This window comes from Bos indicus, chromosome 16 (genome assembly GCF_029378745.1).
Source record: "Bos indicus isolate NIAB-ARS_2022 breed Sahiwal x Tharparkar chromosome 16, NIAB-ARS_B.indTharparkar_mat_pri_1.0, whole genome shotgun sequence".
Lineage (NCBI taxonomy): Eukaryota > Metazoa > Chordata > Mammalia > Artiodactyla > Bovidae > Bos > Bos indicus.
Window position 1 is genome coordinate 64492567 of NC_091775.1, and position 71917 is coordinate 64564483.

A 71917-nucleotide genomic window follows, 5' to 3' on the forward strand; every position below is an offset into this window, starting at 1 on the left:
TGGATGTGAGAGTTGGACTGTGAAGAAAGCTGAGTGCTGAAGAATTGATGCTTTTGAACTGTGGTGTTGGAGAAGACTCTTGAGAGTCCCTTGGACTACAAGGAGATCCAACCAGTCCATTCTGAAGGAGATCAGCCCTGGGATTTCTTTGGAAGGAATGATGCTAAAGCTGAAACTCCAGAACTTTGGCCACCTCATGCAAAGAGTTGACTCATTGGAAAAGACTCTGATGCTGGGAGGGATTGGGGGCAGGAGGAGAAGGGGACAGCAGAGGATTAGATGGTTGGATGGCATCACTGACTTGATGGACGTGAGTCTGAGTGATTTCCGGGAGTTGGTGATGGACAGGGAGGCCTGGCATGCTGCGATTCATGGGGTTGCAAAGAGTCAGACACGACTGAGCGACTGAATTGAACTGAACTGAACACATAATGGATGTTGGCTATATCTCTGTTTTGAAAGTAAATTTCAGAGTTCCCCTCAGGTTTCCGGTGTATTTCACAGACCTAGAACTAATCATGGACTGGGATGAGCTGTCACTCTTTTTGAGGGAAAAGTAGGCAACTTTCTCAGCTAAGCCTAATAATTTTTAAAAGGCCTACCGTTTGTTCATTACTGGTACCCTTAAACCTTTCTCCCGACTTCCACCACCATTAGGGTTCTCCAGAATCGATAGCCAGTGACTTATTTTTCCTCCCAGGACTGCTCTGGTTGACTCCTTCCCATTGGTTCTGTCTGACACAAAACTTGAGAAAAGAGCCACCAGTAATGTGATTTGTGATCTTTTTTTCCCAGGCTTCCCACACCAGTGGGCGGGGCTCAGAAAGTAAGGAAGAGAGTCAGGACCTGCTTCCAACCCCATGTTAGACGTCACCCATCTGTCCCACCAGTTCATCAGCCTTGAATCTGAGAATAATGCTTTCTTGTCAAATCTGGATTAAGTCATTTTCACTCTAGCTGAAGTGAATGTCCCAATCGCCTGGAAGGAAACTCAGGCTCTAGAAAGGATATGGGATTCAGATTAGGCGAGTAGTTTTGAATGGCTGCTATGTGTCAGGCAAGCATTGTACTGCCTCTGTGTGTGCTGTTTGTGCATGAGTGTGTTTAATTTACATTCAACTTGCATCATACAGATAAGGGAAGTAGAGCTCAGTGATGCTGAGTAACTCACTCACCTACAGCCAATGACTAGGAAGGTCAGGATTCTAATCTAGGTTTTATAGCTCCACGACCAAGTCCGGGGTTTTTTCCATTTGATCACAGATGCCATCCCAGGGGCAATGCCTTGCCATTTTCTCCAGCACCCTGCTCTATCCCCCTAGAATATTAGAAATTACAGCAGCCTCTCTCCTCCCCATGCATGGTCACAGATCCATTTCCCTTATAGACGCTGCCCAGCTCAGCAGTTGTCTCTTGTTTTCACCCACTGACAGAAGGCAGACCACATGGGAAAGTGACAGCTTACTGAGGGCTCTCAGCAATCAAAAAACCTGCTCATATATACTACCCCCATAACTCAGTGACATAGGCTATAAATAAGCTTTATTTGTTCTGGGGAGGGAGAGAAGAGTAGGGGGAGGGAGGAAGGAAGTAGAAGAAAATTAGTGAGTGATTTAGGTCTCAGTCCTAAAGGATCAACGCACTGAGGATCCTTATATATGGGGAGCAAGATCAGATCCATGGTAGGCTGGGAGAATAGCAGGATTCACTTTGCTTCTTGAATACCTAGTAGATGCTAGACAGTGCATTAGTAAGTTGTTAAGAACATTATCTCATTTATTGGAATTCTGCAATCATATTTTTTAATGAACCTCAGTGTGCAAAACTGAATTAATCTTTACGATTTTTTAATTCATTTCATATTATGCTTATTGGTTCATGTTTGTGCCCTAATTGTTTATCTTCCCTTTCAATCACTTAGTTTAGTGATATGATGAGCACCCTTGAACCATGTCCAACCTGAGAATTTAGACACTTAATGCTAAATTACATCTATTCATATGCCCCTTCCCTATCCTCTCCAATCTCCCTTCACCCAAGTCAAACCCCATTCTATCATTCCCTTGCCCTTTTTTAGTTTTATTGCGTATATCTGAAATCTCAAAATATATTGTTTATTTTGTGCTTGTGCTCAGTTGCTCAGTCATATTTGACTCTTTGTGACCCCATGGACTTTAGCTTACCAGGCTCCTCTGTCCATGGGATTCTCTAGGCAAGAATATTGGAGCAGGTTGCCATTTCCTCCTCCAGGGGATCTTCCCAACCCAGGGACTGAACGTGCATTTCCTGCATTGGCAGGTGGGTTCTTTACCACTGAACCACCTGGGGAGCCTCGTTGTTTATTTTGGTCATTGTTGCTGTTGTTCAGTGGCTCAGTAGCATGCCAGGCTTCCTTGTCCTTCACTGTCTTCCAGAGTTTGCTCAAACTCATGTCCATTGAGTCAGGGATGCTATCTAACCATCATTCTCCTCCTGCCCTCAATCTTTCCCAGCATAAGGGTCTTTTCCAATGACTCATGTGGCCAAAGGATTGGAGCTTCAGCTTCAGCATCAGCATCAGTCCTTCCAATGTACATTCAGGGTTGATTTCCTTTAGGATTGACTGGTTTGATCTCCTTCCAGTCCAAGGGACTCTCAAGAGTCTTCTTTATCACACCACAGTTCAAAAGCTTCAAATTCTTCAGTGATCAGCCTTCTTTATGGTCCAGCTCTCACATCTGTACATGATTACTGGAAAAATCATAGCTTAGACTATATGGACCTTTTTGGGTCATATTTAAATTTTAATAAAAAGGACTTGTGTTTTTAGCTCAATGTTGCTTTACTAAGATTCATCCATATGGTTACTATAGTATCACTGCGGTCCACTCATTTTCACAGATAGATGGTATTCCACTGAATGTGCCACAGTCTATTCATTTTTCTAAAGCCTGGTGTGTAGTATCCAGCCTTTGATGACTGCAAATAGTGCTGCTAAGAACACACTCATGCCTGTCTACTGGTGTCCTCAGACAAGACAGTCTTTGAGAGTCATATACCTAGAATAGAGATCTCTTAAAGAAAATTAGAGATACCAAGGGAACATTTCATGCAAAGATGGGCTCGATAAAGGACAGAAATGGTATGAACCTAACAGAAGCAGAAGATATTAAGAAGAGATGGCAAGAATACACAGAAGAACTGTACAACAAAGATCTTCATGACCCAGATAATCACGATGGTGTGATCACTGACCTAGAGCCAGACATCCTGGAATGTGAAGTCAAGTGGGCCTTAGAAAGCATCACTACGAACAAAGCTAGTGGAGGTGATGGAATTCCAGTTGAGCTATTTCAAGTCCTGAAAGATGATTCTGTTAAAGTGCTGCACTCAATATGCCAGCAAATTTGGAAAACTCAGCAGTGGCCACAGGACTGGAAAAGGTCACTTTTCATTCCAATCCCAAAGAAAGGCAATGCCAAAGAATGCTCAAACTACTGCACAATTGCACTCATCTCACATGCTAGTAATGCTCAAAATTCTCCAAGCCAGGCTTCAGCAATATGTGAACCGTGAACTTCCTGATGTTCAAGCTGGTTTTAGAAAAGGCAGAGGAACCAGAGATCAAATTGCCAACATCTGCTGGATCATGGAAAAAGCAAGAGAGTTCCAGAAAAACATCTATTTCTGCTTTATTGACTATGCCAAAGCCTTTGACTGTGTGGATCACAATAAACTGTGGAAAATTCTGAAAGAGATGGGAATACCAGACTACCTGATCTGCCTCATGAGAAATTTGTATGCAGGTCAGGAAGCAACAGTTAGAACTGGACATGGAACAACAGACTGGTTCCAAATAGGAAAAGGGGTATGTAAAGGCTGTATATTGTCACCCTGCTTATTTAACTTCTATGCAGAGTACATCATGAGAAACGCTGGACTTGAAGAAGCACAGGCTGGACTCAAGATTGCCGGGAGAAATATCAATAACCTCAGATATGCAGATGACACCACCCTTATGGCAGAAAGTGAAGAGGAACTCAAAAGCCTCTTGATGAAAGTGAAAGTGGAGAGTGAAAAAGTTGGCTTAAAGCTCAACATTCAGAAAACGAAGATCATGGCATCTGGTCCCGTCACTTCATGGGAAATAGATGGGGAAACGGTGTCAGACTTTATTTTGGGGGGCTCCAAAATCACTGCAGATGGTGCCTGCAGCCATGAAATTAAAAGACGCTTGCTCCTTGGAAGGAAAGTTATGACCAACCTAGATAGCATATTCAAAAGCAGAGACATTACTTTGCCAACAAAGGTTCATCTAGTCAAGGCTATGGTTTTCCTGTGGTCATGTATGTATGTGAGAGTTGGACTGTGAAGAAGGCTGAGCGCCAAAGAATTGATAGTTTTGAACTGTGGTGTTTGAGAAGACTCTTGAGAGTCCCTTGGACTGCAACCAGTCCATTTCTGAAGGAGATCAGCCCTGGGATTTCTTTGGAAGGAATGATGCTAAAACTGAAGCTCCAGTACTTTGGCCACCTCATGCGAAGAGTTGACTCATTGGAAAAGACTCTGATGCTCGGAGGGATTGGGGGCAAGAGGAGAAGGGGACAACAGAGGATGAGATGGCTGGATGGCATCACTGACTCGATGGACGTGAGTCTGGGTGAACTCCAGGAGTTGGTGATGGACAGGGAGGCCTGGCGTGCTGTGATTCATGGGGTCGCAAAGAGTCGGACATGACTGAGCGACTGAACTGAACTGAACTGACTGATACCTAAAGGGGAGGAAATGCTGGGTGCCTTTTACAGATAAGGAAACTGAGGCTTAGCAAGATTAAGGAAACTATTCAAAATTACACAACTAATAAATAAGCAGATCCAGGATTTGAATCCAGGACAGCTGTGAAGAGCAGAAGGTGAGGGAAAGCAGTAGGTGAGGGAGAAAGCATTAATGAGGCGTATTCAGAGAAATGAGGCGACTCCATATCTTAACGATTTTATGAGATGAGAACTTCTATTTGCTCCATGTGCTCAGCACTTTATATCCCTGTCCTCATGGGCCCTGGTTTGTCCTGGACTTGGAAAGCACAGAGGTTGGGGGAAAGTCTGGCCCTGGTTCTGGACAAGGAGCCACTAGGCCCTTTATCACCGGTGCTGAGAGCTTTATTACAGGCCAGATATTTCTGGTGGAGAAGGAAATGGCAACCCACTCCAGTGTTCTTGCCTGGAGAATCCCAGGGTCGGGGAAGCCTGGTGGGCTTCCGTCTATGGGGTCGCACAGAGTCAGACACGACTGAAGCGACTTAGCAGCAGTAGCAGCAGCAGACCTTTCTGGGCGTTAGGGGCAGCCTCTTCGCAGGGCCCCCCTTGCCTCCCTATGGCCAAGGTTCTCCCAGACTCTGCCCCTGCCCAGCCCCACCTCCCCCCATGGTGCAAACGAGATGCCAGAACCTCCCCTGTCTTTCCTGCTCTAGGGTGTCCCTGCCCAACCCCCTCTGGCCTGCCTGCCCCCACCCCCACCCTATGCTCACATATTACAGGGTGAGGCCACCCACAGAGCCATTTAATCATCCCCAGAGCAAGGCCACACCACAGGCGCAGGCAACCGGAAGGCAAAACAAGACCCGCAGCTGCGCTGTGATGTCAGCAGACGGGGCAGATGGGCGTTCAAATAAAATTTAGAATTACCAGGCAAATATGCCCTCAGCCTGCCAGCTGCTCACTGGCCCCAGGCTTACAGGATTCACAGATCTGTGCTTGTTTAAGTAATGGCAGGGCCATAAAACCCCTCCCCAGAGGGCCCCCAGGCACACAGATCCTGTTCTCTGGAGAAAGGCCACAGACCTGCCCTCACTCAGACCTCTCTCTTCTAACGGAATTTGCTGAAGGCCATGAGGGGAAAGAGTATGGGTCCCAGCTGGGATACCTATCTAGTATTGAAGCCCTGCAGATAGAGGGTCAGGAATACCATCTCCTGCAAGAGAACAGCCCGGGGTGAACTTGGGTCATCAGAGAACATTCGGGTGTTAGTGTCTATCGTCCAAGTGCCTGGGCATCAGGAGCTGCCTGCCAAGAAGTATCAGATGTGGCTCTTGCCCTTGGAAAGCTTACGTTCTGGATAAAAAGAAAATGAACAACAGATGAAACGTTAAATAAATGGCTTAGCTCTTAGGAGTGGTTTGTCTCTTGGAAGGTGGCGCACAGACACAGGAGGTGGTGACAGGCCAGGGCAAAGGGCACGGGACCGGAGTCTACAGTCTCGTCCTGCCAAGCCTTCAGAGCCCCACGCCTCTCTCTGTAAAACAGGATGATGGTGCCTGCTTCCCAGGGCTGCCTGGAGGGTCACGTCCGGTTTGTAAGGTTTGTAAGGTTCACAAAACCAGGGCTTTGTGAAGAGCAGCAATTCCTACATCAAGAATGGAGCACCCCCATCGAGTTCTTTGCTCAAACTCAAAGATGACAAGATGCCTTACTTCCTCGCCTCTGTTTCTTTCCTCTCTCCTTCTTGATTTGTGGTGATCTGTACACATGGCATTTCCTTCTACAGCTTCAGAGAATACGTCTCCGCTCTTTGACCCCGCTCCACCCTCCTCACACAGAAGTACAGACACCCCAAAGGTGGTTGGTTGGCTCTGCTCTGGGATCTGCATGTGTTCCAGCGGGAGAGCAGGGGTGGGAGTCTGATGCTCCCCCACCCCCTCACCACCCCCCCCACCCCGATCTCTCTGACCATGGGCTCCCAGCCTGTCTGGCTCTGGGACAGACACCTCCTCTGGGACACGGGTGTGGGAGCAAGGGCAGGTGCTACTGAGACAAAAAGGCTGGCAGACGGGACAGCTGCCAGCATCCAGGGGGGCCCTGTGTGGGACCTTAGGTGGAGCTGCGAGGGCACGTGACTAGCGTACCTCCTCCCAAAGCTAATGGCCCGGGCAGGCGGCGCTGAACGCACCCTTTATTCTAGAGGCCAGCCCGCTTCGTTCCTGCTCAAAAGAGGATTTAACCCAGCCTTAGTGAGCAGGTGGCCAACAGCTGCTCCCTGGACAGAGCAAGAGTGTCTCGGCCGCTGTAGAGGGGCCCAGATGCTGCCCCTCTGCGTGAGAATGTTCCCTCCTGGCAGAGACAAGTACTCTGCAGAGCTGCCTGCCCAGGGCCGTCTGCCAGGGAAAGGGGTGAGGGTCCCCGACTCCCCTGGCCGCCCGCAAGCCCTAGGTCCCTGCTTCTCCAGTGAGTTCCCTGCATCTTAGCAACCGCCCCACCCGAGTCAGGAAAGGAAAGCTGCTTGCCCTCTGGTCTGGGTTCAGACTTCACCCAGGCCAGGCCCCAGTGGGGGCTGGTGTTTCTTATGGGTAATTGCCCCTTATTCTTCTCCCACGGAGTCAGCTCCCTTCCTCCCCAGGATGCAGGGAGAAGAAGCTGGCCCCAACCCAGCATGCTCCTGTCCCAGGATTTCTGTGATGGGAACGTGATTGTGAAGCCTGCGGTCCTAGAAGACTGCTTACCAGCTCCTCATCCCTTCTTTGCTATTTCCTGGGAGTTGCTGCCAATCTAGACCCCGTGGACTTGTAGATTTACATCATCTGTGCTATTGGTTACATCTGCCTGGAAAACTCTGCCGAATTCATTTTAAAAATACACGGTTGAAATGATTTCCCTTAATACCCCAGCAAACCTCCACATGGCTATTTTGTAGTCGAGGCAGGCTCCACTTTAATCTACTCCAGAGCCACTTACATTCTCTGCACCTGGAATGAGAATATCCACATCAGTTATGTTTCCTGTGTTTCAGCAAAGGCTACAAGTCAAAACTATAATTTTGGTCCCGGGATGAACTAGAAGGTACTGGAGGTGCTTGATCTGTGAAATTGGTTTTGAAAGACACAGGGATTTTTTAATTCTGCCAATTCAAAGTCCGGTTAGTTTGTTGCTTTTTCAGTGCCCTTTGAAGAGCCTGTGTGACAAGTGAGTGATGCCAGTTACAGTTCATCATGGCATTCATGGTCCTAGTACCTTGGCCAGGGCAGAGCGCCCTCCTCAATGAAAGGCATCATGTCTTATTTCTAGCTAACCGAGGTCCTGCATTCCTGCAAGAGTAACTTACACTCAACCCACCCCATAGATTTTCCACTGCCACCAGCTTCATGACAGGTTCTGACCCTCAGAAAACCTAAAAAAAATAGACTGAGAGCCAGGATGTCTGCCACCCCAGGGCTGGATCACTAATACTTATACCTGCCATTTTTTGAGTCCCAACCCATATCAGCTCCTGCCTCAGGTGCTTTGCACATATCACCTCTAATTCTTTAATTTTTTTTGCCACACCTGAAGGCATGCAGAACTTCCCTGACCAGGGATTGAACCCACGCCCTCTGCAGTGGAAGCGTAGAGTCCTAACCACTGGATCACCAGGAAGTTCCACCTGTAATCCTTGCAGCCACTGTACCTGGAAATATAGGCATTACTACACACACCTTTTTGCTAATAAGAAAACAGAGAGGCTAAGTTTCCCAGAGTCAAATACACGGAGTAAGCAACAGTGTCAGGATTCAGTCTCAGGCCAGCACATCCAAATCCCTTATTTTCTCCCATGCTGTGGCTTGATAACTCTCTGTCCCTTTTGGTGCCAGCCTGCCTGGTCTCAGTGCTTGAGAAGATGAGCTGTTTCTTCCTCCTTGGAAGGGCATGTCTGGAGCCTGCACCATCAGGATCTGCTTACCTTATGGCAGATGTAGGAAATGGAGCCAAAGCTTGTCTGGAAGTTGTGGGCAGGGCTGTGACTCAGCCTTCCCTGGAAGAGTGGTGGGCTGGGGTGAGACTGGCCACAGTGAAGTTGTACTAGTGGAGAGAGAGTATAAAGGGCAGGCCATCAGCAAAACAAACCTGCATAACTGCACCTGAATGCACCACCAGGGAAACTGGCTATTTCAAATCCTAAAAGATGATGCTGTTAAAGTGCTGCATTCAATATGCCAGCAAATTTGGAAAATGCAGCGGTGGCCACAGGACTTGAAAACGTCAGTTTTTATTCCAATCCCAAAGAAAGGCAATGCCAAAGAAAGCTCAAACTACTGCACAATTGCACTCACACACTAGCAAAGTAATGCTCAAAATTCTCCAAGCCAGGCTTCAGCAATACGTGAACTGTGAACTTCCAGATGTTCAAGCTCGTTTTAGAAAAGGCAGAGGAATCAGAGATCAAATTGCCAACATCTGTTGGATCATCGAAAAAGCAAGAGAGTTCCAGAAAAGCATCTATTTCTGCTTTATTGACTATGCCAAAGCCTTTGACTGTGTGGATCACAATAAACTGTGGAAAATTCTGAAAGAGATGGGAATACCAGACCACCTGACCTGCCTCTTGAGAAACCTGTATGCAGGTCAGGAAGCAACAGTTAGAACTGGACATGGAACAACAGACTGGTTCCAAACAGGAAAAGGAGTATGTCAAGGCTGTATGTTGTCACCCTCCTTATTTAACTTATATGCAGAGTACATTATGAGAAACACTGGGCTGGATGAAGCACAAGCTGGAATCAAGATTGCCAAGAGAAATATCAATAACCTCAGATATGCAGATGACACCACCCTTATGGCAGAAAGCAAAGAAGAACTGAAGAGTCTCTTGATGAAAGTGAAAGAGGAGAGTGAAAAAATTGGCTTAAAACTCAACATTCAGAAAATTCAGATCATGGCATCTGGTCCCATCACTTCATGGGAAATAGATGGGGAAACAGTGGAAACAGTGACAGACTTTATTTTGGGGGGCTCCAAAATGACTGCAGATGGTGACTGCGGCCATGAAATTAAAAGACGCTTACTCCTTAGAAGAAAAGTTATGACCAACCTAGACAGCATATTAAAAAGCAGAGACATTACTTTGCCAACAAAGGTCCATCTAGTCAAGGCTATGGTTTTCCAGCAGTCATGTATGGATGTGGGAGTTGGACTATAAAGAAGGCTGAGCACCGAAAAATAGATGCTTTTAAACTGTGGTATTGGAGAAGACTCTTGAGAGTCCCTTGGACTACAAGGAGATCCAACCAGTCCATCCTAAAGGAAATCAGTCCTGAATACTCATTGGAAGGACTGACGCTGAAGCTGAAGCTCCAATACTTTGGCCACCTGATGGGAAGAACTGATTGATTAGAAAAGATCCTGATACTGGCAAAGATTGAAGGTAGGAGGAGAAGGGGAGGTCAGAGGATGAGAGGGTTGGCATCATTGACTCGATGGATAAGAGTTTGAGCTAGGTCCAGGAGCTGGTGATGGACAGGGAGGCCTGGTGTGCTACAGTCCATGGGGTCACAAAGAGGCAGACACGACTGAGTGACTGAACTGAATGAACTCCCTCCCCCACTACTGCATCTGCTCAATTCCCCACCCCCACGCCCCCCATCCCCACGTTCCCCTCTGGTCCACTAGCATAGCAGGGGTTCTGGATTTTAGGGTTCTAAATCCCCATTCTGCCATCTGCAAGTTGTGTGACCTTGGATGTGTGGCTTAAACTCTCTGTTTCCTTATCTCTAAATGAGGATAACAACAGAATACACTCTCTATCTGTATGGGATTAATTATACCCCCCCAACCAAAATTCACATGTGACTACATTTTGAGATAGGTACTTAGAGGAGTGAGTTAAGTTAAAATCAGGCTGTTAGAGTGGGCCCTCCTCCAATCTGACTTGTGTCCTTATAAGAAGTAGGGACACCAAGGGCCTAGACACAGAGGAATGGCCACGTGAGGACGCAGAGCAAAGGTGCCCCTTGCAAGCCAGGGAAAAAGGCCTTGGAAGATGTTAACCATGACTGCACCTTGATCTTGGACTTCCAGATGCCAGGACCATGAGGAAATTGATTTCTGTTGTTTAGAGATTCCCCAGCCTGTAGTATTTTGTTATTGCAGCCCTAGTAAACCAATTACTCCTGCCTGGAAAATCCCATGGATGGAGGAGCCTGGTAGGCTGCAGTCCATGGGGTCCCTAAGAGTCGGACAGGACTGAGCGACTTCACTTTCACTTTTCACTTTCATGCATTGGAGAAGGAAATGGCAATCCACTCCAGTGTTCTTGCCTGGAGAATCCCAAGGACAGGGGAGCCTGGTGGGCTGCCATCTCTGGGGTCGCACAGAGTCAGACACGACTGAAGCGACTTAGCAGCAGCAGCAGCAGCAGCAGTAAACCAATACACTACCTCATAGAGCTATTGTGGTGATTCAACTAGATGAAGCATCTAAATTGCTCTTCAAAGTTCTTGGCTCCTAGGTGTTTTCTATTAGTACTTTCACAGTGACTATGCAGCCACTTACTTCCTTTACTATCCATTTGTTAAGTCCTTTGGTATCTAAGATCTATCTTCTAGGCCTTGGGAAGGGTTAAGTTCAAGCTCTTTGATGGCCCAAGTTGTGGGTTTCTTGCTCCGTCTCCAAACAGTCTGGATGCCTAACCTGTAAGCGCCCACCTTAAAGGAAATCAACCCTGATTGTTCACTGGAAGAATTGATGCTGAAGCTGAAGCTCTACTTTGGCCATCTGATGTGAAGAACTGACTCATTGGAAAAGACCCCGATGCAGGGAAAGATTGAGTGCAGGAGGAGAAGGGGACGACAGAGGATGAGATGGATAGATAGCATCACCGACTCAGTGAACATGAGTCTGAGCAAACTCTGAAAGATAGTGAAGGACAGGGAAGCCTGGTGTGCTGCAGTCCATGGGGTTGCAAAGTGTTGGGCTCGACTTAGAGACTGAACAACAACCGGTAAGAGGTGCTCAGAAAACACTTACAGGCACAATATTCTTTCAATAAATATTTAAGGACTAGAGCAGGGGACAAGGCTGATATAGTCCCTACCCTCAGGGAGTCTATGATTTAGCAGGGAGGGAAGAGACATTGACAGCTTCCCAGAGGGCGCAGTGGTAAGGAATCCACCTGTCAATGCAGGAGACACGAGAGACATGGGTTTGATCCCTGGGTTGGGAAGACTCCCAAGAGTAGGAAATGGCAACCCACTCCAGTATTTTACCTGGGAAATCCCATGGACAGAGGAGCCGGTGAGCTACAGTTCATGGAGTTGCAAAGAAGTCAGACACTGCTGAGTGACTGAGCATACTCACAAGAGCCACTGAATTCGTATCATTTGGTTTGAATGGCTTCATTTTTCAATCAAGAAATGGGTGCTGGCTAGGACCTTGGTGACCCCAGTGTGAGAGAAGATGACAGCACATACTGTGTGCCTACTATGTGCCCGGCATCATAATAAATACTCTTCTGTGTTAACTTACATGATATTCACAGCAGCCCCGAGTAGTTGGCTCTGTTATGTACATTTTACAGATGAGAAAACAGAGCTATAACTTTCCTAGGCTCAACTTCTAAGAGTTAGAGCTGGGATTCAAACTCAGAATCTGCATCAGAGCCCCAAATATGAGAAAGAGTGTATGATGACACCCTGATCAAAGAAAGCTCTGCCAGGCTTGTGACTTTGTTTCACCCCCGGCAGCCGCGGGGTCATGGTGGTCCCCATGACTCATTCCCTCTCTGTTGTAGAATGAGTCATAGATGGGGAGGCAGCGTCCGTGTTGGATCTCCACCCTTCCCCGCCAGCCTTCAGGGGGGCTGTGTCCCACAGCCTCTGGGCAGGGGACCAGGACAGACCCCAACCAAGAAATATATCTGTGGCAGGGTGTTATCTCAAGGACCTCTGCTCCGTCTCCCTCTGACTGTGGCTGTCACCTTGTTGATGTAGACAATTGGACCAGAAGGGCTTTGTTTTTTCCGCCCCACACTTACTGTGTGTTAATGAGATGCCCGGCATAGAGTTAAGTATTTCCCATCTGTAAGAGACTTCTTTCAAGATCTAGGAGATAGATCTGAGATCCAAAGGGTTGCAGATCAAGCAAACACTGCAGGGAGGCAGTCTCGAACCAGTGGCAGGCACTCAAAACCTGTCTCCAAGGGAAAACAGTCAGGGCTAGAGAGAATCTGTGAAGGTTTTTGGAGAGAGCTGTGGGTGTACTCTAAGTACTACCCCACGCACATGGGGCTGAATGCCCGTCTCTCTCGCCTGGCCCCCAAGAACAGTGGTTCCCTTGGAGAGCCTGAGACGTGGCTCCTAATGTTTGGGGTCCTGACTCCCGCATGGAAAATAGAAAACGTGAGCAGGGGCGGGCTGGAGGCTTTGGCTGCAGAGCATAGGCAGAGCAACTGCTGCTTTGTAATTCTAGGGCCACATAAGGGCCCGGTGCTTCCAATGAGCCAGGTGTGGGTCTCTGCAAGAAAGAGACTGCCGTGGGGTCATCCTAGGGGCTGTCCAAGAGGAGGTCCTGGAGGGACAAATGGACTGCAGCAGAGAGACGCCGGGGTACCTCCCAGGAAGGCGCAAGCCACTACCCTAGCTGGGAGAGCTGCAGTGGGGAGGAATCCCCCAGAGACAGGGTCCCCCATGAGCCCGGGAAGGACCCACCCGAGTCTTCCAGGTTCCAAGAGACAGGGGCTTGTCCCAGGACACATGTGTGCCAGGTATAAGCCCCATGCTCCTTCACCTCGCCTCCTACCCTGCTCTTCTCCCACCTGGGGGTAGGAGGGTTGGAAAACCCAGCCGGCAACTGGGGTAGGAAAGCTGGCAAGGCAGGAGGAAGAAAGCTGCCAGCAGGGCAAAGTGGCAAGAGAGGAGTCAATCCCACCCGCTCCCTAGGGGCAGCGTTCCCATCTACAGCAGCCGGGCTGTCAGCTCTTGTGGCCAGTCCACAAAACTGGGATGGGGGGTGCGGGCGGACTTTTTCCAGGCAGAAGCCTTCTTTATTTAACCCAAAGCAATCACCTGTGAAGAAACATCAGCTTTCCTTTAAAGACAGACCACCTCTGGTGCATTTTAATTATTTTGGACGATTAACATTTCGTGTATCTCTGTCTCATCACCACCCCTGAAAAATGAGCTTTTTCGAGCAGGTTCTCCAGCTCATTCTCCTGTGGGTCCCCTACATGGGACCCATCACCAGAAACTCTGGAAGATTCGATGACTCACCCAGGCCTTTCAGGGGCACAGCGATTGTATAAAGTGAGATACAGGCATAAGAAAGATCAACCCACTCCATTCTCAGATAGCTCCAGCTGAACAAATATACAAGCCATGCCTCACTCTTTTCTCTCCCTGCGTTCTCAAGCAGTAGGTGGTACTAATAAAAATACCACCTCGTGTTTGCACAGCACTTTACAGTTTCAAAGCCACTCTTGCAGCCTGAAGTCGCTCTCCACCCACCCCCACTCATCCCAAGTCCTTCCCATCCCGTTTTCACCCACACCACTGCTTTTCCTCATGGCTGGCACCGTGCCAGCCTCTGCCAGGGAGAGGCCGCATGCCCCCTCCCGGGGTGTCCATGTGTTACGGGAAGCATTGCCTCACAAAAGAGTCAGCCGGCCAGAAATGTGGGCAGAGAGTGAAGGGCAGCGTGTTCAGGTTTGGTTTATTATGTTCTCACAGCCTTGTTTATAGTAGAGGTGAATGACATTATTCCACTTTGCACAGTAATGAAACAATTCAATGAGGATGAGCTGCTACAGATGCGCTTGCGCCCCGTGACTCGGCAGCTAACGCTGCCTCGCCCGGAGGGCACACAAGCCCAGCCACCGGTTCTGTCTTTGGAAGAGGGGAGGGAGCCAAGGGGCAGAAGGGAGGAAGAAGCAGGAAGGGGACCAGTGTATCGACAGGACCCGGCCCCCACAGCTGGGACGGCCAGTGGCCTCATCCTGCCGACTTGGACCACGGCATCGCATGATTCGGCGAGGTCGCAGGGACAGGAAGACATCTCCGCGCTTGGCTTCTTCCTTCTCAGTCTCATGCCAAGTGGCACAGGCTCCCCGTGCCAGGGGGTGACTTCGCCACCTCTTTTGCTTTCAAAACGGAGGATGCAGATTTAAAGAGGGCTAATGCTTGGCAGATTGCAAGAGAGCCTCAGATGGAAAATCACTAATTCCTCTGCCTGGCTGGGAAGTGGGCACAGACAGGGGTCAGGAGAGGTCTGGGTGCTCTCGATGATGGGAGACATCCTGCCTCTGAACTCATCACTCACCACCTCTCCTTTCCGGTTTATGGAGAAGCAGATGCCACAGGAGCAGCTTGTCTTCATCCCACCCGCAGCCCCGCTGCTCAACCACAGTGAGTTCACGCCTTGCCCTCACACCTGGATACCCGGCCGTGCTGGGGACACGTGCCCAGGGCCTGCACCCAGCGGCTGGGCCTGCAGGTTGGGCGGAGAGCCATTCACAGCTTTGGTTAATCCAGAGCAGCAAGTTCTGCAGAGAGCACCAGAGAGTAAAATCAACTAGGAGCTTCCCAGCTGCCCACCCGGCTTGAGACCAACAAGGGAATGGTGAGGGCGCAGAGCAACAACCCAAACCCCACGGCGGCCTTGGCAGAGAAAGCCTCAAAGAGCTTGCACTTCTGAGGGTGTGACACCCTCCACTGAGAAATCTGAAGCTGTCATGCTACCACTATTATTACTGCTATGCACTCCTCACCCGCTACCTAAGACCAGCTCCCATGTTTCATGGTCTTGGGCACAGAGGCACAGCCTAACATGAAATGAGCAAGCACATGAGTGCATGAACACAAACAAAAAACAGAGAAGCAGCCCACGAGGCAAGCTTGGAGGAAGCCCTGTGAACAAGAGCCGGGAGCCATAGAAAACCCCAAGGACCCCTTCAGCCCCCACCATTGGCATACCCCATGCATGCAGCTGGGACAGAAATATTTTTATCTCAAAAGAGCAAGTCAGAGAGGGCACAGAGACAGCCACCCTAGGAGTCAGATTCAGGGCTGGCAGGTTCCTGGTTATTGTGCTTGTTTGTGGCTGGGTGTGCTCTAGCCCTCTGAGACCAGCTGGAGACCACCACCCCTCCCTCCCCATTCCTCGGGTCCAGCTTCCCAACCTCATCTGCACATTGAATTCACCTTTGGAGCTTTAAAAACTACTGATGTTTGAGTTCCAACCCCAAGCTGTCTGGGGTGGGATCTGGACATTTGGGTTTTTTCAACTTCCCGGGTGGTTCCACTGAACAGCCAAGGGGGAGAGCTTCTGTCTTAGACCACTGTCTTAGACCATCTTTTTTCAAAGTATGGTTCACAAGCCACTACGTACCTGGGAACTTATTAAAAATGCAGATTTTTGAGTTCCACCCCAGATCTATCAGATCAGCATCTCTGGGTGTGGAAGCTGGGAATTAGCAATTGTAACAGGCTTTCTGGGTAACCCCTGCACATCCTCAGGTTTCATAATAGATGCTGCTCGGGGATCCTTCCTCACCCCAGAGGTGCCCAGAGCTCTGAAGGGTTGTCATTGATGATGTTGTATTTGGTTTAGCGAGGGCGACAGGAAATCTCACACCAGCCCCCAAATCGGTTACGACTCATGTGGGGCTGAAAGGCCACTCAGGGAGGAGAGCAGCCCTAAACGTCACAGCTCTGCCCGGCCCACTGCACGGCTTGCGCCCGGAAGGCAGGCCACAGCACAAGCCCGGCACAAGGCGCCAAGGAAGACGGCAAATGGGAGAAGTGGCCCCTGGGGATGCCCCCCTAAGGAGGCAGAGGAGGGCTTGTGAAGAGGGCAGGGGAGCGGGCGGGACAGGGTGATGGGGAAGGTCAAGGATGAGGTATGCTCGGATATTGCTCTAGATGTTGTAAACATTTCTCTTTGTTTCGTCACAGACCAGAATCTGGGTTGGCATGACCAAAGTGCCTGAAAGAAGCATCAGAGCAGAGAGCCCTGTGCCACTTGTGGGAAGCAGAACATAAAGGGTGTGAGGAAAGCTCCACCCATGGGAAGATCATCTCTGTGGTGTACTAGTCTAGTGCTCTTAATTGTCTCTCTCTCTCTCTCTCACACACACACACTCTCTCTCTCTCCATGGGAGTACCATAAACATAGCTATCACGTTCCTCTACATACAAACACAAACCCACCCACCCTTCACTTAGTGGCAAATTTCGGGATACCCAAGCTGGGTCCGTCACACCTCCCCATCGTGGGAGGAAGTCACCAGGCTCCATGACACCACCATCTGCTGCCTTCCTTCCACCAATAGTTTGGGAAGAACCCTAGGCTCCCCGGTACAACAGTCTTGTTCAGACTTTTCTCCTGGGGACAGTGGAAGTGGTAAAAAGGCCCCTCTTAGAACGTTTCATGTTTCTGTAACTCAGTGCTGTTCCAATTTACATGCCCTTCATGTTCGACAGTAGAGTTGGCAGCAGATGCACGTTTTGTATGTAAACAACGTTGGAAATACCCTGTTTGAGAATTTGATCATTAAATTAATTCTGGCAGCGTAAGCTAAGGATGGTTTTTCACCAATGAGGACGGGGGAATACTACCCGATCTAACTAGGAACACCCACATAAGGCTGCAGAGTTCTTGAACATGAAATTCCACAGGTCTCTTCAGGAGTCCTGTGTTCTCTCTCTCCTTGATGGTTTATACAGACACATCAACTCTCATTCACAAATGCTCATAGATACACAGCAGGGCAGCGGACCCTAACAGCCAGTGGGACTCAAGAGCCTTCTTGGCCTGTTGTAGCTGTAGCCGAGGAAGGAAGAGATTCATGAAGCTGCTGGACGAGAATGCAAACGTGGAATACCCTCACATTTAAAGAGGCCCATCCTTCCCCCAGGACGAGACAGCTTCCACCAAGGCCTCAGTCACCTGTGCTGCAGAACCCACACCTGTGTGGCTTCATTTAGTCCAGCTGAAAGCTTTGGAACTCTGCACTGAATCCAAATCCATCGGCTGTCAATCACCCCGAGTGACCTCCAGCCCGTTCTCTCTGATTCAGTCTACCAAGAGACCAGCACCTCCCAGGCTCCTCTTCCACTTTCTGGTCTCTCTGCTGAGGCTCCATCTCCCTGGCACCACAGTCTTGGGCCAAAGTCAGCTTCTTCCTGGGCAGCCAGAAAAAGGTTTCCTGCATCTCACTCACCATCCAAGGAAGAGTTTCCTGATGTACTTCCAAGAGCAGCACCAGGGTACCATGAAGTCACCTTGAAGGAAGGTTCTCCATAAACCAGATGTTCACAGTCATCTTCTCAGCTTCACTTTCGCTTCCATTTTCAATCCCAAAACATCAAGAAGGAAGCGGCTGATCAGCCAAGATGGCCCTCATGAGAGGGACCTTTCTAAGAAAGCATACTCCCAGGAAGCAAGCTGGAAAGAGAGTGACAGCCTAAGTTCCCATTCTCCCCCATCAGAATTACATGACCTGCATGGAGTGGGGAAGAGGGAGAGACAGGGAAAGTATTAGGCACATGAGAGCTGTCCATGCTAGGGGAATTCACCTCCCTTTACCAAGCCGTCCATCATTCTACGGGGTCAGTGATGTGTGATGCCACAGGGAGGTGAGGACAGAGTGTACATTAAGCAACAGAGAGGTTATATGGTGCCCCGCTGCCCAAAAGTCTACTGGTGCTACATTCCCTGCTCATTCAACTTCTGGAAAACTTCTTGGTAGAACTGAGGAAGACTTGCAAGCTGTCTATTTCTCAATAGCAGCTCTATATCAGAAGTGATGAAGGACGTCTCCCAAGATCCTTCCTGGATTTGCAAGTGTATAGGAGTCTTGTGAATTTCCTAGGTTGGGATGGGCAGTGATCACGGCCTTTCATACTGGTCCTATGGAAATGGAAGAAATAGCCAACTTCATGGAGTTTGTCCCTTTCCTCAGAGGCCACCTGTCAGTGACAGTGCGGAAAACCCCAGATAACACTGAGGTCTCAGCACCCAGGACTGGCCATTACATTATGACAGCAAATCACAAATGTGATCCTGAGTCTTCCAGCCCTTCTTCACAGGGGTCTAGGAGAAGTTCAAAGAGTCAGGAATCCTAAATGAGGAGCGTGTGGAAGTGGTGGAAATTGCCTTTGCATTATTTACAGATTAGCCCAGCACAGCAAATCTCCCTTCTTGGTGGAGATGACCCAAGGCCTTATGAAGAGCAAGTTGCCAACCCAAAGAAGGGTGACAAAGTACTACCACTAACCAAGACACAAACACGGGTAAAGGGGGCAGGACAGAGTCCGAGCTCCGGCGGCTGATCAGACTTTGGGATGGCTCTTCATCCGTTCCTCACTCCTGGCCTTCCAACCTAATCGCCACTGCTTTTGAACACCTATGACACGTCACATTAGAATATGGTCTTGGCAGCAAGGGGAAGGGGAAGCCAGTGATCTCCAAGAGTCCCAATCTGAGTTCTAACTGAGCCGCCTCTGGCTTTGGGACAGCAAATCTAAGTACATTTTGGACCTCAGGAACCGGGGGTAAGAGTCTTTCTCCATGAGACTGTGTACTTTGCCCTGGGCTTGGTCAAAACAAGTCAGGGATGGCTCTTGCATGTTCTTCCTCGTGGCTTCTCGGGTCTGGAAGTCTATGTTTACCTGGAGACACAAGCAGAGAACATCATCACAGGCCCTCAAGGGCCAAGGCACCTGGCAGTTGGTCCTACTTAATAATTATTCATGACAGCATCTTAAATACATTAAGCGTATTCATACTTTTCAAACTGCTTTCATGAAAGTCATCCCTTTTGATCCCAGGAAGAGTCCTGTAAGGTCTAAAGACCAGATATGCTTCATTCCAATTTATAAAGATACTGAAGAAATGAGTTATCAAAAAGCTGGTCTATGGAGTAGGACATGGCAGCCCACTCCAGTATTCTTGCCTGGAAAATTCCACTAGCAGAGGAGCCTGGTGGGATAACTACAGTCCATGGGGTCATAAAGAGTCACACACAACTGAGTGACTGAACACTCTTCTTTCCCACTCACTCCCCCATTTTTATTCCCTGTTGCTATTAAAATTTAGTGCGTAATCTTAAAAAAAGAAAAAAAGCTGGTCTAACGTACTATGGAAAGTTAGTAACAGTCAAGGTAAAAAAGCCCAAATTACTCAACCCTCAATCCAGAGGTCTTCCCAATGTCAGGCCACGAGTTAAACCAGAGACTAGCATTAATGTGGGTTCCCTAAAGTAAACTTGACCGTTTGTCCTTTCTCAGCTACTAAGGAAACAAACGCCCTGGGGAGAAAGACTATGTTAAGAATGTACATCTCTCATCCAACCAACATTTATAAGAAGCCTGCTGTATCCTGGCCATTGGCCAAAGACCTCCTGAGTCCCAAGTCAAAGCATAATTGAAGAGTTCTACATACATAACGCGTCTAAATTCATAGAGAGCAAATATTTTTCTTCTATAACACCCTCCCAGGTAAAACCCTGTTTTATAACTCAGAATAGCAGTACATAGAAATTCATATTACCATTATAAGTAATTATAATAAATGAAATACCATAAAATAATATAAGTGAATGTAATCACTCATTAATAAGCAATGGCAAATATTGGCTAGGTGTTGGACCCCTAATACTCACAGTAGTCTTGAAAGGGAGGTGATATTATACCCTTTTACACTGGGGAAAATGTGATTCAGAGAAACATGGTAAGTTGACCAAGATCACATAGCAAGTAAGTGGTGGAGCTAATGTTGCAACAAGATTCCAAAGTACATGCTCGTTCCATTAAGCCATGCTGCCTTCCTTTAGGAAAACTAACATGGATTTATTGGCATCTATCTTGCAGAATCCCTATAGAAACACAGTTCCTGCTGGCACATATTGAACTGACAGACAGCTAAAATACTCCTAATAGAGCTCCTTTTTATAGAATCCCTGGGCTCCGCACCTTAAAAGTGATCCCTTTTTTCATCAAGAGCCATCAGAGCAGTGAGGCTCAGTACAGAAGAAAGTCCCCGTCAAACCTGGCTCAAACCCCTTCAAAGAGAGAGGGTTATGGATGGAGGTCTGACAAGACCCCACCGCCAACGCACCTCCCGCGGAGCCTGCACATCCACAAACTCCTCAAAGATTCTATGGGCCTTGGAGACCAGTTTGGCGGTTGACCTGGTCTTCTTGAACTCCTCACAGGCCAACCAGAACTCCAGGTTCTCTTCACTGAACTCCGTCTTCAGGAAGGCGCGGAAGGCAGCCACTCCATCTGTGGATGTGGAGGGGTGTGGAAAGGAAGAGAAATAGGGAGAGGCTTCAGTTCAAGAACTGCAGAAGAAAGAAAGAAAGGTGGTCAGAATGCAAGAGTGGCCCTAGCTAGGCCACTGTCCAGCCCCCATTGATCCTCCTCCACATCCTCTTGAAGATTCTCTTCTCTTAAACACACAGGCACCTCAGAGGTGGGCCGTGCTCCTCATTAGAGGATCAGCCCTCAGTGGTCACTGCCTGTCCCGTAAGGCAGAGTTAGCTATCCCCTGGGTCTACTGGTGAGCCTGTGTTTCTAATGAGGCCAAAGTAATATATGGAATTCGTTCTCACCCAATCCAAGTCAACCAACCTGAAAAAAACAATCTGTCACAAGACAAATTGGGTGGGTCAGGGTGTGTGAATGTCTCAGGGCAAATCCTCTACTAATATCAGAAAAATGTCTGAAAGTAAACACCCCACTGCCATGAAGTCAGAAAAACCATCCTATTATATGGAAGGGGTGCTCAGCCTCTTTTTACAAACTTTTGAGGTCCCACACCTTAATGATTAATTACATGGATCCTTTATTTTTAAAAAGCTTGCCTATCAAATGATATGTTTTAATTAAGATCAATTATAACTTTTCTACCAAATGATTTAATGATTAACATATCCTTTCATTTTTCTTAATTAATGTCACGCATATTGCCAAATGGAGCTTCTGATCAGAATAAGATGGGTAGGGTTATCACACAGATTTGGAAAAAGAAACATTAGCCTATGCATTGGGCTGATGTTTTCATCTTAAAAGAGTTTTTATAAAGTATCCTAACCCTTAACACACACTCCTTAAATCAAATAAGACCTATCACTTTCTACCAACTGTCCCCAGAGAAAGGGCAGATTCAACTGAAAACAAAGGAGAGACTGCATTTCGTAAAAAATGATTCTGGCTAGAATGTGTCATTTCTTTTCTAAAATTTACTAGAAGGACAATATGTTAACAAGTTTTTATTCACTCTTTTTTTTCAGTTTTTAGTTGTTTTTTCAATTGGATTTTTTTTATTATATAGTATTATATATAGTATATAGTATTATAATTTCTTTATTATAGTTGGCTTTACAATGCTGTGTTCGTTTCTGCTGTTCAGCAAAATGAATCAGCCGCACATATACATATATCCCCTCTTCCTTGGATTTTCTTCCCATTTAGGTCACCACAGAGCACTGAGTACAAGTTTCAGTGGTCTACAGTCTGTTCTCATTAGTCATCTATCTTATACATGTTGTTGTTTAGTCACTAAATTGTGTCAAACTCTATGACCCCACAGACTGTAGCCACTAGGATCCTCTGTCCATGTGATTTCCCAAATTCAAGATTACTGGAGTGGGTTGCCCCTGCCTTCTCCAGGGGATCTTTCTAACTCAGGGATCAAACCCACATCTCCTACTCTCCTGCACTGGCAGGCAGATTCTTTATCCCTGAGCCACCAGAGAAGTCCAATTTTATACATAGTAGTGTATATATATACACATACCACTTGAAATCTCCCAGTTCATTTCACACCCGCTTCCCCCACTGGTACCCGTGGACTCCCCTGAGCAGCCTAGGTCCACGCACATGTACCAGGACTGGCCACTGCCCAGCTTCATTCCATGGACCGGCGGCACCACCCACGTGGGTGACATTTTAAATGTTTGTTTTAATTTCCTGAAACATTTTTATTTCTAATTAAAACGTCTATTTCAAAATAGACATCTTATTGCCCGCATTAGAACCGTAGTTATAAAAACCCAAACTTTTAATTTTAAGAGCCAGGAACTTGGGAGAGAAAAGGGTTTCGATGAAACTCTCAAACCTAAACCTTAAATCACAAAGAAATCTAAGTTTGGGGGCCTGAGCTTAAAGTGTTAAACAAAGGTAGGGTTGGCCATGACGTTTATCACCCTAGCCAGGACATTTCTGAGAGTGAAGGGGACCACTTCTGTTAATTACACAGGAAGAACGGGCATACACCATGACCACCATAGCCAAAAACCAGGACACACGGTCACCTTAACAGTAAGACAAGGAGACTGGAGAAAGTAGGACATGATATAAGGTTGTTTTGCATCAGGCAGGATGGAAATAAAACTGTTGCTGTGCCAGGCAGGAGGAAAGTAACTCACAGTTTAGATCCATATAAGAGGCCGCTCAGGGCTCCACGCACCCTTATACCTGCCTTGGGTTCAAAGCCCTGAGAGGAGGGAACAGAAATGCGAGATAAACTGAGGATCAGTGTACGTGTGAAACAGTGGCCTGGCAATGATTAGGCAGAAAGAGAGTCTAAAAATCATTCATTCGACTCAACAACTTTTTAAAAAACCTACTTATGTACAAAGTACTATTCAAAGTCTTGGGATACGTTAGAGAACGAATCATAAAATTCCTGTCCATGATATCCCTTGTGGGTGCTCTCTTTGCCATGTCTTGTCTCCTCCAAGGTCTCAAAGAGGCGTTCAACAGGTTTCCATACCCACCTGCTGCCGTGGGAGCCTCTGAGGGGACTCAGTGCCTGTGAGAGGCGAGGGGTGGGCGGTGGGGGTCTGCTCCAGCAAAGCGACCTCGGAGCAGAGATCAGTCCACATGTGACCAGAGCCAGGGACCCTGTCCATGGCGTGGGGAGGACGCAGGCCAGAGGCCCCGTCCTTGTGCCTTCCCACTGTGGTCAGGGTATGGAAGGAAAAAGTTGGGGGGACCCTAAAACACTGCAATGATCTAAAGGAGCAAATGTGAAGAGACTCAGAAGAGTGACTAGGAAGGGCCTGGGTTTTTTCTCTTCTTTTTAATTGGAGTCTAATTGTTTTACAATGTTGTGTTAGTTGCTACTATACACTGAAGAGAATCAGCTATATGTATAACTAAGTCCCCTCCCTCCCGAACCTCCTTCCCACCCCCCCCCCCCTTCTAGGCCCTCACAGAGCACCAAGTTCCCAGTGCTAGACAGCCCGTTCCTTCTGGCTATTTTACATCTGGTAGAAGGAAACGGCAACCCACTCCAGTGTTCTTGACTGGAGAATCCCAGGGACGGGGGAGCCTGGTGGGCTGCCGTCTATGGGGACACGACTGAAGTGACTTAGCAGCAGCAGTGTATATATGTCAACGCTACTCTCTCAAGAGCCTATTGTTTTTAAACCAGAAGAGGATAAATTCTTCGAATTGAAAAGTTTGTGGCTCCTGTTAGATTTTGTTTTGCTTCTCATCAAGCAAGAACAGGTGCTTGTGAGCGAGCAGAGATAAAGAAAATTACCTCTCCGCCTTCCTCAATGGTATCAGTGAGAATCGCCCTCCCAGGGAAACTTTCTGGCCTCATACTACCCAAGGTACAGACCTTATCTCCTTGCATCAGAGCTCAGCTTTGCTGGGTCTTTGTGTGGATTAAAGGAGATAATACTTGCAAAGTATTCTCAGGATCATTGCTTTACTTCTCTCCACTTTATCGATGAGGAAATGGATGCTTAGAGAAAGTGGCTAGACTGAGTTCACACAAGTAATAACACGCAGCGTTAAAAAATATAAGATAGGTGAACTTCCAATCTAATACAGCAGTAATGCCATCTCTACCCGTTCATTCATTTATTCTTGCACCCATTATGCGACCCAGGCATTCTGCTAGGAGCCTGGGCAAAAAACATAAGCACAGTTAAGCGCTCACAGAACTTGCAGTAAAAGAGCAATTTGAGCCAAGATAACATAATTATGGTAATTATGGTATAGATGATAAGTGATATGATAGGGAAAGCGTAGGTTGCTGTGAAAGTACCCAGGAAGGGTGCCTGTGCCAGAGCTGAGGAGAAGAGGGAAGTCTTGCAGGAGGAAGAAGCTTCTAGGCTGAGATGTGAAGCTGAGAAGGAAGTTAAGTGAAAGCAGGAGGGGAAGAGGGAGAAGAGACTGGCAGGAAAGGCGAGTCACACAAGCAGAGGCCTACAGTTAAGAAACGTTGTTAGAGTAACCAGAAATAGTTAAGACTAATGTTTACTACTAATAATAATGCTAAAATTATTGAGCCTACTTAGAAGATACACTGCAGAAGGCAATGGCACCCCACTCCAGTACTCTTGCCTGGAAAATCCCATGGACGGAGGAGCCTGGTAGGCTGCAGTCCATGGGGTCGCTAAGAGTCGGACACGATTGAGCGACTTCACTTTCACTTTTCACTTTCATGCATTGGAGAAGGAAATGGCAACCCACTCCAGTATTCTTGCCTGGAGAATCCCAGGGACGACAGAGCCTGGTGGGCTGCCGTCTATGGGGTCACACAGAGTCGGACACGACTGAAGCGACTTAGCATAGCATAGCATAGCATAGAAGATACACACACATCAAGAGGCCTGTGAAAGAGCCAGAGAGAGAAGTGCTGCAAAGAAGCCAGTTCTGACCCCACATTGGAACTGTTTCTTTGACTTGCTTTTTGTTGCTTTTATTATTATAACCCTACAGAATGATCTGCCTCGGAGAATCCTGCCCTTCTGCCTGATTGTTTAAAATGCATTTGTTCAGAACCTCCTCCACCTGTGAATGGCAGGAAGGAAGAAATTAACACATCCCCTGCCTGAGGCTTGCATTTCTGGGAGATGTTTGCAAGATTAATGGACTTTTTGCTTTGCTTCCTCACCTCCCCCATCTCTGCTCTGTAAAAGAGCCTGGCTTCCAGATCACCTGCCCGCAATTATAAGATGGTCATTTTGAAGTGCTAGACTGCCATCTTCTCTGTCAGCCAGCTCTCCAACTAACGTCTCTTCCTTGCCTCAACCCCCGACTCTCGGGTTCATTTTCCTGTCGTGATGTGCAGAGCAAACTTGCACTTGGTAACAGAAGGATGACACAGCCCTCCAAAGGCCTGGGGAGTCAACATTTCAGAGGGAAGGCAGCCACCATGTCCAGTGCTGCCCAGAGATCAAGCTAGATATGGTCTGAGAAGCAGTGGTTGTTAGACTCAGCAGCAAGATTCAGCAACCATTGGCAGGAAGGGTGACTGTGGTGTGATGAGAGCCCTAGTCATACTGTGGTTAAGTACAGGGGTGAGTGAGAGGGGAGGAAGTTGAAACAATGAATTTAGATGCCTCTTCCAAGAAAGGGAGCAGAGAGATCAGAGGGCATATCTGGAGAGAAAGAGCATAGCTGGAAGTCAGGAAAGAGCTCTGGGGTGTGTCTGTCTGTCTGTCTGTCTGTTGGGGTTTTGGTAAGATAGCCTCGGTGGTGGTTTAGTAGCTAAGTCATGTTTGACTCTTGAGACCCCCGTAGACTGGAGCCCTCCAGGCTCCTCTGTCCATGGGATTTCCCAGGCAAGAATACTGGAGTGGGCTGCCATTTCCTTCTCCAAGATAGCCTTGGGTATGATTAAATGTTGATCTGGCCAGAAAATACTTGTTGAGCAGGAGGAATTGAAGCTAACGAAAAGAAAGAGTTTAATTGAGGGGACTTCCCTGGTGGCCCAGTGTTTAAGAATCTATCCTCCAGTGCAGGAGACATGGGTTCAACCCCTGGTCAGGGAACTAAGATTCCACATGCCGCAACTAAGGAGACGCCTGCATATCGCAATGAAGATCCCATGCACTGCAACTAAGATCTGATGCAATCTAAATAAATAATTTTTTAAAAGAAAGTGTTTAATTGATAAAATGTTGTCTCCAGGAAGGCAGGAGAAAGGCCATGTTAGGATAGAGAGAAAGAAGAAAAGCTGTGTGTGGATGCCGGGAAGTCTGTAGTTTGGACGCAGGATACAGAAGGAGGTCCTATCTGATGTTAGCTGGAAAAGTGGTACGAACTGAAGATAAGTTTCTTACTTATTTATCTAGGGTCTGCGGCAGAGAGTTTTATGTATTTACTCCACACCATGCTTTGGGCTAGAGATTTCACACACAGCAGCTCATTGTACTTTCACAGCAGTGCTGACCCATAGATAGCACAAATGACCCACTCCATTTTCCACATTAAAACTTACGGAAGTCAGATAAACTTCCCAGTCACACAGTTGGTAAGAACAGCCAAGTTTCCCTACCGTCCATATGGCTCCAAAGCAGGATCTTTCCCGATGTGTTTGCAGGCAGAAGGAAAAGAAGAGCAAGGGAAGAGAACAATTAAAGGGGAAAAGCATAGTATCTGGTAAAGGCAAATTCTAGAGAAGGAGAAAGATCAAGAAGTAGAAGAACTTGACTTCCTAAGAGTCAAAAGTAGAGAAAGAGGGGCAGGGGTCGAAGAAGACAAACAGTTCAGGGAGGGACATATTTGAGATGCATCAATTTGAACAGCCTTGATATTCTTCTTAATTTGGGGGTGAAAGCCCTGCAGGTGGTCTTCCTCCACGCACTAGATTTTGGAGATACGGTAGAATCAAATCAGATAAGGTCACAACCTCACAGAACTCCAAGTTAGTCTAGTGTAACAGAGACTAAGCAATCATTTAAAATAATTAATTCAGGGCCTTCCCTGGTGGTCCAGTGGTTGAGAGTCCGCCCGCCAATGCAGGGAACATGAGTTCGATTCCTGGTCCTGGAAAATTCCACATGCCTTGGAGCAACTAAGCCCGTGCGCTGCAACCACTGAAGCCCACACTCTAGAGGCCAAGTTCTCCAACAAGAAAAGCCATTGCAATGAGAAGCCAGGGCACTGCAATGAAGAGTAGCCCCCGCTCAGAGCAACCAAGACCCAGGGTAGCCAAAAATAAATAAGTAAATAAATAACAAAATAATCAATTGAATAATTACAAGTGCAGTGTGTGCTGAAGTGGGAATATCGATGAGAGTAGAAAGAGTTTAGAACAGCTACTTTGGAAAAAAGAGCAGGAATCTGATAGGAAATAGGCAAACCACTGTGAAGACATAGATCTCAGTTCCTGGAAAAGGTTATGATGCACCGGGAAAAGATTAAGACCTTTTAGTTTTGGGGTGTGCCCATCATTCAAGGACAGGAGCATCAGCTCCAGGCTGGAACCTGGAGAGCAGAAAGGAACGAGGAGTTGGGACACTTAAAAAGGAAGAGGCTAAGCAGAAGGTTAAAGAGAAAAAAAAAACTTTTTTGAAGTTAGAGGAGGAATTTTTAAAATAACACCTCAGTGAATTCAGTTCAGTTCAGTCACTCTGCCATGTCTGACTCTTTGCAACCCTGTGGACTACAGCACACCAGGCCTCCCTGTCATCACCAACACCCAGAGTTTACCCAAACTCATGTCCATCAAGTCGGTGATGCCATCCAACCATCTCATACTCTGTCATCTCCTTCACCTTTTGCCTTCAATCTTTCCCAGCATCAAGGTCTTTTCCAATGAGTCAGTTCTTCCCATCAGGTGGCCAAAGTATTGGAGCTTCAGCTTCAGCATCAGTCCTTCCAATGAATATTCGGGACTGATTTCCTTTAAGATGGACTGATTGGATCTCCTTGCAGTCCAAGGGACTCTCAAGAGTCTTCTCCAACACCACAGTTCAAAAGCATCAATTCTTTGGTGCTCAGCCTTCTTTATAATCCAACTCTCACATCTATACATGACTACTGGAAAAACCATAGCTTTGACTACACGGATCTTTGTTGGCAAAGTAATGTCTCTGCTTTTTAATATGCTGTCTAGGTTTGTCATAGCTTTTCTTCCAAGGAGCAAGCATCTTTTAATTTCATGGCTGCAGTCACCATCTGCAGTGATTTTGGAGCCCCCAAAATAAAGTCTGTCACTGTTTCCACTGTTTCCCCATCTATTTCCCATGAAGTGATGGGACCAGATGCCATGATCCAAATTTTTCTGAATGATCATGATCATGATTTTCTGAATATTGAGTTTTAAGCTAACTTTTTCACTCTCCTCTTTCCTTTTCATTAAGAGGCTCTTTAGTTCTTCGCTTTCTGCCATAAGGGTGGTGTCATCTGCATATCTGAGGTTACTGATATTTCTCCTGGCAATCTTGATTCCAGCTCGTGCTTCCTCCAGCCCAGCGTTTCTCATGATGTACTCTGCATAGAAGTTAAATAAGCAGGGTGACAATATACAGCCTTGACATACTCCTTTCCCTATTTGGAACCAGTCTGTTGTTCCATGTCCAGTTCTAACTGTTGCTTCCTGACCTGCATACAGATTTATCAAGAGGCAGGTCAGGTGGTCTGGTATTCCCATCTCTTTAAGAGTTTTCCACAGTTTGTTGTGATCCACACAGTCAAAGGCTTTGGCATAGTCAATAAAGCAGAAATAGATGTTTTTCTGAAACTCTCTTGCTTTTTCGATGATCCAACAGATGTTGGCAATTTGATCTCTGGTTCCTCTGCCTTTTCTAAAACCAGCTTGAACATCTGGAAGTTCACAGTTCATGTATTGTTGAAGCCTGGCTTGGAGAATTTTGAGCATTACTTTGCTAGCGTGTGAGATGAGGGCAACTGTGCCATAGTTTGAGCATTCTTTGGCATTGCCTTTCTTTGGGACTGGAATGAAAGCTGACCTTTTCCAGTCCTGTGGCTGCTGCTGCTTTTTCCAAATTTGCTGACATATTGAGTGCAGCACTTTTATAGCATCATCTTTTAGGATTTGAAAGAGCTCAACTGCAATTCCATCATCTCCACTAGCTTTGTTCATAGTGATGTTTCCTAAGGCCCACTTGACTTTGCCTTCCAGGATGTTCTGGCTCTAGGTGAGTGATCACACCATCGTGATTATCTGGGTTGTGAAGATCTTTTTTGTATAGTTCTTCTGTGTATTCTTGCCACCTCTTACTATCTTCTGCTTCTGTTAGGTCCATACCATTTCTGTCCTTTATTGTGCCCATCTTTGCATGAAATGTTCCCTTGGTATCTCGAATTTTCTTGAAGAGATCTCTAGTCTTTCCCATTCTGTCATTTTCCTCTATTTCTATGCACTGAACACTGAGGAAGGCTTTCTTATCTCTCCTTGCTTTTCTTTGGAACTCTGCATTCAAATGGGTATATTTTTCCTTTTCTCCTTTGCCTTTCACTTCTCTTCTTTTCACAGCTATTTGTAAGGCCTCCTCAGACAACCATTTTGCCTTTTTGCATTTCTTTTTCCCTGCCAATTTGTACTGGGCACGCATTTTGGGCCAGACACAGCACCAAATGCTTTGTGCGCCTCATGGCATTTGCTGCTTCTAGCAAATCAACAGCATAGGTCCTGAGAGTTTCTTCATTTCACAGCAGAGAAAGATGAAGCTTAGAGAAGTTAAATAACTTGCTGAAGGTCGCATGGTTAGCAAGTGGCAAGGAGGCCAAACTGCAGAGCCAGCATTCTTCTGCGGCTGGTGGTCCAGTCCCCAGCTCTGCATGATGGTCTCAAGGGATGCCTGCCTGCGCCAGTGACGACTAGAGAGGAGAGCCACTGCAGTGCAAGCCAAGGCGGTCTGGAGAACATGCTGGTGACAACATTTCCAGTAATGAAGACAACAGATGAGGTGGAGAGAAGATGAAAAAAGTCACCAAGGGAGGCGGAAGGGTATGAGAGATGAGAACAACATGGAGAGAGGGATGCGCTTTGGCAGGAGAATCCAATGGAGTTACAGCAGCTCAGACTGTGTGGGGAGGGGGATTTGGAGTAAAATGCATGGTGGGCTCATACTCAGATTGTCAGGCAGCCCGGTGAGTCCGCCCATCCCACCTAGGGTGGGAGCACTGCAGTCTCAGCTAGAGTACCAGTTCAGGTCACAGGCAGGCCACTGGTAATTAGCACATTCAACCTGACCTAGCCTCAGCACCCTGGTCTGTAAGTGAGGGTGGTCTATCTCATGAACTCTCCCAGGTAGGGTTAGTGCTCCACCCTGGGCTTCCATCACAATCACCAGCCTGCATCACACACAGCTCTCAGTCGATGGCTTTCCATCCTCCTCCTCCTCACCATCACACATCCAGAACTTACCCCAGGGCAAGTTCTATGGTGTGCAGTCCAGTTATCAACTCACATAACCTCTACACCAAGCCCGTTATTAAGCCAGAGGCTGTGGGGTCAGACAGCCTGGGTTCGAATCCTGTGAGACCTTGGAAAAACACCTTAACATCTTGAAGCCCAGGTCTTCTCATCTTGGAGAGTTCAAGTGAAATGACTGTGGTCATTTGGCCTGTGAGGGGTGGAAGGTGGATTTACACACACATCTACATGACTTCGGAGCCCACTCTGCCTGTTGTCCGCTCGTGAACATTGGTGGGTCCCACGTTATCACTTCCTCCAAAGGCGGGATGAACAATAACCCCACATTGGACGGTATGATGAAAGTACGCTCCACCAGGGCAAAGGCAACATTTGGCCCACAGAGCCGGGGATTCTCCAGCAAGACAACATCGGCCACCACCATCTCTGTGTGGTCCACAGAGGCTACCAGGTACCAGCCATAACCTAGAATCAGGCTTGTTTCTTTTCCACAGCTCTGATGTCCACCCTGAGTGTCCCTCCCAGGATGCAGAGGTACCTCACAGAGCAGACAGACACACTCCCGCACCCCGGCCCCAGGACACCATCACACAGCACAGCTGAGTGACCTTGTAGAGTGCATCCTTCCAGGTGACCTTGATCCAAAATGTGTTTGCTTGCATTTCAGAGGCTTCAGAGGATGTGGGAGGGGAACTGAAGCAAAATATGGTACTTAAAATTGCCTGGCATTCCAAGGGAAGAGCTCAGTGAGAGATGGGGAAGGAAGGGAGAAAGGCCTGGGAGGGTCTGGACCCGAACAGCAGCACTGTAGCAAAGATGACCCGAAAAGTGTCTTTGAAAGACGCCTGCCCCCACCCTGGGGATCGCAGCCCTCCTCCTTTCCTTCCCCTCCCCTCTCAGCGCAGCCTATCGCCCCCTCCTTTTACATTCCCAGGGCCGCCTCTGAGCAAGGCAGGGAGGAGGGTCACTGTGCAAAGAGAAGTTTCATCCTGCAAAAAGGACCCTGAGATGCAGGTGGAAGCCTCCCACCCCCATGACTGCAGGAGCCCCTCCCCTTCCCTGCTGTGTACAGACCACTGGTCCCGACCTGGCCCACCTTTCCTGATCCTGTGACCTAGCTGAGGAAGCTTATGGGACTACAGCAGTGTTTCTTCTTTTCATCTGCATCTTTTCCTCCCCCTTCTATCACCTCCCACCTCCTCCCAGCAAGTCTTTTGTCTGGTCCTCTGCCTGATTCCTCAACATCTTTCCCTGCCTTTTCCCCTTCTCTTCTGTCTTCCATCCCTTTTCGATCCTCCTTCCATCTTTCCCCTTCTTTCTACCAGGACCCTCTCCTTCCCTTCCACTTGTCCATAAACTGCAGTTGGTTAAAATGCAAGATGCTGCTTCATCTCTGAAAGGCTCATAGCCTCCACTGGCTTCTGAGAGTGACCTGCTTTATTAGCTGTGCTTCCTCTGCCCTCCCCCCACCCCCGCCCAGCCATATACATCCACCCCTCCTTACCCACCCCTCCCTGGGGCATCCTAGACCCAGTTCCCTCCCCAGTACCCAGAGAAATAGAGTCCCCCCTTCACCACACCCACAGATTCCAGGCAGCCAGAAAGAGTGACTTCTGAGTCCTGAAGCTATTCTGCCTGGGACTGTGTTCTGGCTCGACACACACTAGTTAAGTGTGACCTTGAGCAAGACACTAGACCTCTCTGAGGCTCAGTTCTCTCCTCCGTGAAATGCAGATGCTAATAGTACCTTCCCCGTGAAACTCTTAATGCATGTAAAGCCCATGCAGAGTCTGACACCAAAACAGTGATTGCTCCATACATGTTTGTGACCATTATTCCCGTACTTTGCTGCCTTAAGGACTCATTAGACAGAACATAACATGCCTGATGTATACTCATGGCTGATTCACATTGTTGCACGGCAAAAACCAACACAACATTGTAAAGTGATTATCCTCCAATTAAAAAAAAATGCCTAACACGGAAAAACGACCCTGGTAACTTAAAGATGATGGGTGAGAAACAGTTGAGGAAAATGAGAGAGAAACAGGAGGATCCGCCTTTTTCCTTTTTCATTTCATACTGGGTTTTCTCTGTACAACCCTCTAAGAAGTCAAGGCTCTAAAGACATCAGACATGTCTGAAAGTAGTGTCTATCGAGTCGCAGGAACGGAAAAGCTGGTGACCAGAATTCCTGGAACATGGGACAGAATTTTGACGTCCTCCCGAGCATGCACAGCATCTCCAAGAACACACCCGTGGCCGCACACGCTGCCTGCTGCCGGCACCCTCCCTCTAGTTCTTTGATGCAGGGTGCTTACATAAGAAAAGAAACTGGGTCACTATGAATGATCAGTGCAGCTGGTGCGGTGGGGAGGGGGGCTTAGGTAACAGTTCAAGGTCCAGGAGTCCTGATTTAGCCGGCAGTGGGGGTGGGCTGCAGCCTAACTCAGTCCCCAGGCTTGGAAAAATACAAGATCACAAGAATGATTTATTTATTTATTTTTTTTAGCTTTCTGTTTGCTAAAGTGTAGTAGTCTCAAAGACCAGAGTCCTCTTGCATCCCTGACCAATTGGGAAAAATAAGCTGGCGCATGGGTCCAAGGTCAGACAGGAGAAGAGAGGAATATACATTTATAAAATCTAGGCTACATACATTAACGGCAAATCAAAACCTCTGTGATTCAGAGCCAAGCTTACTAATTTGAAATTTGTGATGAGAATAGCACCAGGATCAAAGCCTTCCTTTTATGTTATCTACAGAATGAAGGTTTTAAAGCAAATAACTTTGGCTAAGAAGATTTAGGTAGGAAGATTATTTAGAGAACAAACTATTTCCGGTTCTTGACATTTATTGGCAAGCAATTACTATGCTAATTGTACTTCAGTCTTGTGATTAACGTAATTTTCTTCAATGATCTCTACTTTGTTAGTGTATATACAGGAAGATGTTAGATTATGAAGTAGCAGGACTTAGTTGCTAGAATCTTTGAGTCAGGAAGGACGTGGGAGATACTACGATCCAGCCCTACACTGAACACTAGGAACCCGTGAGGCCCTGGGTTGCACAGTTCCTCATTCCTAGGATGTGGTCTGAAGAGAAAGGAGAGCCTGGGTCTTAACACTTCTAGTCCAGTGTTCCTTCTTATTTTGTCAAGCAGAAACTTAGTCAAGTAACAGAACATGATAGAACCTGTATCTGCAACTATTATAAGAAATTAGCAAGGAATATTTTTTATTAAATATGTGAAAAAGGAGATGTGCCCCAAATAGAGTGAAAGTTTAGCATCCACAAATAACTATAAAGACAAGAGAAATATTGTCAAATCCCATGTACACAGCCCACAGCTTAAAAGATTTCAAAAATTAAGTGTTTGGGAATGCTTGTCTGGCTGGTTTGATATAACAATTCTGCAAGGACTCTCAAAGAGGGAACATAGCAGATTTACCTGCTGGGCTTTTAAAAACTACCTCCCGCTGAAGAAGATGTGGTACATATATACAATAAATACTACTCAACCATAAAATAGAACAAAATAATGCCATTTGCAGGAACATGGATGGACCTAAAGATTGTCATACTGAGTGAAGTGAGTCAAAGACAAATCACATAATATCAATTATATATGAAATCTTTAAAAAGGATACAAATGAATTTATGAACAAAACAGAAATAGAGTCACAGAAGTAGGAAACAAACAGATGGTTACCAGGGTCTAAGGAGGGGAGGGATAAATTGCGAGACTGAGATTGATATACATGCTACTATACATAAAAGAGATAATTAATAAGGACCCACTGTGTGGCACAGGGAAATCTACTCAATACTCTGCAACAGTCTATACGGGAAAAGAATCTAAAAAAAGGATAGATATATGCATATGTATTACTGACTCACTTTACTGTATGCCAGAAACTAACACAATATTGTAAATCAATTATACTCCAATAAAATTAAAAATAAAATCAATACTTTTGTTAATAAATGTTATTTAAATTTAAAAAAAGAAAAGACTACATATCCAGGTAGATTCTCTCACATACATTGAGAGGAAATTGGGATGCTATGAGGAAAGGATGTCAAAACCTCATGTGGCAAGTGGAGGGAGGTATTATGAAATCTAAATAAGCCCACTGGTGAAACTAACGTGACCCACATCCCACCCACCGAGTTCAACCTCAAGCTGCCTACGGGATCAAGGAGCTTACACCATCTCTAGCATATAGGAGTCATAAAAGGCATTTGTTCTCAGTGAATTTAATGTTGGGTTATAACAAAAATAATAATAGTTATCCTTCATGGAGCCTCACTATGCACCAGTCATCATGCATAGCATTTCACAATCACATTTAATTCTCACCATCCAATGGAGGGAGGAGCCTGGTAGGCTACAGTCCATGGAGTCGCAAAGAGTCGGACACGACTGAGCGACTTCACTTTCACTTTCATAACTCTACAAGGTAAGTCTAAGCATTCCCCTTTCATAGATGAAGAAAGCGAGGTTTATAGAGGTTACATAATTTACCAAAGGTCACAGCTGGTAAGCAACAGAATGAGTGTCCAATTGCTTTCATTCAAACCTTTTCCAGTGAGCTTTTAATAGCTGCCTTATATATTCCTGGCAGTTCTTCTGTAAAGGCTGAATGTACCCATACCCCCCGGGTGGGTGAAAGTAAAAATTATAGCAATGTAGAGAGGGTGGCAGGCTTCCCTGGTGGCTCAGCAGTAAGGAAAACACCTGCCAATGCAGAAGACATGGGTTCGATCCCTGGGTTGGGAAGATCCCCTGAAGAAGGAAAGGGCGACTCACTCCAGTATTCTTGCCTAGGAAATCCCGTGTACAGAGGAGCTTGGCGGGCTACAGCCCATGGGGTCGGAAAAGAGTTGGACACAGCTTAATGACTTAACAATGATAACAGAGAGGGTAGTAAAGAGGAAGAGAAGTTTCTTTTCCATCCACCTCTAGTTAGAGTATCTCTTTCTAACCTTTATCCTCACTTTATCCAGAAAGTACACCTGCCGTATTTATTTACTGTGAAGACCCTCTACCATGTCTGCTATATATGAGGACTCTGCAACACATAGACGCTGCCCCATTAAATGGATGTGTTGCCTGAGAATCTTGGAGAACTGAAGTCCAGTCTTTAGTGTCTCTCTTGGAAAGCACTAACCACCTGCCCCACCAAGATGTTCCAGGTTCATAGTTTTCCCTACTTGTATTTGAGAGCAGTGATAAAGAATCCGCCTGCCAGTGCAGGAGATGCAAGAGATGTGGGTTCCATCTCTGGGTCGGGAAGATCCCCTGAAGAAGGAAATGGAAACCCACTCCAGCATTCTTTCCCGGAGAATTCCATGGACAGGGGATCCTGGTGGGCTATAATCCCACCAAGTTGCAAAGAGCTGGACATGACTGAGCACACACCCGTATAGAGAAAAAACAGATTACGGGCCCCTACTTGCAGAGATTCTGATTCAGTAGGTATGAGCCAAGACCCAAGAATTTGCCTTTCTCACAAGCTCCCATAGAATCATCCACTGCTGATGCAGCCTTCCATGGATCCAACTTTGAGTAACACTATTCTAGAACCTTAGGGCTTGGAGAGGAATGAGGGGAAGCCTGTGTGACAAATGGAAATCTGATTATTAAACTGTACATTCTAGAGCTAAAGGCCACTTGGACGAACGAGTGTGGAATTTCATGAGCTGATAATTTTAGTGTCTCCTTGTATGGGGTTTTCTGCTCGGGTGCCATGTGACCAGGTCACATCATTATTTTTCTGTATCTCAATCATTATCCCAAAGGGGCTAATTTTTTCATTAAACTAAAAGCTTCTTTACTGATCTCCTTTGCTCAGAGATGAACACTAACTCTGCAAATGTAAAAGAGCTTTCAATTATACTGTTCCATGAATCTTGCTTTCCCTGGGCCTGGTGGGGACAGGTCAGTCTGGACCCTTCATGCTCTGCAAACAATGAAACACAGACAAGGACCAAACGGAGACCCAGGATGGGGAGCTCTGTCATCCAGGTGGGGGATCAGGCTGCAAGAAGTGAGAGGAGGGGAAAGGAACACGGTCTCCACCTTCACCTTAAAACTGGAATGAATTTCAACTTTTATGTCAAAAAAAAAAAAAGGAGGGAGGGACAGAGGGAAGGAGAGAGAATCAATTCAGAGTTAAGGACTGAATGTCCTACTAAAAGCTGGACAAATAACAAGCATATGTCTGAACCTCATGAGGAATAAAAGCAGAAGACACACAATTCTGTACTCTCCAGCAACCTGTCAGAGAAGATTTCCCACAAGCCGGGAGGCTTCATCCCAGGTCTGAACTGCAGAGGTGGGCGCATGCACACACCCCCCCAGGGACAGACTACGTGCACACTCACAGGCACCAAGTCTAATTGTCACTGGTTGAACAGGAAAAAGATGCCAAATTAACACACATTAGAAATCCCTCTCTATCTAATGAAGCCATCAGCAATTTCAATTTCATTTTTCATTTGTTGGTTAAAAAAAAAAGAGCACTTAGCAAATAGTTATCTCCTAGACCGCCACGGGTTCTTCTTCAGCTCTGTACTACATTTGTAAGCAAATGTAATTGGAAATAAGACTGCTTCAAGTATTTGTGTCCTAGCTTTTTTTATTCTACGGTTTAAGATTTAGTAGAGTTCTTTTTTGCCTGAGATTTCAACCCATGAGGTGCATCCCTGTCCAGTGGGATCCTGCCAAGGAGAGAAGGCTTCATAACACAGGTGGCCTCGCCTCTTATCTGCTTGCTCAAGCCATTTCACCTCTAAAGCACTTTTATATAACCCTGCAGGCAGTGCTGACTCAAACCACCTGCCGTAGGTGACGAGTGATTGCCAATCCTGGTGGTTGCTGTAGACAGCCTCCTAGAACAGGGCAGAGCTCAATCCAGCCCTCTTGAGTCCAGAGCCTTCACTGTAGAGATGAGGAAACAGATTTTCCAAGAGAATGAAGGATTCCATCAAGGCCATCCAGCTATTAAGCAGTAGAGCTGGGTCAAAATTGAGAGGTCTGACTACCAGTTAGTGTGAGCAGAAACACACTGCTGCTGCTGCTGCTAAGTCGCTTCGGTCATGTCCGACTCTGTGCGACCCCATAGATGGCAGCCCACCAGGCTCCCCCGTCCCTGGGATTCTCCAGGCAAGAACACTGCAGTGGGTTGCCATTTCCTTCTCCAATGCATGAAAGTGAAAAGTGAAAGTGAAGTTGCTCAGTCGTGTCCGACTCTTAGCGACCCCATGGACTGCAGCCCACCAGGCTCCTCCATCCATGGGATTTTCCAGGCAGAAGTACTGGAGTGGGGTGCCATTGCCTTCTCCAAGCAGAAACATGCTCCCCATTAAATGGAACAAATCTCTAAACCAGGGGTGCCCAACCTCTGGGATCTAATGCCTGATGATCTGAGGTGGAGCTGATGTAATAACAATAGAAATAAAATGCAGTAAATGTACTGTACTTGGATCATCCCCAAAACAACCCCTCCACCCATCCCTTCACTCCAGTCTATGGAAAAATTGTCTTCCATGAAACTAGTCCCTGGTGCCAAAAAGGTTGGGGACCGCTGTTCTAAACCAAAAGCAGCCCTTCTGCTCTGGATTGGTAAGGACCTCTAACACAGATTAGGTAGCATTTAAGAGAAACACTGGATGCCAAGATCCTATGTGAAATCTTGAACTCCCCCCACCCCCCCGAGTCTTAGCACACTGCCTGTATCTTTATTGTCTGTAGGCATGTCTGTTTTCTCAGAAGGCTGCATTCTCCACCAGGGAAGGACAGTCTGGTTCATCTTGCAGCCCCCTGCCCATCAGCAACTTAGCATAGATTTTGTCCATAATGAGGACTCGGTTCACCTTTTGGAGAGAATGAAAACATCCAGGCAGGGCAAGATGGCAGAGATGCTCTGTCGACTGAGAATGGGAACAAGAACAATTATCTGAGTTTTCTGAAATAGAATATGCAGGGAGGACAGCTGCCTGGAGAATTACCAGCCAGTGTGTTCTAGACCAACACAAGTGTTCCTGGAGCCCAGTCATTCAATCATTCTCTTTTCTTTTTAGGACATTTTGTTGTTTAAATTCCTGTGCACCTCTGATCAACTGCTGTCCCTCCTAAGAGACCAGCACACATGTAATCCCTTTGGAAAAGCTTAATCAGGCCTAATTGAGTCATAATACTAACCCAAATTAATTAGACTTTTAGAAAGTTGCCAACACTCTTGGAGGTAGGCTGGTCTCTGACCCTCTACAGATTCACGGGGAGTAAGTTTTAAGTGTTAAAACCTTGAAATTCTGCCAGAAGCCCCTAAATGAAAGTCCCTTGCTTCTCAAAGACATTCACTCCATCGGCTTTTTATTTCCGTAGTAAAAAATAAATAAATAAAAATGAACATCAGATTCCAAGAAAGATCACAGAACTTCAAAGTTCAAAAAGCCTATTTCTGTACCTTTTTTTTTTTTTTTTTTTTACAAAGAGGCAATCTGGTGTCAGCTTGTAACCCTTTAGTGGAATCTCCCTCTCAGAAAATTGTTATTTCATTCCTGGAAACCCAAAGTACCTGTGACAGAAGCAGAACCAAGTGTCTTTAGCTCTAAAAGTCATTGAATCAAACAAATACAATTAAACCTCTCAATCTCCGGGTCTTACCATTAAAGAAATCCAAATATACCCTGAGCATCCATCCACTAGCTTTAGTACCATAAACTTTGTCTGTAAAGGCTTCTCATTAATCATCGGCAGCAAAATTTGCAGTCTTATTCTCAAGGCACATTTATTTCTCATTTGAGAAAAATTCTTTTAAAATTCCATTCTTAAGAAAATTCCACCATATTCTCACAAAACACCTTTGCATAGAGAACCCCAAAATCATCTAAAGGTGACCTCTCGTGAAGATTCTCACACCTGGGTGACAGGTGGCACACAGGTATTTCCATCCCGATTTAAGAATGAGGAAACAGCCTCAGGGACTTAAACTGAGTCAGTCATGAGGCTGAAATAGAAACCAAACTTCAAGATGACCTTGAGTCAAATCCAGCCAGAAAAGAAGGAGTAAATTGATAGTGACACTTGTTTAGCCGCCTAATGTCACTCCAGAAAATAAGTCAGAATTGCCGCATAAAAAAACGACCATTGCTGTCAAATCCTAAGTATTATCGCGCATACGCCATTGCTTTGGCAAATTCACCACAGAAGTTTGCTGTTTGGTGTTACAGCCATATGTTATACTTGCTGTATCTCCTCTGCTTTATTTTCCTTCCTAACTGTAATCCATAGAACACTAAAATGACTATTTGTCTCACAAAATTACTTGTTACAATATGTGCTTATTCTTAAATTTTGCATTTCACTTTAAAAACTATTCAAAAGCAGTTGTTAATTACTATTAGGACCAAGGATATGGTTAGAAGGAACTGCTCCTCTAGATGAAAGTGAAGTCACTTTTAAAGACATTTTCTAAAGACAGAGCAACCCCATCAAGGCCATCAACTATCTGGTAGCCGAGCTGGGTCAGAATCCAGAAAACAAGGATATACCAGCCAATGCCCTTCACTTCGCAGTGCTAAATCATGTTCCACACTCCATGCCAAAAGCTTCCCTCCTGCTCCCAGATCAATCAGGATTCCTAATACCAACAAGACAAATTTACAGGGAGCACTGAATGCCTGTGTAAAACCTTCCTTTCTCCTCAAAAGACCCTTCCATCTTCTTTACCTCTGCTTTCCTACTTCCATGTTTTTCATGCCACTAGGACGTGAAGCCCAGTGAACTTGGACTTGCTTACGATGAGAACAAAAGCAAGAGCTGAAAAGTCCGGCTCCCATCAAAATGCCCTTCCTATGAAAATGCACAACTCTTTCTGTCTTTGTGGCAAGCAGAAGGCATATGAGATGAGGCAAGGGGGCAACAGAAGAGGAAAGATACCAGAAGTGTGTACTAATAAAACTTATGGCAAGTTGAGGGTATAATACAGCTGGGATAGTAAACCCCCCAAATAAGGAGGGATAAGAAAACTCAAAACTCTGCCAACCCAAGTCAATAACAAAATGCACAAAATATTCTTTTGACTGATGAGTAACCCCAGGCTCTCCAGTGACTTGGGGGGAGGTCATTTAATTTTATAAAGCAAGATCTGCATGGAATCTAGACTTTCATTCCCAAAGAACCCATCACTCCAACTCTCTAAATCAAATTCTTTCTTGCTAAAGTTGCTGAGACATGAAGGCTTCTTGGGACCAAATTTTCAGCTCAGAAAACAGAAAATAAGGGCCCTCTTCCCAGAGCATTTAAATTATGTTTTCTTGTCTATACTCAGGCTCTCTGAGGGTGCAGGCTGGAGCTGTCTGGAACACCAGGCACAGTACCTGGATCATGGTGGGTTCATCTTTTACAAAATGAATGATTTGCTGAGACATGATAAAGCCCGAATTTTACTTACACTTATGGGAGAGAAGCACATCAAAGGAATCTGCCCACCTTGTAGCTTCTTCTGTGGATAGTCTCCTAGGAAAGAAGAAACATCTGTCTTGAATCTTTCTGCAATGACCTCCTCTCCTTCAGCCACCACTGAGATTTGCTCATGAGAACAAATCAAAGCAATGGAGGGCAAGTGAAGACCACGTTTGGACTCCTGCAATCCTGTTGCTAGAAATGTACACATTCTTAAGTAGCTGATAGAAGAATCTCAGAATTGGGATTCCGTAAGTTTAATAAGTTGGCTTTCAGTCTAAAAAGCAAAACTAAGAAAGTATATCCTCTAAAGATGCCACTGTAGGGGAATTCCCTGGCAACCCAGCAGTTAGGACTCAGTGTTCTCATTCCCAAGAGCCCAGGTTCAATCCCTGGAAGGGAAACTAAGATCCCATAAGCTGCACAGGGCAGCCAAAATAAATTAAAAGCAAAATTTAAAAAATAAGAAAACAGATGCCGTTGTAAGCCAACTATGAAAGTTAAAGCGTTAGTTGCTCAGTCATGTCTGACTCTTTGTGACCCCCTCCCCTACAATCCTCTGTCCATAGAATTCTTCAGGCAAGCATACTGGAGTGGGCTGCCATTTCCTTCTCCAAGGGATCTTAACGGCCCAGGGATCAAAACCTGCATTGCAGGTGGATTCTTTACCATCTGAGCCACCAAGCCAACTATACCTCTCCTTAATAAATTAGTTAATTAACATATCACAATCACAACGGAAAGAAGCTGGACTTGGAAACAAAAGTGAGGCTGAGTTCCTGACTCCATCTCTTACTGCCAGCTTTATTTCCTCACCTCTTTAATGGGGTTGAAGGCACCCATCACAGCACCCCATGAGGGTTAAATGAGGTACCGTTTGTGACGTCATTTAAGACAGTGCCTGCACAGAGAATAGGCACTGAAACCAGATCATCTCAACCTAAGCAGATTTTTAAGAGTAGATTTGAGTGTTTCCAAACTGAGAAGCTCAGGTTGACAATTAAGTAGAACAAAGAAGTATTCTTCACTGCAGCTTTACAAGAGTGGTGCTTAATATGGCTTTCTTAGGAGAAAAAGGAGGATCCCTTTTCTGAAGCCATACGCTTTGAAAAGGAAGATAACATTCTTTCACTTGCGTTCAAAGATAGAAAAGAAGCCTCCAAGAGACTGGAAGTTATTGTCACTCAGCTCATCTCTTCAGCCATCTACCAGAGAAGAAGGGGTTGTATAGTCCCAGCGTGAGCATCCCATGGCTGACACTCCGGGGATGCAGTGTGGCCGTATAACTCACTTTAGAGCACGGTTGGGTTTGTCGGGAAGAATGGCTGTGAAATCGCTACAGGAGTCAGACTTGTGAGACAGGCATCCCAGTCGAGTCCTCATCCCTTTGTTCCTGCAACAAACACAAGGGCAGAAAGATGGGGAACCGTCATGAAAATCACTGTCAGCCCCCAAAGGGGAGCTGCTGTGGCAGAGGCCAGCCCCGCCCCGCTCCCATCCTTCCCCAGGTGGCCCCTGAAGATTTCATGAGCGAGAGGAGAAACACCAAGAGGATCAAGGGCAGTATTCACTCCCTATCTTGACGACCGGAATAGTAATAGGTCCCCTAGCCCTAGAGGCTTAACGCTTTTTAAAGCTGACATGCAAGTTGATGGTAAGTCAATGAAGGTCATTAGCTTGGAAGAATTTCTAAATTAGGATTCTCTGTGGGGAAAGGAAATACAGTGATGGCAAAGTAACAATCCACATTTTGCTCTCCCTCTAGGAGGGCAAAGTAGCAGCAGCAGCGATAACTCCTGACTGCAGAGCCCCAGTGATAGCCACACGGAGAGAGAGAGATGCTCGAGTGACACAGTGATGCCTGTCACAGGATCTCAGAGCACAAAGTAGGGACCTTCAGGGCAGGTCAATTCTACCTCAGGTCCTTCCCATTCATCCCACAAAGCTGAGGATAGACATGAATGGTGACAGACCAGAGGACTGATGCCTGCAGGTGGGAAGCAGAAGCAGTGGGTACAATCAGCAGCTAAGAACCAGGGTACCCTCTGTTAGCAATTTCACTTAACTAAGCTCTCATACACTTATTTGTATTTTGGCTAATCTCAATCAACACATTTAAAATTTTAACATGCGTGCTTAAATTTCTCATATTTTTTGTTTTCTTAAGGACCAGACACTTTGCAGTTACTTGTTGTGACAGCATCCAAGAGAAATGAAGCTAATATCTCTTTCAGACTCTCAATATTAGCCCCCTTTGACCTTTCAGTGAGATTGGAAAATTACAGCCCTGAGAGATATCTGTTTGTGTAAATAAAATTTTATTGGAATCTTATTTATTGGAAACACCCTGCTTGTTTAAAAATGGTCTGAAGCTGTTTTCGAACATAAGGGCACAGTTGGGTGGTTGAGGTTGGACTGTATGGCCCATGAAGTTGACAATATTTACTCCCTGGTTCCTGATAGATTAAGTTCATTGACCCCTGACCTCTAACCATGATCACTCCTTGGATGGAGGGCAAAGGTAAGAGGGAGGAGTTTGGGATGAGCAGGACTTAAAAGTAGCTGATAAAAGGGGACCGCCATGTACACGCTGGTGACAATTTGGCCTGGAAATAGTCCAAGAAGACATTATTCTCCTTGTTAAAAGGAACTTCTTCCATCCTGGTTTCCCTTCCTCATTTTCACAAATCCTGGACCTGGGCAGAGATGTGAGATCCAATTCAAGCTCTTTTACTTCAAATGGGTTTTCATCTCTGACCCCGATCATTGTTCACAGAAATCTCATCCAGCAAACGTCTACGGGGATGGTATTACCTTCGGCAGGGGTGGACAACACGTGCACAGCCCATCTCCAAAGAGCCTTTTAAGGCCAGAACATCCAAGGCCCCAGAAATATCTCCTCTCCTGCATGTCCTGTGCCCCCAGCTCTCATCTCAGCCAGGCTCACTGTGCAGCCATCGATTTCCTTGCATTTCAAAACACTGGCTACAGCCATTCTCTCTCCCTCAACAGTGAGCATGTCATGTCCACTCGCTCTTACAAATCACAGGGTGTCCCAGCACCAGGCTATTGGAGCAACTGATTAAGGGCCCTTGAATCATCACATTCCATGAATTCAAGTGCAGGTCCTGCCCAGGCTGCACCACAGGCCAGAACCAACTCAGAGTGAGTTGGCTCATTCCTCGGTGCCTCAGAAACATCAGTCAGTGAATAGTCAGGTCGATGCCCCCAAAAGAGCAATTAAGAGGACTTCAATAAGTGGCAAATCCATGCAAGCCATCTAACAAGGTTTAGCAGGGGCCAGTGTAAAGGGTGCTGCTTGTTACCAAGACAACAGTGAGTCTTCCAAATAGTTTGCAAAAATCTTCCATAAAATATCCTTTGGGGCAAAATAGTTCTGACTTTCTATCTTGTCTAACTGAGACTTAACCTTTTCATTAGGTCTGAAATAACAGGAGCAAAAGCAAGAGTCAAAGGTTAAGGCTACTTTAAAAACAAAGGACTTGCCCTCATCTTTCTTCTCTATCCCAGTAACACAGAGAGACCCCTAAAAGGTTCAATACAAGCTCATGCACAGTCCCACCCTCTGAGTCCCATCCCGTAGGGCAGGGCTTGGTGCTAAGGCAGGTTCTGCTTGCAAGGCCCCAACTCTGCAAGAAGCATCCAGGCAAACACAGCACAGTCCACACAGGAGGCCTGGGGGATGGAGGCCAGTGATCCACCCACAGGATTAGAAGGTTTGGGGCTGGCTCAGACAGCAGGGTAGGTGGGAAGGTGGAAAAAGAGGAAAGAAAGATGAGAAAACATGTTAGCATCAGTTACCTGCGTGGCATCAGTAAAGCGGCCATACGGGCGCCCACTTATGGTTAACCCTCTGGCTGATGTGCAGGGACGACAGGGTGGGAGATAAGACTGCAGGGCTCAGGGATTTACCCTTTCACGTCCTCTCACCTAAAATCAAAGAATCTGCTGTAAGAGGGGGCCCCCCTCTCTGACTGTACTGCAAGTCCTAGCAGGTGACCATCTGCCAAGGAAATACCTCCCCACACACCCCCGTCCCCCACGAACGTCTGCTGGTCCTGACCAAGGGTGACCAACCAGGGTGCACGAGGATCAGGTGTTGGGTGGATTCACATTGTTGCCTGTTGGTCAGGAGTCCCTGCTTCCCCGGCTACTGACCATCAACGTAAAGTGGGACGCGAGCCCCTCCCTGGGGAGGAAGGCACAGCATCGCAAGCCCAAAATGACTGTTCCCAATGTCTTACTTGAGTGGGGCCCAAGTGACCAGCCAGCCCTGGGTGGGGGAGGAGGGGTCAGCGCTTGCTCCAGAATCCTTTAATTGGCTGTTTCTCACCTCCCTCCAAGGGGACCTGTCCCGGAGGTGGGAGTGCCGGAGCCCGGGGAGGGCGTGAGCGGGAGGAAGGTTGGAAGAACTCCAAGGGAGGCTCGTCAGGCGCTGTCACCACTCAGGTTTGCTCCTTTGCAGGGATCACAGGCACAGGCTGAAGAAATGAATATGCAAGTCACTCTCCCCATCCCAGATGGAGACTGCCTGACCTTCCACAGTTTGGGGACTGGCCTGTCCCTGACCTGAAGCAGGAAGCGCATCAGGGAAACGTGGGTCTCCAGGTAGAGGCCTGATTGACTTGATCCCCTCTCTCTCCTGTGGGGTCCCACTCTCAGGGCGTCAAACCCTTTGTTCCCACAGACGAAACTGATAGGAAGAAACACGTGAGGAGAGCAGCCTATCCATTAAGGGTTCCCCTGGGAACCCTGACACCAAACATAGAATCCATTTTCAAAGAAACCTAATTTAGATAGATACGGCCCCAGCAAGATCTACGCAGGTTAAATTATTTTGATATCACCGGGAACATTTCACCAATACTTTAAAAAAAAAAAAAAAACCTTCTCTCATACTACTATAATTAATCAAATTAAAAGACTGCTTTCTTAAAACTGGGGGGGAAAAGAATTAGACTTTGTGTGCAGGGGACTGAGCTAGGGCTGTGTTCCTGGCAGGGACATTTCCTCAATCTTTGCCCTAACAGTGCGTATACCTGCATGCGCAGAAGTCAGGAAATCAAAGTCCTTCACAGCCAAAAGCGTCACCAGGAATCATTACTTGCGGTATCTTAGCCTCATTTTCATGGACTTGTGGGTTAGAGCCCCAGAGGAGGGGGACCCCCAGGCCAGGAGCCTTTATTAGCTTGGGGCCGAGCAGAATCAGGTACTACCACCCACACTCACAGCAGGCAAGGTCACCTGGGTGGTATCACCTGGCCTTTGTCCCTGCCCTGCGGCTCTTCGGTCCCACCACCATCCATGCCGGCTTCCCAGGGCTGCTCAGATGTCTGCCTCTCTCTCTTCCGCATCCAACACTGGCCACTATTGCCCTTTAAACCCCTCCACTGCCCCTTATATCAGCTTAGTCAAGTATGTAAGAGTTTGCAGGATACCCTGACCCCACGTTTATCATTCATCCCAGCACCTAGGGGCTCTTACCCTACTTGGCCCTCGATTTGTAGAAGAGTTTGGGGTTACCCAGAGCCCAGGAAGGTCAAAGGTATGATGGTACCATAGTCCATGTGCCCTAATAAGTGGGCATCGAGTTACAGGTGACTCTGGGGCAGACAGGCTGAGACACATTAGAAAGTGAGGATACTCAAGGGGAAAGAAAAAAAAAAAGGTTAAAAGCGAAGAGCAAAGATTTATAAAGAGGGAAGAGGAACTAACAGCCTCAGCGGGAAGAAGGCAATCAATATGCATGGAGAGGCAGGTTAATTAAATATGGATAATGCAATCAGCCCACACGGGCACCCCAGAGAGGAAAGAGAGTAACCCAAGCGATACTCACTGTCTTTGACCAGTCCTCATGGCCTGCGCGTCTTTGCCAACGGGATGGTCAGAGAGGCTGCGGGTAAGGAGCTCTGGGGAAAGAGTAGATCTTTCTCTTAGCAGTCAAATCCTTGGCGGGTGAAGGGCATGTGTGCATGAACACGGAGGCACACTTGCGCACGCACACACACACACACACATATCCACATGCCTGCATGCACAACACACCTCCCACCACTTGAGCCGGGCAGCAAGCGGCCCCGCTGAAAGCTCTTCTCTCCGCTTGTCACATTCGGTAAATACTGAAGCAGCCTACACCCAGCGGGCGGCGGCTCAGCTCCCGGGTACAGGCTGCACGCCCATCCTCATTGGCAGGATGCAGGAGGTGCCCCTGAGCGGAGCTCGCCTGGCACTCCTCCTGCATCTCTGTCTTCAGCCTCACTAACCTGCTTCACTGCTCCTCTGGCTGCAGCTCAGCAGCTCAGGGAGAAGTTCCCACAGCCCAGAGCTGCCTCCCTCAGCACCCAGAGGCTGCCCAGGGGGGCAGCAAAGCTGGAGGTATTAACTCTTTCCCGCCACCAGTGAGCTGAAAATCAAGGGTTTGGGTGGGGGGCGGGGGGCGTCTTCTAATGAGCTCTGCTGCTGGCTGAAGGCTGGTTGCTGCTTAGGGAGCAGGGAGCATAAAGATTTTGCCCCCAGACAGCTGCTGACAGCAGGAGCCAAGCCGAATCAAATCTCCTAATGAACCAGGAGGAGGGGGGCTGTCTTGCTGGGTGTGATGTGATGTGATAAATGCAGAGAGCAAGAAAGCTATGGGGCAGGTCACACATCTAAATTCCACCCCCTTTCTCCCAATTTCTATTGTGCCACACTGCCAAGCCACACCACACAGCGCTGAAATTATCCCCCTCTGCCACAGCTCAGCTGTCCCTCTTACCCCACAGGGGCGTTGGTCCCCCCCAACCCATCCCAGCCCCCAGAACCAACCACACCACTCCTCACTTCTTGATGAGAAATCTCCACCTCCCCAGACTTGTACATTTCCAAATCGATGCTCTTGCCTCTCACCTGGGTTTCCCTACACTGGAAATTCACCCCTCTCGCTCATCCATCACCTAGCAACTTCTCCCGACTTGCATTTGTCACGGAATGAGACTTTTCCCTTTGTTCTGCCCAATCCGCACACTATCTCTATTTTTCTATCTTCTACCGTCTTTTTTTTTTTTTTTCTTTCAAATCGCCTTACCCACATGGATCTTCACACTGCCCGGTTCAGTTCCACAAGGAGGATTCTCTCTTCCTGCTTGCCCTAGTACAGTAATTCTCCGAGCGTGGTCCCTGGACCAGCAGTGTCAGCATCACCTGGGAATGTGTTCGAAATGTAAAGTCTTAGGCCCCACCCCCAGACCTACAGAATTGGAGACTCTGGGGATGGGGCCGGCCTTGCGGGTGATTTCAATGCATGCTAAAGTTTACAAACCGCTGCCCTGGGATAAAGCTTACTTACCTTCTTTCTCCTCATTCCACTCCAGGTCTCTAAGGCACCGCCTCCTGCTCCCACCCAGGAACTAGCTCCCAATGCACCTAGACTTTGCTGCAAATCATTCCTGAAACCCAGAAAGCAGCACTGGCTGGAGATATCAGCAGATATCACTATGGAAAGTGATGCTTTTATTCTAAAGATACCAGACTCTCTTTGTTGACCCGTTCCCAATGTAGAAAGCATTGTCATGTGTTGTCACTCAACAACCCCTTGCCACAGTCAAGAGACAGTATTATCATCCCTGTGACACAGATCAGAGAACTGAGGGTAGAAAAGGTGACCTGCCTTTTTCAAAGTGACACCACGCATCAGCGGCACTTCAAGGACCAGAACTTGCTTCCTTATGACTTTTAGAGCAGAGCTTTTTCTACTACGTCACGCCAGAACGCAGTCTTTCCTGGCAGATCTATTGGTGCATAGCCTGGACCCTCGCAATGCAATGACTCTGCCGCAACCACACTGATGATAGGATGAAATAAAAATTCTGATGCTGCCTCCACAGTGACTCATAGTCTCTCTCTGAAAATGTCCACAGTGCCCCTCTGTTAGGTAAAGGGAACTTCGTGTTATAAAAGGAGATGCAAACGAGCGTTTTCTATCCCTCCGAATTCCTGTCCTGAACCCCAAGGCAAACTGGGGTTTCGAATTAAAGCATAAAGAGAATCGTTCACTTTTGGGCATTTTCCTGGTGAACTGTACCATCAGAAACAGGCACACAGATAAACCAGTGAATAAAAGCCCAGCGATAAGCGCTTCCCTAATCCAAGGTACGGAGAAGGCAATGGCACCCCACTCCAGTACTCTTGCCTGGAAAATCCCATGGACAAGGAGCCTGGTAGGCTGCAGTCCATGGGGTCGCTAAGAGTTGGACACAACTCAAGTGACTTCACTTTCACTTTTCACTTTCATGCATTGGAGAAGGAAATGGCAACCCACTCCAGTGTTCTTGCCTGGAGAATCCCAAGGACGGGGGAGCCTGGTGCGCTGCCGTCTATGGGGTCGCACAGAGTTGGACACGACTGAAGCGACTTAGCAGCAGCAGCAGCAATCCAAGGTAAGTTTATACTATAAGCTGGATCCACCCCTAGATTCCTCATCCAGGGCTAATGTTTAATGAGCACTTGGTATGTGCCATTTTCATACTGTTCATACTCCTTTCATACTGCAAGGGGATCAAAACAGTCAATCCTAAAGGAAATCAGTTCTGAATATTCATTGGAAGGACTGATGCTAAAGCTGAAGCTCCAATACTTTGGCCACCTGATGAGAAGAACTGATTCACTGGAAAAGATCCTGATGCTGGGAAAGATTGAAGACAGGAGGAGAAGGGGACGACAGAGGGTGAGATTGTTGGATGCCATCAGCGACTCAATGGACACGAGTCTGAGCAAGGTCCGGGAGTTAGTGATGGACAGGGAAGCCTGGCGTGCTGCAGTCCATGGGGTCACAAAGAGTCGGACATGAAAGAGTGACTGAACTGACTAGTATGTGCCAGACACTGTGCTAAACATTGCACTTTGTTATCTTATTTAACTCTCACCAAAAACTTACAGGCTTCTCTGGTGGCTCAGACGGTAAAGAATCTGCCTAATGCAGGAGTCCTGGGTTCCATCCCTGGGTCCAGAAGATCCCCTGGAGAAGGGAATGGCAACCCACTCCAGTATTCTTACCTGGAGAATTCCATGGACAGAGGATCCTGGTGGGCCATAGCCCATGGGGTTGCAAAGAGTTGGACACGACTGAGTGACTAACACAAACTTACAAGATCAATGTCTTTACCATCTGTTTTACAGATGGGAAAACAGAGAAAAGCCATTTATAAGCAACAGAGCTGGGTGTCTGATACCAAACTCAGTGCCTCCAGCCTATTCCACCTTTTGCCTGAATACAAAGGCAGGGTCAGCGTGGGACCCCTTTACTAGTGCTAACACAGGGGGCTGGAGGCTTCCTCCAAGTCTTACACTGCCCAGTCCAGCATCCAGGATTTAAAGGCACTGAGGAGGCAGGGGAGTGTTGTATGGGAGCCCAACTCTCAAGTGGAAGCTGACCCATATTAACCAGACATCAGAATCTTCAACTAGCTTTTAGAGAATTAATACAGTTGCAGCAAGTCAATAAGCCAACCCAAACATTTAAGGAGAAATACCATAATTAATAAAGTTTTAAAAGAAAGAACAGGAATATAAAGAGCAGAGGGATGAGGGTGTGTAGACATGACTCTAACACGAGTAAAAAGAAAACTCTCTTAAACACCAAGGAGTAAGCTCACAGCACCCCAGTTTGAGCAACACAGACCAGACAGGTCCCTCCCAAGGGAGGACTCTAGGGATTTCCCTGGTGGCCTAGTGTAGCAGGTCCAGGTTCAAGATCCCAAGTGGTTCGGGTATGCAGACTCAGTCGTGTCCAACTCCTGGCGACCCCATGGACTGTAGCCCGCCAGATTCCTCTGTCCGTGGAATTTTCCAGGTAAGAATATGGAGTGGGTTGCCATGTCCTCCCCCAGGGGATCTTCCCGACCCAGGGAACCAACCCACATCTCTGGAGTCTCCTGCATTGGCAGATGGATTTTTTACCACTAGCACCACCTGAAAAGCCCCCAAGATCCCGCATGCCCCAACCAAAACCCAGTGCAGTCAAATAAATAATTTTTTAAGGGAGGACTCTTATCTTCCTTCCTATAGAGGCAGGTGTATAAAGAATTTAGGGGCAGGAAATTAAGTTGAACTGAGGGGATATGTATCCTGGCATGGTTTTCTTTCCAAAGGAGAGAGATAGGAAAAGGCAAGCAGGTTGGAGGGCTAATGAGAAAGGCCCTTGCTACTTGGACTCTGGTCCAGGGACATAGAACTCTGGATTCTTCTCTGTTTACAGCTCCTGAGCTGCTGGCTGAAAACTAGGCATAGGACAGCATCTCAGGTTGCGACTCATGGTTTTTCCTGGGAAAGCAATCACCGCAAGCCCTGCTCTGGCTTCTCGGCACTTCTGGCTGCCGGGCTCCTCGATGATCGTCCCTCTCTGCACTTGCTCCTCTGTGGAACTCCATCCTCCCAAGCACCGGTCATGGCTTCTCTCCAGAATCACGACTTTGGTCCTAGCTCTCTTGAGCTCCATGCTGCACTTCAAGAGGTCTTCTAAACAGCCCCACCCCTCTCAGACCCTGCAGACTCTCAACTGTCTCCAAAACAACCACCTTCCCCTCCAAGTCCTCCATTCTTGCTGGGCTCCTGTGTGCATTCATGACATCACTGTGTTCCAGACCCTCAAGGTAATAAATGCAGGTATCTGGGGTTTCTTTCCCTCCATTCCTCTTGCTGAATTGATTTCTAAACCTTGTCATTGTACTTCTGATTTATTTCTGAATTTCCTCATCTCGCATCCATTGATGCTGCCATGTCAGAGGTTATCAGCACCCAGCACAATGCATGCCCTTTCACCTCCCCTAAATAACTGATCTTCCTGCCCCTATTTCATCACCCCCATTCCCCACAAACCTTCTGGCACACTCCACTACCACAAGAGTAACCTACTGAATAGATCCATAAAGCAAATCTTCCCTGGTGGTTCAGTGGTAAGAATCCACCTGCAGTGCAGGAGACACGGGTTTGATCCCTGGGTCAGGAAGATCCCCTGGAGGAGGAAATGGCAACCCACTCTGGTATTCTTGCCTGGAAAATCCCATGGACAGGGGAGCCTGGTGGGCTAGAGTCCACAGGGTTGCAAAAGACTGGGACACGACTGAGCGATTGAACAGCAACAACCAACAACAAAGCAGATCATCTGTGTAACGGGCTCCACTGTAACTCCCTATTCTGCCTGATATTCCAATAATCTGGTCTCACTTACCTATCCAGTCTCACATCCCGTTGTACACTCAGGCATGTGCATGCGTGCACACATGCATGCAAGCACACACCTGATTCCTCAGCTAGTCTCTTTGAATGTCTCCACTCTGGGTCTGTCTCTTAACCCCCAGTTCCTTCCTGAAACCCAATATCTCCAAGCTAAAACTTCGCCTTTCCAAAGCGTTTCCAGAGCTCCCTCAGTTGGGAGGAATCCCCCCATTCCGACATCGCCGCTGTGCTGTGATTCTCTGACAGCCCGCATCACAGCCTGTAGTTTATCCTTGTGATTTATGTTTTCGGATCCTCCCAAATGACTGTGTGTGCCACAAAGACAGAGTCTCTGACTCGTTCCCCCTGCCATCAATTTTCATTGCCTGGTATGGAGCAGGTGTTTAATAAATGTCAGCTGCATTTGATTTTCAGTTCATGAGAAAATGTGAAAAATCACCGAGGATTCCTTATGGCAGAAACACACCAGACTTCTGCAGTCTCCAGGTCAAGATGGAAGTCAGACCAACGTTAATGACGCCCAGGGGCAGCCGTCCAGGTACGTACGGCATCTGCAAACTATTGTTCCCAACTGTCTGGTCAGGGCAGAGTGGAATTAATCAAGAGCAAAAGGACACCTGGCGTTGTCACACGGGCCACAGAAATGTAATTACATTGAAGATAAAGGGAATTAAAGACTGCAATATAATATTTTTAAAAGCCACGATAGTGGAAGCGGAGGTTTATTGCCAAATGCCCCCTGTGTGCTGATTTCATCAACATACCACCTAGGATAGGACCACATTAAAAGCTTTTAATAAAACAGTCATTTGGATATTAGATTTGAATTCTGGTCATCATGCTAAAGCTCTTCCACAAATCTTTTAAAAGCAATTTCCAGTTTGTAGCTTCCTAGTAACAGTAGAAACATGAATCAACATATGCCACATTGATTTGGGGTTTCCATGGAGACTGGAAGGACACAGGGAAGGGAAGGACAGAAAGAGGCCAGTTGGCCCAAAATTCTGCTAAAAAAAAAAAATGCATCTCGATTCCATTCCTCTGAGCATTAGCAGCCTCATTTCCTTCCTGTTCATCAGTTCGAGCTTCCTGATATTTAATTTGTAATAAGCCTACTCGACTTTGCACAAGGAACATCAGAGGGGGCATGGAAAAAAGTCAGCAGCTAAAGGTGTGGGCCCAGGAGGTTTGCAAAGAGGACCCGAGAAACACGGGCTCTGGAATCAGAAGAAAGAGCCTCTGATCCTCACTCTGCTGCAAACTAGCTCCGTGACACTCACTGCCCTCACTAGCTGCATGATTACCAACTAACATAACCAAGAGCTTTGAATTTCAATTTCCTCATCTGTAAAACACAAATTAACACACCTGCCCTATTTTTCAAGGTGGTTATAAGAAAGAAATGAGACAGTCTGTGGGAAGGAAAATGCTTTGCAAATTCCAGCACACTGTACCCTGTTATTATATTTGGTGATGCTCTGTGCTACTCTCTAAATGGAATTTTGCCAATGAGCAAGTCTATGCAGAACAAGATTGATGACTTAGTAGAGAGTAGACTGACCTGGAAAAAAAGAACAGTGGGTTTGACAGCCCTGAATTTCCATCTCTGCTCCTTGACTTCCCCAGATCTGTAACTGCGGGCAAGTTATTCTCCCTCTCTGAGTATTATTTTCATCATGTCATCAGTTTGCTACAAAGATTATAACGATCCTTATACCAATGTCATCAGCTTGTTAAAAGGATCCAATTAGATAACATCATCAAGTTCAGCATTATGTTTGATGAACGGCAAGTGACTGTGAGCCACCATTATTAGCTGTATCAATTGTTTCATCATCTGTAAAATGGGAATTAGAATTCCTACCCTTCCCCACTTTACATAGGGGATGACTTCAACGATACCCACTCAGCTATTTGATAAGCTGTCTGGGAAAACACGCTAAATAGATAGAATGTTATTGTTTAAAGATTCATGTTTGCCACTTGCTAAGCCAGGTAACAGCAAAAAAAAAAAAAAAGTATGAAACACATTTGTAAGGATTTTCAAGCTTCTTGGTGGATGGGCGTTACTCAAGTCCCAGCTACAAAAGCTGTTTTCTTTTGTCCCCCTTGAGCCTTCGTGTGTCTCCTTATGACTCCCTCCAGCCTTTCCTTCTTTCTATCCTCTTTTCTTTATTCATTATTTTTATACTTCTCCCTCTAAGCGTGTCTAGAAGGAATTTTAAAATGAATCTTCGGAGGCTTTGTTGTCTAAACTGCAGTGGTTCCCTAGAGCTCCTAAAATTAAATGGCAGACCTACACTGGGAGAAATGACATGAAATCAGGAGTTGTTATGGAATTACAGGACTCTCAGACAGTGGCCATCAGTGTTAAAAAACAAAACAAAACCTTAAGAAGCACATCAACCAAATACAGTGTGTGAAATTTAACTTGAACCCTGATTTGAATTTAAAGACATAAAAAAATATTATGAGACAATTGGGGGAAGGGGGAGCACTGATTAGATATTATTGTTAATGTGATATCAATACTAAGGGTTTTTTTTTTCCTTAAGCAATCTCACTCTTTAGAAATACACCTGGAAATATTTAACATTGAAATGATATGCTATCTGGAAATTGCTTAAAAATCACCCAGGGTGGTGAGTGCAAGGGGATCAAAGCTGAGTTGTCCTGTCTTCTTGACTTGTGTATTTTTGATAGTATGCCTAATTTTTTTTTTTTAGTGTGACAAGATATGCTTTAGTAAAAAGAGCATATGTGTAAACTGTTAGTGCAAGGAAATCAAAATATGAAAGATGCAATTTGAATAGAAATTGATTTCCTGTTTATTTTCCTTTGTAAGCTTTCCTCCCCAAGGATAAATCAACTTAAAAAAAAAAAAAAAAAACCAAAAAACTATTTGACTCCTAGGGAGCAGGTGCTAAAATTCATAGAGGTTTAGAGTGGGTATGACTCTCAGATATCACCTACAGAACCTAAACTTTAAAGACTTTGCCCAAAGTCACATTTCTTAGAGCCATAGTCAGGACTCAGCACAGAGCTATTAGAACAGCATCCAGCTACTTACTTCCTTTCCTCCCATTTCTGAGCTGCCCAAACATCCAGAATCCAGGGCCACAAGTCACCCTTGGACGATGATGCAAAGGATGACCTGTTTGCTTACATCCCCAACCCTTCCCTGCCCCTATTGTGACCTGAGCCTTACACAGTGAACTCACTTTTTACAAATTAGCTTCCCAGTGGCCAGCTGGCTTCTGCGAAGGCAGTCAAAGGGCAGGAAGCCAGAGAGTAAGGAAGAGTGTGCGTGCTCATTCTCCATCGCTCAGTCACGTCCGACTCTTTGTAGCCCCATGGCCTGTAACCCTCCAGGCTCCTCTGTCCATGGAATTTTTCAGGCAAAAATACTGAAGGGAGTTGCCATTTCCTTGTCCAGCAGATCTTCCTGACCCAAGGTTTGAACCCACATCTCCTACATTGCAGGCAGATTCTTTACTACTGAGCCACCTGGGAAGTCCACAGAGAAGAGAGGGCTTCTAGAACGTGATCCTTCACATGTCCACAGCCTCATCTCCTGGTTCATCATGATCATCAAGCCCTCAGGTACGAAATAACCTCAACCTCTTCTCCTGTCTCCTCATCTGCAAGTCTATGCACATCCACCCCTCGCAGGTGTGTCTATCAGGGCAAATTCTTCCTCAAGGCCCTGCTTCCCCACTTAACCCTCCCTGCTTGATCAACTCTCTATCTTTATTCTTTCTCTCCCCCATTACACTTACAAATAAAAGTACTCTTTCATTAAAAAAAATCCCCCTTGGGTATTCCTCCCTTTGTCAGCAAAGCTGTCTGACAGCATCTCCCGTTTCCCCACTTCCTATCCCATCCTCAGTTCTTCACAATTGGCTTCCATCCCCACCACTGCCCTGAAACAGGGACCCCCCCATCCTGTGACATCCAATGACACTTGTCTTTAAGGACCTCTTCACTGCATCCACCACGGTGACCTGTCACTTCTAGCATTCCTACTCCCTTAGTCTCCTCTACCTGACACTGTCCTAACTGCCCTTTCCCTTGGTCTTCTTTGCTAGCTCCTCCTCTTCTCAAAGCATAAATATTGATATTCTCCTGCTTTCTAACCTTGGCTTCCTGTTCTCCTCTCCTTAAATGCTTCTTGGGCAATCTTATCCTTGTCCGCACTCCTAACTACACAGATATACTGACCATTTCCAAATACTTTCCTCTAATTCTGGCCCTTTTCCCAATTGTAAACATTCTTATAGCCCATGGTTGCTGAATATACCTCTCAGATATTCCCCAGGCACAACATATCCAGATCTATCTAAAAATTGAGTACATCATACCCACTTCTTCTCCTGACCCATTTTCGCCCACCCTTCCCCCATATACCTACAAATCTTGGCTTTCTCTGCCATCTTTGGTTTCAGCTTCTGGCACCAACATCCACTGAGTAACTCGAGCCAAAAATAGGGAAGCAATTAGAGATGACACCTTTTCTTTCATCTCCTATAGTCAAGCAGTTACCAAACCATACTGATTAAATCTCCTTCAGTTTTTACACCTGCCTCCTCTCTTTCCTTACTACCATTGCTCTGGTTCACCTCCTGGCTCATAGTTCCTGGTTCTTGTTCTCGGGCTCTGTGATCCAGCCTACCTCCTTAAATTCAACTCCAGTCTGCAGCCATAATCACCTATGTAAAACATGATTATGGTCCCTTCACCTCACAACCTGTAAGCCCAAGCCTCGGAATAAAGTTCAAGCTTAAATATTCTGACACATAAAGTCCTCAGGAGCTGGGTCCCACCTACCTGAGAGTTGCCCACCAGCCCAGTGGCTGATGCTTCATGCTCTAGTAACTCCAAAGTGCTCACAGTCTTGAGCACACATCATGGTTCCAAGTCTCTAGGCCTTGTTTCTGTAATTTGTTCTGCCTCCTCACCCTTCTGGCTGCACTCAGGACCACTTCCTCCAAGCAGGCTCCTCTGCACAGCCAGGTTTTGCAAGTGTCCTACTCTGTGCTCCTGGACATACTTCTCTACCTCAGCACTCGGCATGATTAAGTGCCTACAACTCTCGTCTCCTACCCAGTCTCTTAAATTCACCAAGGACAGGAAACTGTATCCATTCTTTCATTCATTTATTCAACTAACCCTTAGGTATCTCCTACGCGCCAAGCAATGTACCAGGCGGCATGGGTCCATTTCATGACCTATACAGACGACACAGGTAAAAGCTTTTTCCTCTCTACATCTCCAACACCTAGCCCAGTGCCTGGCACCAAGAAGATGCTCAATAAATGTTTGTTGAACTTAACTGAACCAGACAACAGGTGAGTGAGTGAGGCTCTTTGGAGCAAGGATGATGACTGGAAGAGGCAGCAAGGAATTACAGAAATGGTATGAGCTATCAGGTCCAGTAAAAAGGGTTCAAACTCCAACTTATCCTCTTCGTGGCTGAGTTTTCTTGGCTTAAGACCTTGCTGTCTCCTCTGTGAAATCAGAATACTAAAGCAATGCCAACTTCCTGAGCTACTGTAAGAATTCAGTAATATTAAAGCAAACATGGATTGTAAATTCTTCAGCCTTATCAAAACATGAAGTCACACTGACAGCATCAGAGTCATAGAAGACAGAGGTCCGACACCACACAGGGGTAGAGGGGAGGCTACAGAGGATGGGGCAGCAGGGCAGGAGATGGAGAAGCAGCGGGACCTAGTTTTCAAGGCCCTGGGGCTGAGATGTGAGTGCACGAGGCCCTGTCACAATAGGAGTGTGGCTCTCCTCCTATGTCGCAGTGCCAGGGTGCTGGTTATCAATCTCTTCCCCTTCATAGACAGTAACAAAAGCTTTACCATTTGCCATCAGGGTCTACAGCTGTGGTCAGAAAGCAGCTTCAGCACTCTCCCCCTCCTCTGAATGTAAAATCAGGTGTTTCTAATCCTCCATTTTTAATGACTTCAGCCAATGGCTTTTACGTCCTCCCTGACGGGTCCAGTCCAGCCAGCTAGCCAGATTTATGCAAAAAAGAAGCTCCACAGCCATCAGACCAGGGCATGGGGCTGGCCACACCAACAGTGGCAGGAAATGGTGGTGTGGAGACTGGGGGCAGGTCTCCTGCTGGGATCTATTCCTACCTTCACAGACCCCCCTGGAAAATGAAATGCTTTGCTTTCAGGCCTGTGCTGGGCACACATGAATGTCTGCACTGCGGGCGGGAGGAGGGACCAGGGCTGCGTGGGTGCGCTCTGATGCACAAAGACGCTGAGCAAATTCTGACACTTTTCCTTGAGAGACAAGGCCCTGGTAGGAATCTACCTTAAGCCATTCAGCCTTTCTGAGACCCTCTTCTTTTTAGGACCTGTTATTGAAGGATTCAAAAGTTTTTTGGAAATTCCAAACAGAGAGTCCTGATAAAGGTTCTGATGAGAATGTTGATGCTTCTTGAACAGTGAAAAGTATTCTAATTTTCAAGACAGAGGAAAAGCAAGGAGCATTTCTAGTGGCTCTGGAGTTATAAGTATTTGGACAGAAATGAAATGAGCAAACACATGGGATAGGAGAGCCTGGGAAAGGATTAGCAGGATAAATATCCTAAGCCATGAAGTCGTGATACACAACAAAACTTGTGTTTGTATGGCACCGCCAAAACCTAAAAATTGCTTTCACTTCTTTAACTGATCAAGTTTTTTAAGCTCCTGGAGACTAAGTTTTAGGGAAGTTGGAAGGATTAAACAGCATCATGTGACGAAGATACCTAGTAAAGTTGCCCAGCACATCTTGATAACTGGCAGCTATCATCATTTTTTAGTTGATCCTCATAAAAACTTTTGGAGGTAAGTTGGGCCCTTGATATTGTACCCATTTTACAGATGATAAAAGCAAAGCTGTACAGGATCCCTGAGTGAAGGACACAGGGTAATTCGATTAATGACCCTAGGGAGACTCAAACCCAGGACCACCAGGGCTTTTTCCACTCTCTCCAACATTGCATCACATTCAGTACTGCTGCTGCTGACCCATCCCTGAGACCCACATTTGGAGGATTTTTAAAATGATAATATGATGGATTTTGTGCAGCCAACCATCTACCTCTTACTCAATCCCTTGGGAGTCCCTGGCATTTGTGAAATGACTCTTGTGGTTGAAGCTCACTGACCCATAGGAGAAAGACCTTGGCTTCAAGCAAAAGTCTAATTCAACTGGACAAAGAATATGAGAAAGTTTTAAGATTCCTTTGTGCATAAAGCACTGTGTGAGAAAAAATTTTAATGCCAAAATAACAGGGTCTCCAGGAGCAGCTTACCTCGGCCAGGCCACGGTGGACTAGGGGCCACCCAACACTCTCCAATCCCCATTCACCCCTCTCCCATCAATCTTCTACTAGGACACCTATTCTAAGGACTGAGCAAAGAACAAATGGTTAATAAAAACAGTTTGCCAGACTGACTGAGTGCTCACAGGGATACCATTCCCAAACTAAAAGTAAAAGCATCATCAGCATAACAACACATTGCCAGTTAGAGCTTTGAACTTTCCCCCAAGCACTTAGATGCTCTCGTGATAACCGTTATCTCACTCCCCCACTTTCCAGCACCTCCTGCATCTTCCCAAAAAAACCTGGAATTTTCCAAAACTGTAGGAACAAATAATCCAAAAATAACCCAAGTTGCAGGAGGAGTAGGCTTTCCTTCCTATTTCATTAGTTTGAAAGCATCCCAAGATAAACACCTATGAGGACCTTCAGCCAGGTTTTAAATATGGAGTGAAACAATAGACTGAGATGGAATGACTCTAGCACAGAGAAAAGCCGCTCTCCTCCACGCCCCCCTAGACAGCTCTGAGAAGCTGATGCCAAGGACGCATCCCCTCCTATAGGTGTTTACTATGTCCTCAACTCACTGCTTAGAAATTGGTGACCTGCCCTCTCCTAAAAAAGACAATTGCAGCTACGTGTGGTGATGGAAGTTAACTGGACTTATTGCGGTGATCTTTTCATAATACATACATATATCAAATCATTACACTGTAACCTGAAACCAAAATGATGTTATATGTCACTTGTATCAGTTTAAAAAAAAAAACACACCATCCCAGCAAGTCTCATTTTAAGACTATGTCTAAGAAAACAATACAGAATGGGAACAAAACTTGATGATATTCTTCCAATATTATATGCAATAATAAAAATGTGGGAAAATATTTGAAACTAGAAGTTGGTGACCTGCCAGTGGATGTGTTAATTAACTCGACAGTAGGAGTCCTTTCAGAATGCATACATGTATCAAATCATCCCATTGGGCACTTTAAACATATTACAATGTTATCTGTCACTACATCTCAATAAAGCTGAAAAAAAACCCAAAAAGATCAGTGACCTCCGATGTATTTTGATCTCCCTTGAACCCACTGTGATTGTGAGTTCTCCTGCATCGGAATGTGTCACCAGCGTTAGTCACCAGCAGCACAGGGGACCTGCACGCTGTCTGGAAACAGAACAGATGCTGTGGGCAGCCAGACTGCTGTGCCGGCGATCCGCTGAACACAACAGGAAAGAAGACATGAATGAAACGAACAGAAAGTGTCACGGTCTAGGCAGCAATCAACCATAATCACAGAGCCCCCGAAGGGATCTGCAGGGAGATACTGCGTCCCCTTGGACAAGAAAGGAGGTTTCAGAGGAGGAGAAAGAACAAAAACAGGATATTGGCAGCTTAGCACCCACTGTCCGGGAAGAATGGGCATGTCCCTGCACCCTTGCTCCTGGCAAGAGTGACCGGCTTAACCCAGTCTGTCTAAGGAGCTCTGTTAGAGAATGGGAGGGTAGGGTTATGACAGGCAGACAGCGCCTTTTCTGCCCTGGGGTGTCCTGCACTTCCCAGCAAGACTCATGGCTCAGGATGGCCGGCTGGGAGGGCCAGTTCGGGGGCCCTCTCGCCCGGCTGGAAGAGCGGCTCTCTCTTACCTGTCTGGTGGAGGGCAGTGCAGCTGGGAAGGTTTGTCTGGTGCTGGTCCCAGCTGGGCATGGCTCGGTGAAGCCCTGAGTGACCGAGTCAGCCACTTCCTGGTACATGGGAGAGGGCTGCCGAGGGGCGGCTCACCTCACCTCGGGGGTTGGGGTGGGGGTGCCCCTAGCAGGGCGGCTGTAACATGCAGCTCCCGCTGGCTCCTCACCCGCCTGCGGGGCTTTGCATCTCATGAACTGGGAAGGCAGCGAGCGCCCGGGGAAGGGGGTGGGGAAGCGGAGGGAGGGGAGGGGGCACTCTGACAGATGATGCGCGCTGCCACGCAGAGTCGGGGGAGGACCGCAGACTCAAGCAGGATGGCACTGCCTATGAGGCTCTCCTGCTGACAGCGAGCTCACTGGCAGCTGCCTCCGAGGGGCCAATGCGCTGCAGAAGGCAGGGAGAAGCAGAGCCCACAGGGGTCTGAGGTTGGAAGTGGGGGCAGAGGGGGTCCCCCAGGGTTGCACAGCGGGGAAGTGGGTGAAACAGGGTAACTGGCCTCAGGAGAGAGAGGAGAACCTGCCTCGGCTCAAAAACAGACCGGGATGGGCGCAAAAGACAAAGGCTCAGCCTCAAAGAGGTCTCTCCTGCCATAGCCAACAAGCAAGGATGCTCTGGCTTTAGGAATTTGGAATGGCTGGGCAAAGTAGAGGAAGCCCAGTTCTAACTTTCTCAATGAGGATTAAAAATCAGCCAGGGAAGAGTGTAATGCATGAAACGTTTCATGTTATTTGCCACTCCACACCACAGGCCAGCCTGGGTGCCCCTCGGTCAGCTGCCCAACCTGTGATGGGGATGTGGTGGCAAGAACAAGGAGCAAGAGAGAGGGCTGGGAGGGGACAGAGAGAACATGTCATGTGATGCTTCTGTCTGTAAAGTTCCATTTGGATGATCAGGAGAAAAACCTTTTGGACAGCTTGGGCCAGTGCCTGGAGCAGCTTCTGAGCATCAGGGATAAATAACCGTTGGCATCGGATTCTAGAGTCTACGAGACCTGCCGCCCCGACGTGGGCAGCAGGTTCACCACACAGGCCCTGGAGCTGACAGTCGTCGGCTCTATTTACAAGCACAGCCAGAGAAAGAGGCTGACAGGGAAACAAATAAACAAACAGCAAAGCCAGAAAACACCAGAGGAAGTGCAGCTGGGGAGACTCGACGAGCACAGCTAATGAAGGGAAAGAGATCTCAGATGAGGACCTTCTCCGGAGGGCAGGGAGGGGGATATAGGGGCCAAGAACTGCGACGGGTTTCCAGGGACCCGTCCTCCTGCTACAAGCCAGTTCCTTTCCTTCAGGCCGGCTTCCACACACCCTGACCAGCGCCGCCCCAGATGACCCCCCAGGGGACAGCTGTTCTCGTTAGGACAGTGCCACTGTGATCGGTCATGATCACCAACCAGTTCACTGCAGCATCAGACATTGCCCCAATTCACAAAATCAGGTCAATTCAGCCAACAATCCTTGGCGCTGATTGTGCGTCATGGGGGTTGCAAACATGACTGAGACATCCTTGTCATGTCTCAGGTGATCCAGAGGAAAGAGAGCTTTAAGTAAGTGATGCTAACTCATAGATAAGGGGGCTAAGAACTTCAAAGGGTGACACAGAAACGCTGGAGCAGGGAGAGACCAAGTCCACCAGGTCCTCTCCCAGGAAGCCTCATCTGACCTGCATGTTGAAGGTGACCAGTGGATTTTGACCCATGGAGTTTAGTGAGAGGAGAATCCAAGGCTGTGGAACAGCCTGGGCAAAGGCAAAGGGTCTAGAGGTGCCCCCAGCGGGTTGGGGAACAGTGAGCACTCTTTCAAGGGAGGCTGGAGTAGAAAGTAGAGTGTGATAGGAGGCCACAGAGAAGGATGTAAATTAATGTGTGCATTGCAAACAGATAGTAAAAAAAAAAAAGAAAAAAGTTTAAACAAAGCAATGTTGGTCAAATCATTTGCATTATCAGATCCAGGTTTGAGGAGATGCTGAGTAGAGAAGGACTGGAGGAAAAAAGAATCTGCTGCCAAGGCAGGAGATGCAGTTTCCATCCCTTGGTCAGAAGGATCCCCTGGAGAAGGAAATGGCAACTGACTGAACTATTTCTGCCTGGAGAGTCCCATAGATAGAGGAGCCTGGTGGGCTATAGTCCACGGGGTGGCAAAGAGGTGGACACGACTGAGCAACTTAAAAACAACATCAACTAGGTGAAAGAGGATGGATAAATCAGAGATCAGCAGCAGTGCAACAACAGGCGTTAGGCTAAGTGAAACAAGTCAGATGGAGAAGAGTAAATACCATGTAATCTTATATGGAAGCTGAAAAATAAACAAACTCATAGATACAGAGAATAGATTGGTGAACAGATGGGGGGTTGAGTGAAATGGGTAAAGGGAGTCAAAATGTACAAACTTCTAGATATAATATAAACAAGCCAGGGGATATAATGTATACCATACACCATGGTGACAGTAGATTCATATTTTTAAAAATTTCATTGCAATATAATTGACATGTAACACTAGTTTCAAGCCTACATCATACTGATTCGATATTTGTTTGTATATCGAATGCACTGAGTCCACCGACTCGATGGACATGAGGTTGAGTAAGCTCTGGGAGCTAGTGATGGACAATGAAGCCTATCTTCTGCATGCAGTCCATGGGGTCACAAAGAGTCAGACACGACTGAGCAACCGAACTGAAATGACTGATGGTGACAGTAGTTAATGATGCTGTGTTGTATATTTGAAACTTGCTAAGAGAATAAGCCTTAAAAATTCTACTCACAAGAAAAAAAAATGTTATGACTATGTGTGGTGATAGATTTAAACTAGACTTACTGTGCTAATCCGGAGAAGGCAATGGCACCCCACTCCAATACTCTTGCCTGGAAAATCCCATGGACGGAGGAGCCTGGTGGGCTGCAGTCCATGGGGTTTCGAAGAGTTGAACACAACTGAGAGACTTCGATTTCACTTTTCACTTTCATGCCTTGGAGAAGGAAATGGCAACCCACTCCAGTGTTCTTGCCTGGAGAATCCCAGGGACGGGGGAGCATGGTGGGCTGCCGTCTATGGAGTCGCACAGAGTCAGACACGACTGCAGCGACTTAGCAGCAGCAGCAGCAGCTGTGCTCATCAACTCACAATTCATACAAATATCGAATCACTATGCTGTGCATCTGAAGCTAGTGTTACATGTCAATTACATTGCAAAGAAATTTTTAAAAATATGGATCTATTTAGCAAAAAGATCGATAAAAGAGTTCATAACCTTCTCAAGATTTTTTTTCCTTCTGAATCTCAGATTTTGCATGATTGAATAGCAATTTATGAGAACAATGAATCACATTTGCATTCAAAATATAACCCTTTTCTCTTGGGTGTCCTTTCTGCAAAGTTCCAATAGCATCTCCAACCTGCGAGGGATTTCTTCTATGATTATATTACACTGATTAATTTCTCTAGGTTATTTGATATAAATATATTTACTTTGGTTGTAAAAAATAAATTTATATGGAACACTGGAGACAGTGGGGTCCACGGCCCTGCCACACTGCCAAACACTGAGGGAAGAAATGTTTGGGCACATCGAAGTATACACTAGGCAAACGAGTTGGGAAGATTTTGCTTAGAGGATGGAACAAATAGGATGCAATAGAGGTTTCGAATGTACTTGCAAACTGGGGCTTGCTCTTTCTTGCTACTTTGGATTCCTATGGTCTTCATGTGAAGAGCTTACTGGACGAATAGAAACATGTGATCCAGTCACTACTACTGGTCCAGTCAACAGCCAGTCAACTATCAGTCAGGTGAGGTCATAGTAGATAGTAGATAATCCATAGTAGATAATCCAGCCATCATCCAACCCACAGCTGACTTGATACATGAACAAGCCCAACCAAGGTTGACTAACCTGCACAAACCTGAAGCATTGCCCAGCCGACCCATGTAATTATGACCCAATAAAGGATTTTTGTTTTAAGCCATTTTGCTTTAGTTTTAGGATATTACGTTACACAGCAAAAGCTCACTCATACATCATGGAGTAGCCCAGATTTCAAACCCATTCTGGGTATTTCCAGCTCCTTTCCTTGCACATCAGCCAATTTTAATGTATCTACTATCCCAACTTCATTTCTAATATTAATGAATAAAATTGACATTGGCCACTAATGAAACCCAGGTTTTATGACAAAGGTGATTTGTGCTGGTCTCTTCTGAAACCTTCATCAACCATTTTTTTACCTCAGATCAGTTAATTTTTTTCTTGAATATAATAAGTATGTTAATTTACTCACCTATCATGACATAGTCCATTCCCTGAGCGTAGCTTTGGAAGTTAACTTCTTGCCAGCTATTCAATATTTTGTCCAAATGTCTAATTGTCTCACAGGGATTGCTTGCTCTTAGAGAGCAAGGAGGGGCTTCCCACGTGGCCCTAGTTATAAAGAACCCGCCTGCCAATGCAGGAGACATAAAGAGCGGTGGGTTCAATCCCTGAGTCGGGAAGATCCCCTGTAGGAGGGCATGGCAACCTACTCCAATATGCTTGCCTAGAGAATTCCTTAAAGGAACCCGGTGGGGTACAGTCCATAGGGTTGCAACGAGTCAGACATGACTGAGGTGACTTAGCACACTCGCACAGAGAGCAAGGAGTCATCCTTCTGTATCTTTTACACTTCCTAGTGTAGCCTTTAAGTGATTTCCAGATGGGTAAATCATGGTCCTGGTAAATTTATAAAATTCCCAGGCAGCAACCATAGGATCATCAATCTTTATTTTTCCAAAGAAGAACATTAAAAGTGGTTATCTGCTATTACCATTATTTAAAAAAATAATCTTACTGCCAAAAAAGTATGAAGGACATCATCTTAGAATGAAGGATTCTTCCCATGAAAGCCCAATTGGAAACTTTTAATCCACTTTTAGGTACTTAGAAACTGATATAAAGAAATATATACACACATACACATGTATACACACAAGTACACACGCATGCATACACACACTGGATTATTAGTTTTTTCTCTCACTTTTTGTGGTGAGTGATAACTGTACCTTTGACTGGATACAGTCAAAGATGGATTGGGCTTTCCAAGTGGTAAAGAATCTGCCTGCCAATGCAGGAGATGCATGAGACACAGGTTCAATTCCTGGGTTGGGAAGATCCCCTGGATGAGGAAATGGCAAACTGTTCTAGTATTCTTGCCTGAAAAATTCCATGGACAGAGGAGCCTGGCATGCTACAGTCCATGAGGTCACAAGAGTTGGACACAACTGAGCAACTGAACACACATGCATGCATAAATGGGTTGTATTTGAAACCTACAGATGGGCTGCATCATTGCAACATGAAACAAAGAGTAGAATAATAAAAGGCCATAATCAGAGAAGGTGTTTGACAAGAACACCTAGGAGCTACCTCAGCATTCATTGTTGTTGTTGTTGTTGTTCAGTCACTCAGTCGTGTCTGACTCTTTGAGACCCCATGGACTGCAGCACACCAGGCTTCCCTGTTCTTCGCCATCTCCCAGAGTTTGCTCAAACTCATGTCCATTGAGTCGGTGATGCCATCCAACCGTCTCATCCTCTGTCATCTCCTTCTCTTCCTGCCTTCAATCCTTCTATCTTTTCCAGCATCAGGGTCTTTTCCAAAGAGTCGGCTCTTTAAACCAGGTGGCCAAAGTACTGGAGCTTCAGTGTCAGCGTCAGTCCCTCCAATGAATATTCAAGGACTGATTTCCTTTAGGATTGACTTGATCTCCTTGCTGTCCAAGGGACTCTCAAGAGTCTTCTCCAACACCACAGTTCAAAAGCATCAAGTCTTCAGCATCCATTGTCTTTGCTAAAGGGATTAGTCCTTTTCCATATTCACTCTGGAAACCTGCCCAGGAGCAGGTCCCAACCCCTCCCATCACTGCAGTAGATCCCAGTGAGATACATTTGCAACATCACAAAAATAAACATGCAATAACTAGCCACAATTCACATTTTACAGAGCACTTTGAAGGCAAACAAACTTTCCTACATTTCAGTTCACTCAGCACTGTGCAGCTCTTGGAGCTCAGGAATCCTATCTGAATTTTGAGCAACTGCAAAACTACCTACAATCATTCTTGAACAGCCATTTAAGACAGCATTTGTTACATCCCAGACTAATATCTGACATGAGTATCCTGGGACCCAGATATGGTCCATAGGCTTTGCAGAAGTCAAAGAAAGAATAAGAGAGTTCTAGCCTGAACAGAGGGGCTTCCCCTGTAGCTCGGTGGTAAGGAATCCACCTGCCAGTACAGGAGATGCAGGTTCGATTCCTGGGTTGGGAAGATTCCCTGGAGAAGGAAATGGCAACCCACTCCAGTATTCTTGCCTGGGAAATCCCATGGGCAGAGGAGCCTGGAGGGCTCCTCCCATGTAATTATTATTACAAATAATTAGACATGACTGAGCAACAAAACAACAGCTTGAATAGAAGAGACATTTCAGTCCACACTCAGCCCTTTTGGAGGTAAATATCAGAACCCATTACAGGTTGATGTACATAAGCACATGCTTAAGATGAATGTTTAGTAAATTGTTTACATACATAACGTAGTAGATATAGAATTTCAAAACTTATATAGGATCGTGCCCATATATCTGCCCACTTATGAGCATGTACACCCATTCAGTTCAGTTCAGTCACTCAGTCGTGTCCGACTCTTCGCGACCCCATGAATCGCAGCACGTCAGGCCTCCCTGTCCATCACCAACTCCCGGAGTTCACTCAGACTCACTTCCATTGAGTCAGTGATGCCATCCAGCCATCTCATCCTCTGTCGTCCCCTTCTCTTCCTGCCCCCAATCCCTCCCAGCATCAGAGTCTTTTCCAATGAGTCAACTCTTCGCCTGAGATGACCATATATGGTGCTTAATATAAAATCCATTGAAAGGATGAATGAAAGAACAAGTGAAATTTCTACTAGAAAGAGGATTTACTTATTAATTTAATCAATTTTTATTTATTTAGCACTTGCTAGGATCAGGCATTATGCTAAGGATACCAATGTTAGGCATACTTCTATAAACAAAGCAATCTTGGTTGCTTGTCTTGGGTTTCATTCTCCCTACCCTGCCTCTGTCCCTGTATCAAAACTTATCTAATTTAAGCATCTACCTGCTGTTTATGAAGTTAAGTCATATATATTGCAAGGCCGTTCTCAACAATGACCCTCTGAGCCCATCTTTTGTTTTTGATCAGCTGTTGCTCCAAACCTAGTCTCTGTTACTCTAAGCACCCTTAGGTCTGATGCCCTAATTTCAATCCTGTATTTGGTCTTTGTCATCAGTTAGTTACTGCTGTGTAACAAGCCACTCAATATCTTAGCAACTTAAAATAATCACCATTGGTTATTGATTACGGATCTCTGAGTCATCTGGCTGCTTCTGATGATTTGGGCCAGACTTGGCTGATCTTGGTTAGGCTGGCGCATGAATCCAAAGTCAACTGGTGGGTCAGCAGGGCCTGGTTGGTCTAGGATGGTCTCACCAGCATGCCTGGCACTTGAAGGTCTATTGGCTGTGGTGAAGGACACATGTTGCTCATCAACCAGGTGGCTATCCAAGCTTTTCTTGGCAGAAGTAAGGTCCCAAGGAAAAGACCAGAAGTGCAAAGACCTCCTGAAGCCCAGGCTTGGCACTGGTACAACCTTACTCTGCCATACTTTATTTGCCAAACCAAGAGTCCTAAGGCCAGAAGAGACTCAAGACTATAAACAGACACCACATTTGATGAGAAGGGCTGCAAAGTCACATCGTAAAGGCAAGAGTATAGGGAAAGGCTAAGGAATGGGGCTGTTTTTATGACAAATCTACCACATTCTTGGTATTTGAATTTATTTCTGGAATTTGAGTCTTTGCTTTCCCTGATCTCAAACCTGGCTCACCTCTCTGAGGTTTTCAACCCTTCTGCCTCAGATCAGACTCTCCACTTAACTTCTAGCTCATTAGGAAGGCAACCCCTGAAGCCAGCCCCTTCTTAACAAGAGAGAAACTCAGACCCCTTCCATGAGTCAGTTCTCTTATTCTTAAGTAATCCTCCTCTTGTCATGAAAAAAAAAAAAAAAGAAAAAACCCTTAAGCTATTGCTAAAAATAGATATCTGAACCAGGCTGAACTCCAGCTGAAAACTGTAATCAAAATTCCGATACCCAGAGAGGGCAGACCACGTAAGAAGAACCTTTACAAAATGCTACCTTAACAAGGTTTATTCCTTGTTGAACAATAAAAATAAAATACTCTATTTTCTCAATTCTAAAACCCATTCTTGCTCACATTTTAACATGTCTGTAGCTAAGATGTCTTACAATCAGCAAGTATGTCTAATGTGCTAAGACTGGTAACCCCCCACTCCCACCAACGCCCCTCAAAAAATAGATATATTGAAACATGATTCCTTTTTCAATTGATGGATGAAGCCTTGTAACTGAGAAAGCGTTGCTGTGGGTCACCACCTTGTTTATGAAAATGATCCAAATGAAATCAGAGAAAAGTAAGGCCTGAGAACTGGTAGGGTTTCCAAAAAGTTCAGCGTGCTATTGTCTCTAATTAAGGGAATTAGAGGTACTACTGAAAAGGATGACACAAATTAACCAATTGTTTTTCTCACTTGACATTTGCTAGAATGACTAATGATCACTGAAAGTGATGGATTTGAGTTCCCTGTCTCTCCTTTGCCCTGCCACCCTCTGGAACAGGGGCTGCTGGACAACAGAGAGGAGAAAAATATAAAATCACGGAGAAGAAGCCAAACCCATGAAAATCTACAAATGGGTGGATAGCCTTTGAATAAGGAGCTGCATCATCTGCTCATTACATGGTTTGTTCCTTTGTTTTTTGTTTGTTTGTTTAACTGTGTTTGTTATAGGAGTTAAGAGGGCAGACTCTGGAGCCAGGCTGCTTTGGTTTGCATCCCAGCTCCACCAATTAAAAGCTGTGTGAGTTTAGGCAGGTGACTTAACCCTACTGTGCCTAAGTTGTTTTTGTTTTTAAATATTTATTTGGCTGTGCTGGGTCTTGCGGCATGCAGCATTGTTGCAGCAAGAGAACACTTAGTCATGGCATGCAGCATCTAGTTCCCTGACCAGGAATCGAACCTGGGCCCCCTGTATCGAGAGAACGGAGTCCTAGCCACTGGACAGCCAGAGAAGTCCCTGTGCCTCAGTTTTTATATGTATAAAACAGCTCTCACAAGTGGTTACACTTGCAGTAATGCCTGCCAGACATAAATGCTTAATAAAGTGATTATTATTATTACAATCTCCTTGAATTTTCCTGGAAGAGCAAATGATCCCTTCTCTCTGGAAAGCCAAAAAATATTTCCATAAAGTCCTAGAAGAAACCTAAGTCCTCCCTGATGTGTAATTATTTTCCCCCTAAAATTAAAGCCATATATACCTTTCCCCAAGATATCTCCTTTTTGTAGATGTAAAGAATCAGCAGTATTATTAGGTGAGGGTGAATCTGCTAACTGAGCAGACTCTTTTTCCAGTGTTCAAAGTTGCACCGGTTCTGAAAAAGAAAAGGACAGAGTCGTCCCAGCACTTGCCAGAGGGAAAGCGAAAAACCTTTTACAAAACAAGGCTAGATCCCTGCCATGCGGCTGTGTCCACAGAAACTCCCATACAGATCCCTGTGGGAGGCCCTTCTCCCTGCACTGCCACTTCCCAAAGCCAGATTCCTGCTTCGAGGACCCTGAGAATAGAAAGGGGATTCACAGAACCTGGGGATGGGGACGCGGGGAAAGTCCCCGGAGTGGCCTGCAGACTTGGGGCCTTCCTGGCAGCACAGATATCTCTATTCCGAGAGCCAAGAGGTCTGGAATCTAGAGAAATGAATCCCTTGAGGACTATAATGAATGCCGTGCTCCAGCAGAGTCGGCTCGGTTCAGCAGCTTGATTAATGACACGTGAGAGGACTCGAGGCAAATGTAATGGGAGAGCAAACCTTTGCAGGGTGCCTGCCCTGGATAAGATCCGGCGCCTCACACCCACCGAGGAAACCGCAGAGGGGCTTAGGAGAAACTCCTCCTGGAGCTGTGGGCCAAGGGCAAGGATCTGCCCTGGTCTGAGCTTCTGAGCCCTGAGTGCTTGCATGCCCTGAGAGCCAGCCAAGAGGAGGAAGGCCTCCATCTGCTCCTACCCAAGTCTCCGCTCCAGCAAGGGGGTCCCTCAGCTGCCAGGCTGGTCCTGCCCGCCTATTGGCTGACACATTTTTCAAAGCTGTTCTCAAAGGCTTTGATGAACCGGCTGTTGCTGGGCAGCAGCTGAAGTCATTTGCCCTGGAAAATGGAAGCAGGTGTA

The 71917-nt window shown here is 46.4% G+C and overlaps 1 protein-coding gene and 1 long non-coding RNA gene across 2 annotated transcripts; both read right to left on the reverse strand.

Moving 5' to 3' along the window:
• Window positions 1–14412: 14412 nt before the first annotated feature.
• RGS8 (regulator of G protein signaling 8) lies at window positions 14413–45828 on the reverse strand. Its single transcript, XM_019975892.2, has 6 exons — window positions 45696–45828; window positions 45164–45292; window positions 42633–42734; window positions 41331–41395; window positions 20835–21001; window positions 14413–19387 (listed from the first exon to the last, which is right to left on the reverse strand). Exons 2-6 carry the CDS (start codon window positions 45187–45189, stop codon window positions 19205–19207), a joined length of 543 nt encoding a protein of 180 aa, XP_019831451.2. The 5' UTR covers window positions 45190–45292; window positions 45696–45828; the 3' UTR covers window positions 14413–19204.
• Window position 45829: 1 nt separating this feature from the next.
• On the reverse strand, window positions 45830–47617 carry LOC139176432 (uncharacterized). Its single transcript, XR_011560909.1, has 3 exons — window positions 47408–47617; window positions 47199–47271; window positions 45830–45843 (listed from the first exon to the last, which is right to left on the reverse strand). It is a non-coding gene; the product is annotated as an uncharacterized lncRNA (long non-coding RNA).
• Window positions 47618–71917: the final 24300 nt, after the last annotated feature.

What these genes read in the sequence shown, in the direction of transcription:
- RGS8 (XM_019975892.2), bottom strand. Translation starts at nt 45,189, where the DNA reads ATGGCCGCTTTACTGATGCCACGCAG. An exon ending in GCTTTACTGATGCCACGCAG is followed by an intron (nt 42,735 to 45,163) that starts GTAACTGATGCT and finishes TGTTTGTTGCAG; the next exon opens with GAACAAAGGGATGAGGACTC. An exon ending in TGTGCTTCTCTCCCATAAGT is followed by an intron (nt 21,002 to 41,330) that starts GTAAGTAAAATT and finishes CCACATCCACAG; the next exon opens with ATGGAGTGGCTGCCTTCCGC.